The sequence below is a fragment of the Phalacrocorax aristotelis genome, chromosome 1 (genome assembly GCF_949628215.1).
Source record: "Phalacrocorax aristotelis chromosome 1, bGulAri2.1, whole genome shotgun sequence".
Classification (NCBI taxonomy): Eukaryota; Metazoa; Chordata; class Aves; order Suliformes; family Phalacrocoracidae; genus Phalacrocorax; species Phalacrocorax aristotelis.
In genome coordinates, this window is record NC_134276.1 from 164729849 (window position 1) to 164800839 (window position 70991).

Here is a 70991-nt window from a genome sequence, read left to right on the forward strand (position 1 = left end):
TCCTAGGTGCTCTTGGGTGGGCTGAATCAGATCCTCAGGCTGAGGTTCTGAACACCTGGAAGAGGCAGCATGAGCTGCTGGTGCTGGAAATAGAGACCTGAACCTGGGAAAATATAATTTCTTCCATGATCTGGAGCAAAAGAAGGCATGGTGAGATGAGAGCCATCTGAAGTGAGGAGGTCTTCTCCTGCTTTTATGAGACTGGGGGAACTGCACTCCCTGTCTCATTTTCCCCTACCTCAATCTCTTCCTTTTTTCTATTGGAAACAGCCCAGCTGAAGGGATTTGGCTTGGAATATGCAAATGGTACCTCTGCCCTGGCAGACCCATCTGAGCTGTCACTTGAACCTCTCCCATTCCACATCAAAGAGGTAGTGGCTGGTGGTATTTTCCACCTGCACATGAAGGTCTCTCTCATCCATTCTGGCAGCCAAGGAGTTTTTGGTTTTTTGTTTGTTTGTTTGCTTGTTTTTATTGCTTTTTTCTTCTCCTGGTTCATTTCTACTGCTGCCTTCTGTGGCTGCTGTATTGCACAGTATGTGCTACTGATTACTTCACTGACAGGTTTTACCGTGTTAGTGGAGAAAAAAAAATGGCATGAGTTGACAGTGCTGACAAAGGGGATTACCTGCATGACCGTCCTGGACTGCAACTGTGTCACTGGCTGTAGAAACGGACCTTGGCTAAGAGGCCAAGGCAAGGGCAAGTGCCTTTCTATTTACCTGCTGCCCTCATGAGCTGTTTGCAGGTGTTATCTCTACTCAAGGTTTGCTGGACTTTCTTCTTAGAGCTGATGTTGGTATCCTGAGAAAGTTATAGGATCTCCCTCTGCAGCCAGAGATAAGGTCTTTCAGGGTGCATGAAAGCTAACTGTACATGCCTCTCACTCCACAATATCTTGCTTTTTTTAATCTCGGGTGCATTTATTTAAGTAACATTGCAGTGTCATAGGCTCTATATGTATGATGGAAGGGACAGTGCCAGCCTAGTGTCCTGGTTTTGTCTGGGATAGAGTTAATTTTCTTCATAGTAGCTAGTATGGGGATATGTTTTGGATCTATGCTGAAAACAGTATTGATAATGCAGAGATGTTTTAGTTGTTGCTAAGTAGTACTTACACTAGTCAAGAACTTTTTCAGCTTCCCATGCCCTACCAGGCACAGCTGGGACAGCTGACACCAACTGACCAAAAGATATTCCATACCATATGAGGTCGTGCTCAATATATAAATCTGGGGGAAGAAGAAGGAAGAGGGGGATGTTTGGAGAGATGGAGTTTGTCTTTCCAAGTAACCATTATGCTTGATGGAGCCCTGCTTTCCTGGAGATGGCTGAACACCTGCCTGCTGATCGGAAGGTGTGAATGAATTCATTGTTTTGCTTTGCTTGTGTGTACACAGCTTTAATTATGAAATTAAATTAATCATTAAACTGTCTTTATCTGAACCCAGGAGTTTTCTCACTCTTACTCTTCGAATTCTCTCCCCCATCCCACCGAGGGGGGGAGTGAGCGAGCGGCTGTGTGGGGCTTAGTTGCTGGCTGGGGCTAAACCACGACACCTAGAAAGATAAATGGGAGAGACTGCAAGGGATCTAGCATATGAACAAACCAAGCAGGCACTTCACTTGGTCAACTCAACTGACAGAAAAGCCCAGGGAAGGCTTGCTAGGGCGGGCAGTGGTACCTGTACTCCGCTCCCAGTGAGGGGAAGGGTTGGTGGGAGGGGAAAAGCACCAAGCTCAGTGCATGGTGAGGAGGGAGGAGAAGGAAAACAGGGAAGCATAGCTGAGATGGAAAGACAGGCTGGGCATTGACAGGGTCAGGGCAGGGCAGAGAGGGCTGAATGCCATGGGTGATGCAGCCAATAAAGAAACTGCCTGCCAGTTCCAAGTCCCTGAGCAAAGTGCAGAGGGCTGGCAGGAGGCTGGGAAGTCCTCTCCCTCCTGTTGCTGTTGCATGGCAGAAGGGAGGGGAGGATCTCTATGTTTGCTTTTTCATTTCTGACAAAGAGGGAAACAATTCCTGTGACTGCAGAGGCATGGTTCCCTTCTGAAAGAGGAAACATCTACACATGTCATGCTATGGGCCAGCTTCTGAGTTTATTTGCAGCAGTGCAGAACTGGAACAATTTGCATCAACTTCATGGCAGTCTTTCTGATTTTGAATCAGGGATTGAAGCAGTGCCACCATGGCAAGAAACTGGCGGTAAAGAAAGAATTTGTGAGAGGGGAAACCTCTAACCTCAGCACGGAGACTGAGCATTGAACTAAACTCTCCTTCCTTGCTACCTGCTCTCCTGCTTCTTGCCAGATGTCCATTGATCTTTTGAGAGAGAACATAAATTATGCTTTGCTTCCCCTCATACACACATGCTCCCTCTCTGTGCCTTATGCATTCACAAACACAAAAATTTTCATGACTCCATTCCTTCTCCTTTTGTAATGTACAGTCACCACTTTCGTGGTTCCCTTGTGTTTGAGGCAGGAAATGGGCAGGAAATAATAACACAAGATTCAAACTGGAAAAATGCAAACCTATTATCTGGGGGAAAATAAACTCAATGTTAGCTATTCAGAGGGCGGGAGCCTGTGGAACTTGCAAGAGAAATAAAGCTGGAAGCAACTTAACGGGGGCAGCGGACAGAGCTGGAGAAGAGCTTGCAACGTGATATAGCACTTAGCGGGGGAAGAATGCAGCCAATGTCATTTACAGCTCTTCAGATGCTGATGTCCCTCTTGCATCCACAAATTTCAGAGGCCCTATCAGTGGTAATGACAGCAAAAGCTGAAGGTTCTCATTGCTGAGAGGATTTGCTTCAAATCCTATGACAGGGGATTGCTCTAGTATAGTCCCAGCAGTGCTGTGGGATTGGGGAATTGCCTGGCTGGTCTGTGGTACCTTCATACTAGTCAAAGCCAGATGCACCATGTCCCTGTGCAGCTCCATGCTGGGAATGTGGGCATTCACCACACTGCCTGGCTTTGAGGATAATTAGATAGCACAGAGAAGTAAAAGCCTGGGCTTTTTGACTTCAAGTGTGCTTACGAAGGGTGATGCTTTGTGGGTGTGTAATGAAAATCAGAAAAACCTCTCAATGGCTTAAAATGATTGCTTGAATTTGATAGGTATGTCTGGGCACCGCCATCCCTGTGAGATACATGATCAACTGGATAAAAAATTGAGAAATAATGAATCGAAACAAAGGACATGGCAGACTGGTAAAGAGTGGTCCCAAGTGAAGAAAAAGGACTTTTGGAGGTGGACTGCAGAAATACTGAGGAGGATGTGGTTATTTGAGGGGATTTTTAAACTTTGGACAGAAGCTTAAGGGTAACCCCAAAGCTGTAGGTACTACCTTGCTGAGAACAAATGTAACATCTTCTGTGATATGCAAGAGCATGGGCCTACACTATAATACTGGCCAAAAGTGAACTAGAGGATGAAACTGAGCAAAACAAGGCACAGGTTGAATAACCTGCAACAATAGCTTAGCAGTGGCCAGGTTTAGTATGAATGATGAGTGTACTGGATCAGGGCGAAACACAGAGGAGTGAGGGGCACTATCATCCTCATCACCTCCAGAAGAACAGGGCAAAAGCTTTCTAAGTGCAGGGTCTGATCCTCTTCGCAGTGCTGCTGTGTGTGTGTCAGGGCGAGCAATGTGCAGGCAGGGTGATAGACCACTTTGACACCCCATTTCTATTATTGTGGCTAAAGAGGCAGCGAGCCATGTGTTACGAACACCCATGTGTACTTGAGTTATATCTCAAGTACCTTATACCTGGTTATGCTCCTTAAAGTGATGATGGGGAAGGAGGCCATTCTGCCTCACAGATCACTTGCAGAGCAAATATTCCCAGCAGGCATCACAAGCAGCTTCATCTGGCTGGCTGCAGAGTCCTTTTCTCTGTAAGAAAAGTGGTCGAGGTGGAGGGGAAGGGAGGTACTGATCTCCTTTGGTCGACCTCTAAGTTTCATGGCAAGGACAGGCTCCATGTGACTCAGAAGCAGTGGTACGGCCAGGCAGACCAGCTCTGATGAGGCAGTGAAGCCTTGCAGTCTGCACTGCTGCTTATGGAGGTTCCTTGTGCTGCCTCCCATCCGCTTGTTCCAGTCTGGTGCTGTCACCTTCATGGCTCAATGTAGAGGTGATATCCATGTCATGGGCCAAAGAGTGGGCATGATAGAGCTCTGAAAGTTAACACAGACCTCTGCATGTCACAACTACCAAAATAAGTGATTGCAGAGTGAAAGCAGGATGGAAACAGCAATGAAAAAGGAAGCTGCAAAGCCTTTGGTAGCTGACATGCATCTCCATCTCTGGGAAGGCTTTTACTGCTGTCTCTGCTGTTGTCTTATGGGGGAGCAGGATACGTGGGCACATTGCAGACATGAATTCCCAGCCTTTCTCTTTGCTGGAAACTGATCCCACCCAATACTCACACAAGTGGCAGCTGCTGGTTGTCCCACTCCCCATGCCGGATGGCAGCTGGGTTGGTCCCAGCAGCAGCTGATGCTGCTCACCAGCGCAGGTCACTGAGTGTGCACTGTGTCCCTCCCAAAATGCCTGGAGAGAGTCACTGACCTGAGAGACACTGAGTCACAGGACATCTGTGGGGGCTTCTTCTCCCAGGAGAGCAGTCTCTGAAGTCAGGCTGCCGCTCAGACGGTGCCTTGCTGGGTACCGTGTGCTATTTGTAAAGCTGAGTTCTTAATACAAGAAAGGCCGGCTTGTAACTGTAATTTAAAAATCCTTTTGCCATCTAGGGAAATGTCAGCACGCAGAAGCAAGTAAAGGGAGGGTTTGACCCAGACACAAAGAAGCTGTTCTTTTCTGCCTGTCCGGGCTGTCAGTGGTGTTGGGTTGCTCAATACTGCTCAAGAAAGCAGCTCTGGAATGTCTCTGCCTTCCATGAAGGCTGAAGACATGTGAAGTCAAATGCTTCTGTCTGAATAAACACCTGCCAGACTGTCATGGGAAGAGTTGGGATGCTGAAATGCAACAGGGTGAGGACTGGCACCGGCCCCAAACTGGGAGTCAGGGAGAATCCTCTGGCAAAACTGACATCTTGGTTTTGATTGCTTGGTTTCCTCCTGCAGGTGTAGTCGATACCCAGGTGGTGGAGTGACTAAACCTGCCTGCTGTTGCTGCTGCTGGATTTCAGCTGCACTGAGCAGTGGGGAGGGATAGAGAGGAGGGGATGGGTGTGCAAGAAATTCCTGTCTCAAGAACCACAGAAGCATTTTCATGCCTGGGATACTTTCATATTTGCTTTCCCCCAAGGTGGCCCCTCTCACCTTGGAGACAGTGTGGCACCTGAAACCATGCGGTACATGACCATGAGGTTATTTACACCTGCAAAGTCAGGAGTAGATGATACATTTTGCAAGTCAGAATCCCAGCTGGGGGAGTCTGAGGGGTGGATGTGGAGGAGCTGGGGTGTTTTAGAAGAGGATATCAGGGTCACAAAACTCTAAGTGATCCTGGCTCAGAGAGCCTGTGGTTTGGCAGAGGAGAGTGGAGGGTGTGCTGTGCCCATGCTTGGCTCACTGATATGTTTTATGATCCATCCCGCTTTTGATGGATGGCTCAGGGAGGATCCTTCCGTGTGCAGGCTTGTTCACAGCTGGTGGAACGCCCAAGGTATCCCTGCTTGCCTTCATCAGCTGTAGTGAAAGAGAAGGGACACACCAGGAATGATCTAAGTGAAGGGAGGGCAGGAGTTGTAAGGGGGGATGGTGCATTCTCCACCGATGTGAAGAGCCCCACCTTTTCCATGTAGGAACTCTGTTTTTCCTATGCAGCCTTCACATTGCCTGGAACTCAGCAACACAGAAACCGACAAGCATCTGCATCCAGTGTGTTCCATCCCTGTATTTGCTACATTTAAGGTCTGGCCCATTAAAGCAATTAGGTCTAGTTATCACAGAGAGTGTCCTTACATACCTGCTGTCTGAGCACACTGCCTCTGTAAAAGGCTGGTGCCAGGCAGTCCTGTGTGCTGGACCACTCTCAAAGGTGAGCCCCGGCTGTGCAGAGCTCTGCCAAATGGGATCACAAGTAAGAAAGCAAGCATCAGCCTGAGCACTTCAAATGGCCAGTCTCGACAAAGAGCTCATCAGAAGGACCTCACAGGGCTCTGTGCTAACACTAGTGCTATTCAACACACTTGTCATGATCTGGAGAGGAAAGCCAACAGCAAGTTAACAGTTTACTTGTGGCCCACAGTTATTCCAGAAAGGCAATCTAAAGCTGACTGCAAAAGGCTGCAGAAAATCTCCTGGTGCTGAGTAGCTGGGCACTCCCAGGCAGATGAAATTCAGTGGCAGCAAATGCAGGGGAATTCCACAAGGAGGAAAACAGCCTGGCTGTACAGATACACTGAATGGGTCTAAGTCAGCTGCTGCCAGCAGAGAAAGAGATCTTGGATTCACTGCAGTCTGATGAAAACACTCTCTGAAGGCTCTGTAGAGGTCAAAAAGCCAAACAGAAATGTTAGGAATGAGTACAGAAGAAACAAAGAACATGATTATGCCTTTGTGTACTTGATCTGCTGAAAGTTTGAAAGTTGTAAGTGCTTCTGGTTACTCCTTTGAAGAGCATAGAAAAACACTAGTAAGAATAGAGAGGACATCAACAGTGATCAGAAGTAGGAGATAGTTTCTGGGCAAGCATAGATCGCTAATCTTGGAACAGATACACCTGAAAGGGAATCACAAATGGGACAGAGAATGTCAACAGAGAACTAACATTCATGCAGCCCCATATCACAAAAACTAATGGCATCTGTTAAAAAGATTAGGCAAGAAGTTTAAAGCAAACAAGCTATGGACTTTTCCACGTAGGCATCAAGGAATAATGGAACTCCTTGCCACACACTATTATGAAGACGATGCATGAATGGGGTTGGGCACATCTATGCAGCGCATTTCCTCTGGTGACTGTTGAATGCAGCAGCACAGATGCTACCTTTGCATTAGAAGTGTCCTAAATGGCAGGCTGGTGGAAGGTGATGGGATGTAGTTTAGCTTCCTGTGTTTCTTATGCTTCTTTCCTTAATACCTGGTGACTGCTAGAGAAGAGTTCTGGTTCTTCAGTCTCAGCTAGTACAGGTCATCTTCCATTTTTAGTAAAACTGTATTTTTTTTTCTACAGTCATTTTCCAAATTATTTTCTGACATTTGGTGAGATATTGCAGAAATGGAAAGTGAAGCAATGAGCTGGAGAAGACAGCAAACTTCCAGATGCAGAGCTGACATCTCTTATGGACATTCCTAATGTTCTGTGCTAGGCCACATCATAAACCAGAAATAGGGACTTATGAGTGAAAGTAAGCAAAGATTGTGGTGATGTTTTTAAAATGAGAAAAGCATTGTTTTCCCTATTAGCTTTGCCAGGGCAGTAGATGCCCTTAGATATTTAGGAGATAGCAAAGGGATATAGTCTTCCCTTGCTGGACAACCAGTAAATATGCTCTGGCTGTCTGATCCAAACAGTTACACCTGTCCAAGCAGGAAATGCCAAGTTCTAGATCAGCAATGAAATTTGGATTCTGCATATTTGCAACTGTGAGTAGAACATTTGTAGAAATGAGAGTAAAATTTGTCCCCAGGGATGCTGGTCTTTCCAGCTTGCACAGATTCATTGCTTGGGGCTGAATTTCAATTGAGGAGAATAATTTTGCATGAATAAGCTGGAAGGGGGTCTAAACTGTCCACAGACAATCTTTGCAGAGGAAAAGGTAACTAGCTACAAGTCCAGGACTGTGGGGTGCTGGCAACAGGAACATGTTGGTTGTGGCTTTGCACAGTTTCAACCAGCAAGCTGCTCAGACCATAGCCTCTCCAGAGGTGTTTCACAATGTAAGATCCTGTCACAGCTCTGGGAGGGGGAGAATATACTTTCTGCAAACAAAATTGCCTTTTTGTTTATTTGTCCCTTTCCAATTAAAATGCCTTGATTGCTCATATCTGCCATGTCTTAATGACCAAATTCTACTCAGAAACTACAGCTTTTAAGATGATACGTATCCTGAACCATTTCAGCTGGTGTTCTGCTTTTTTTCCCTGTTCTGTTCAGCCCAGTTTCTGACTCCACCTTCTTTGCCTGCCCACCCTTCTCAGCAGACAATGTTTTTCCACTTAATTTTATGAGACAAACATAAGGCATTCTCATCCCCTCCCCCAGGCCTGGAGAAGAAAAGCCCACATCTGAAGGCCATTCACAGCTGGAAGATCTTTTCTGGCATTCCTTGCTTTGAAATCCAACCCATGTAACCTTCTGTCTAAATACTCTGTGCAGGCATGGCAGAAAGGGACTTGTGAGGGGAGTCTGTGAAGAAGCCAGTGGCCCCTACATCCTTTTGCAAGTGCCAGGCTTCAGGATTACAGACTTTCTTCCCCACAAGCAATTGTTATTTGGGTTTAGGACTTCCTAGTTTTGAGGTCTCCAAATAGCCACTTTGAAAGCAATTCAAAAAGGGAACTTTATTGTGCGGTGTTAAACATACATAGAAACTGTTAGGTGAGGCTGTCTAAAGCACCATGTAGGTTCCACAACTGATTTTGTCCAAACAGTCCAGCTGGTGGCCTGTGGGCTGCATTTTGTTAGTAGAGCAATTCACCCGGGCTCCTAGTGACCTTTCTACCACTGAAGAATAAAACGTTAGGTCTCCTGCATCCTCCCCATCCACTTAGAGTAAATTGCTGTAATCTGACCCCTGCTTGCCATGAAGGTGGCTAATTTGTAATTCCATTTTAAATACCTTGGAACAGAGACTTACTTGTTATCTCTGCATTTGTTTAGCTTTTATATACTTTCATCTGTGGCTGCATTACTAAGTGCTTTACAATGCTAGCAACCATGCTCATCATTGTCATAAATGCCCCTGTCATGATTAATAGGACAAAGATCATTGAGCTGCTGGTCTGGTATTTAAGGCCTGGCACAGAGGAAGCAGGTGTGTCTTTTCCCACCCCTAGAAAAAAAAAAAGAAAAGTGAGCAGGGGTGTCCTGTTTGTTTCCCAATGGGATTCTGTCTACTTTTATGTTGTGATAGTGGCCAGTAGCTCCCTGAGCACCATAACACATCCCTTTCCCCGGGGAGCTTACTGTGCTGGCTGTGCAACAGCCTCATGTGTTTCACACTGGATTGGGTCTCTGGGACCAGCTACCTTCATTTCTGGTGTCACGCAAGGGTACTGGTCACTGATATTGTATGCCTGCTTGCCTGAAAACATCCACCTAAATGTTCCTTCTTACATTGCAAATCTGAGCAGACTAGAGGGGCTATATTCTTTTACATTAGTATAATTTGGCAACTGTTCATGGTTGGTTGTTGAACTTTTAAAGTAAGTGAGCCTTATACTGAGAAGAATAGTTGTATGTGTATGTACTCACATACCACTCTCAAGAGATGGAGGAATATATTATAAAACAGCAGTATCAATTTTCTAGTTCTTACCCTGAGAGATCAAAGGCATTCATTCACCTTTTTAAAAGTTAACTACTGCAGAATATGGTTTATGCTGTCCATTTTCACTTCATACTACTACAGGCACCGTTCAGCTCATGTGTCTTAGCTGAGATGATAGTAATAAACTGCTGAACATGAGTGACTTAAACCATGACACATTTTATAGGGACTTGTCTGACGCAATTTAGCTTTCTATGCTGCCCCATATAACGTAATGTAATATAGTGATCTGCATGTATCTGGGCCATCTTCAGCCTACATGCTACCTCAGTTTGACTCACATAGAATGTCCTGAGTTGGAAGGGACCCACAAGGATCATTGAGTCCAACTCCTGTCCCTGAATAGGACAACTTCATGTAGTGACTATTTTCCTGAGAAGACTGCTGAGGGAACAAGAGGTTAATAGCTCTGGGGAATAAGTGACTTGTTTTTTCTTTTATTGAGCTAATCTTGTTCTCTGTGTGATACAATCACCAGAACATCTGGAATAGACATGTATTTTGGGGAATATGGCTGCTTGTGCCTAGAGCTAAACTGTCCCTAAGGCTTCATATACCCAAAGGAAAACTTTCATAGCACTGGGATTAAATTTGCACGGATCTGAAAGACAAGCACAATGCTCAATACTCTTACTGACACCTTATTCTAACAGTTTGAGAAAACAAACCAAACCATATTATCACTAATTATTACTACTGTTATCTGCTCTAATGCTGAGAATCTAGGGCCCCAACATGCTAGGTGCTGGTCAGAAATATAATGAGCCACCACTGTCCTTAGAGGTAAATGTGATGCTGAAATGCAATAGTGATCACTAGTGTGGCCATTACAGAGATTTGGGTCCCTGTTTCAGAGTGCAAGGGTTGCTCCGGAAGGAAGCCATTTTCTTTTATTGTGCTGTTCGATTTGATTACTTTGGTGAATATTTCTAGACATGTAATGCTGACCTTCCCACCTCAGTTATTCTGTTGCTGGTAACCACATGGCTGTCGTCAGGAGCAGTGAGACCTGCCTCTGGAAGCAACCAGCCCTGTAAATCAGGGATTGTAGGCTCTTTACCTGCTGTGGGCAGCTGGAGACGGCCACAGCTGGTGCTCGCACTGACTGCTCTGGTATTGTGGTTTCTTATCACTTCTGAAAACCTGGCTCTTGCTCCCAGCATTGCAAGTAGTGTGCTTCTTTTTGACAGTGTGGGGAACCAGGGCAGGGCAGGGCTGGGATAGGCAGTTCTTCTGAAAGGCTGGACTTGCACACACAGTGATGAAACTTTGTGTTGGAAGGAAGGAGGCAAGTGGAATACACTGCTTAAGGGTGAAGATCCAAAAGAAGACATCTGGAGTAATGGAAAGAGTTTGAGTGAAAGGAAATTTTCAGTTGACTGACTGTTGGTGTGTGGAATAGCTTCCCAAGGGAAACCCAGTAATGGAAGCCTAGCCTACCAATTCTGGTCTCCAAAACTGGACTAGACACAGGAGAACACACTGCAGGCCAGAAAATGGACTTGCTTTGGCTGAGATGAAGGCTATGGGTGTAACCCTGCACCATAAAAAAAACAATGCAAGTGTTGCCGGTGACCTCAGGGAACACGGGCTACTTCTAAACAGTAACCCAGCGCTGATTTTCCATCTCTCTTCTACACTCAAAGGTGTTACTTGTCAGTACAATGGTGGTGGCAGAGTCACCAGGATACCCAGAACCATGCCTTTCCATTCGCTTCTGCTGCTTATTTCCTTCAGGCAGCTGGTAAGGAATGGTGTAAGAATCTCTGAGATACACAGAGCACTGGGAGGAGGGAGCCCGATCTACTTCCCACCAGCAGGGATGGGAAAGAGCACATCCACCCTGTGCACTGTGCTGTATTTATCTGATTAACTGAAACTCACCCCAGCTTCTGATCTGGGAGGGAAAGGGGAAGGAATGGATGCCTTTCTATCAGGCTTGGTCTTACCTCACTTTTGCCTTCTGCTCCCCTGGGACTCCTTTGCCCAGCAGCCCTTACAGCAGAGGCAGGTGAGACTTTTTTTGCTTTCTCATGCTAATGACTGGTCCCAGTGGAAGTCTCTGTCTCTTGCCAGATGTATCTCCAAGGAGCCATCCTCCTAGCGCTCTTTACAGTCCTTCCCAGTGTTCCCCAGTTATGCTAAGGTGTGTTAGTGCTGGGGTACACAGGGCAACATGAGAAGGGTGGAGGCAAATAGCTGTGGTTTTAAAAGTAAATAATTTAAGCAACAATAACCTCTCCACCCAGGTAATCACAATGAACAAACATTCTGCATGTCAAAGGTGTTTCTGGAGATAAGGATTAGCACAGTAAGTCTCCTGCTTAGCTTTATCTAGTGCTCAGCACTTAATGCCACCTAGCTCTCTGCTGAAGGCAAAACCTTGTCCCCTTAAGCAACAGTGCCCCAGTAGAAGTCACCAGTCATTTTCGAAGGGGAAGTCTTTGTGCTGACAATAAGCTCCAGTGTGGCTCATATGGCATTTTCCAAGGGGGCTGCATTTAACCCCTAAAACTTTGCCTTTGACTCAGAGAACACAGTATTTGTCTGGGGGGGAGAGAGAAAAGGGGCAAATACATGGTAAAACTCATTCTGATGGCTGGAAAATTTAACTTCATAGTTGCAAACTGCACTTGTGCCTGAAAAGCAGACAGAGGCTTTTATTTTCCCTTTTTTTCTTTTTTAATTATCAATGCAAATACTGCTTGCTGGAGAAAATCTGTTTCCTCAGCTACCCAGTCAAAGGGGGCTCTACAAAAGAAGTCCTGGAGATTGCTGCTGAAGATTTGGCCTTGTGACCTTCCTGCCGTATATTGACAGGCCATTATCACGTTGTGATGGTTGCCTAGCAAAGTGGTGACAATTGTGCTGAGGCACAGTGACAGCTGTGTCACACCAGAGGGCTGGGGAGGCTGAAACTTGGTAATATATGTTTTGTAACAGTGCAGTGCTTGCATCAGTATATCCCCAAGTCATGAGTGGGAGCACAGTGACATAGTGACGGTGTCTATGTGCTCACCTAACTTCTACCACCAAGTGACCTGCAATGTCTCCCTGGTTTGGTGCTGCCAACAACCCTGTGAACAGAAATGACTGAGCCTTGCTGTACTCATAAAGATGAGAGGTAGAGTGGTGGAGTGGCATTTCTGTAGAGCTGTACAGCTGAACTTGGAACTGTGTCCAAGAGCAATGCCTCACACACAAAAACATCCTTTCATTTGTAGTAGTTATTTTTGCATTATGATGTAATGATCAAGACCATGGCATGTAAGAGTCTGTGAGCTGTGATACAGAAACCTTCTTGTGGATGGCAGGGTTAGAAGCAAAGGTAATCAACACAGCCTCAACTGTGTGGCTTGAAAGCTTATAAAAGGTTAGACTTCAGAAAGTACCCGCCTGTCCCCAGCATCCAGGGAGAGCCCTGGGATCCCCCCAATCCTGTTATCAGCAAGTGCTTCTAGTGGGGTTCCTACAGAGGTAAAGTTTTAGCGTGATGGTACTGAACTCATTTATCAGGAAAATTTATTTCCTGTCATATTTGCATGCCACACAAATAATAGCGGGGACGGCAACAACTGCAGGTCATCTCAGATTGCACAGGAAGAGATGGATCACTTGAGTACATTTCAACAATGAAATGCCACAACTACCTTCTTGTAGCAAAGTGTGTATGTGAGATGCACCAGGGAGATTGGAGACAGTATCCTGGAACACAGTGCCACTATAGAGGATAAAGGCATCATGGTAAATAGGCTTTTGGGTAAAACCCCAGCAGTTTAGGAAAGACATCACTCCTAAATGTAAAAGGGGAATAGCAAGCGGGATATTTTAATTCTTTCAGTCCCGCTAACCTCTGTGTCCAAGCTGAGCAGCAGAAGTGTAATTTGGCATCCTTTAAACTCTTGGCCCCCTGTGAGCTCGTGTCAGGGACCAGAGTAGTGTATTGTCCAGTTGGCCCACACCTGTAGGATTCCTGACCCTGGAAATGTGGTACACAAGTAAGGACAGGAGGAGTTGTGCAATGCTCATAAGGTGAAGGGAAGCTGAGAAGGACCTGGAGTACAGGCATGGCTGGTGAGATCATACTGAAGTAATGCCTTCTGTTTTCCTGTTTGTATTTCTCAAAGGATGCTGAAAACTGGAAAGGACTCAAACTGTAGTTTATATAAGAGAAAGTTAAGAATTGACTTAATCACAGTCTACAAATACTTCACTTGGGAGAGAGATTTCTAAGAGTAAACAATGCTGGCAGAAAAGGTCTTGTTGAAATCTATGTTACACCTACACTAGTAAATAAAGCGATCCAGGGCCAGTTCTCTGAACCAAGTGGCACAGCATCCCTCTGAATAAAATTTCTTCTCCCCCAAAGAAAGTAGCCTTGCCCAAATCACTTGTTGGGAATGATGCCTTGACCTGTGGCGTCAGACTCAGCCCTGCTGCTGTTAGAAGAGTACCAGCCACAAGCCACAACTTGCCAAGAAGCATGCTAACAGCTTAACAATGCAGAAAATTGCATATCAGGGCTTGAGCGCATGGCCTGAGCTGTTGAGCTTACTAATACAGAAGTCACCTTAGTAGCCGACAGATGAAGGTCATCAAGAAAGAAAGAAAGAAAGGAAGAAAGAAAGGAAGAAAGGAAGAAAGGAAGAAAGGAAGAAAGGAAGAAAGAAAGAAAGGAAGAAAGGAAGGAAGAAAGGAAGAAAGGAAGAAAGGAAGAAAGGAAGAAAGAAAGGAAGAAAGGAAGAAAGAAAGAAAGAAAGAAAGAAAGAAAGAAAGAAAGAAAGAAAGAAAGAAAGAAAGAAAGAAAGAAAGAAAGAAAGAAAGAAAGAAAGAAAGAAAGAAAGAAAGAAAGAAAGAAAGAAAGAAAGAAAGAAAGAAAGAAAGAAAGAAAGAAAGAAAGAAAGGAAGAAAGAAAGGAAGGAAGAAAGGAAGGAAGAAAGGAAGGAAGAAAGAAAGGAAGAAAGAAAGGAAGAAAGAAAGAAAGAAAGGAAGAAAGGAAGAAAGAAAGGAAGAAAGGAAGAAAGAAAGGAAGAAAGAAAGGAAGAAAGGAAGAAAGGAAGAAAGAAAGGAAGGAAGAAAGGAAGAAAGGAAGAAAGGAAGAAAGAAAGGAAGAAAGGAAGAAAGAAAGAAAGAAAGAAAGAAAGAAAGAAAGAAAGAAAGAAAGAAAGAAAGAAAGAAAGAAAGAAAGAAAGAAAGAAAGAAAGAAAGAAAGAAAGAAAGAAAGAAAGAAAGAAAGAAAGAAAGAAAGAAAGAAAGAAAGAAAGAAAGAAAGAAAGAAAGAAAGAAAGAAAGAAAAAAAAAATCAGACTGCAAGGCTGGTTAGCCAGTGGGGCAGTTTAGAGACAGTAAGTTCCTTGTCATTTGAAGTCTTTCAGTCCAGCCTGGATGTCGTTCTAAAAAGAGATGTAAGAGAAACCATGGCCTTAGTGTAGGCAGGAGAGAGCCTGAAGGTGAATGCTGTGCATAGGGTCAGGGCAGGTATCTGCAGTGTCCAGCAGATGCACCTGTTTCCCTGAAGGATGTGATCACTACAGGGAAAGCCTCTGTAAGAGCCGCCTAATGATCCAAAAGAAACTCATTATTCTCCATCATCACTGCTAGGAGCCCTAAGCTCTGTGGAGAGCACTTGATTAAATCTCTCCGCCTCCAGGGTAAGTGATGGAAGAGGCACTCCCTGCACTCCCTGCTGCTCTCTTCTGTGGGAAGTCTCAGTGCCTACACATAACCTAGTAGCTGAGAGGATCTGTGGGGGCTCAGAAAAAGACAGAGCAGCTTTTCGGGGGTGGACCTTGGCATCCCAAGCCATGGCCGTTCTCCAAGCAGTGATGGAATAATCTGGCCGAGATCCGGCAGGCATCAAGTCACTTTCCCTGGATGTACATTTTAGTTATGTGCTAGTGAGCCAGGTGTCTGAGTCAGGGCCCCAGTGAGAGCCTGGGAATGAGGAGGTGGAGAAGGAATAGTACAGGAATCTTCCCATAAGCAAATACAGTAAAGAAGGCCAGACTGGAGGTATGGCTCCTCTGACATCCCTGCCTCCACTCGCCAGGATACATCCCCAAGACAGCAATTGGTGCTGTCTGGGACACCTTGTGCCTTACCAGATTTGATCTATGACCTACAGCTTTTTTCTTTAGCAACAACAAAAAGACTTCAGTAGCTTTTCTGTCCTAGAGGATCTCAAAGCCTCTTGAGGAGCCCATTTGAACTTTTAGAATAACAGTCTCCAGATCTTCAGTGCAGAGGTTAAGCCAGCTCTAAAAGTGGCTATGAAGGATTCCGGGGAAGTTCAATCACTCCAGAGTTTAATTTCCATTTAATAATTATTAAATGCATTTTAATTTCTGAAGAGGGGGACAGTAGATCTGCTTCAGCAAAGCTGTGAAGAACACATTTAAGGTCTGTAACAGTCTGTGGGTGGAAAGAAACACCAGTAAATTCCAGAATGGTTTCATTGAGAATCTTAGCAATATTGCACTTCAAACATCATTGTTGTCCCAAACCCAGATCATGTCGATTGCAGAGGGAGGTGTTATCCTGAACTGCTGTGTTAGCCCAAACCAGCAGGTGTTCCAAGGCTGGAATAGTAAAATGTGGTACAGTAGGACGGAAGGACTTTCCTAGGACTAACTGAGGATTGCTCAATACAGGTTGGACTTCAGGTACCCATTAGCTGAGCCCTGGTCATCCTTAGGATTGCAACACAGACAGACTTACCAGGAGTGGTAAAGGGCTGTAGCACAGGCCCGTGACCTGCTTTGAGTCTCATGAAAGGAGAGCGGCTGACCTGTGACTGCATCCAGTCATAAACTGAAATGCTAGGGATTTTGAAAGTCAGGATTGTGGTGCATTGGTAAAGTAGTGTGTGAGGCTTCAGGACTGATGGGAGTAATTAAAAATGCTTTTGTGTCCAGCACTGGATTAATGAAGGAGTGAAAGACCAGCTCTGCAATCTTTGTTTTAATCCAACTCTCTAAAATCTGATTTCAAACCAAAGAAAAACAGAAAACTCTTGCTTTAAAAGGAAGGAGGGTGGGAAAGAAGCCCCTAATCAAATGTTCTGCTAACACAAAAAACCTTTGGTAAAAGCTAGCAGGTGAGAATCGCGCAGAGAGCTAGAGCTGAGCGTTCCTACTTCTTGCCCAGTGCTGAAGACTGACCATAAGTGACCACAGCATGCTTAAGTAGGGTCACAGCTCTCTCAAAACCAACCTCTATACTATTGACCTAACCCCTAATCCTCACCCACGGTGTCCTCAGCATAGCTCACCTGCACATGCATCAGCTGGGTGGGAGCAGCCCCTCCGAGCTGTGTTCCCTCCTGTTCTCTCCAGCCAGTCTTTCTAGTTTCACAGCCTCTGTGAGGCTGCAGGCTTCTTTTTTTTTGTGTCATCCAGGAAACACACCCACCTCTTTCTCTCCAGCCCCATCTTCTGCCTTGCTCAGAAATTCTGTAACTCGTGTGAACGGATTTCAACCAATGCAAAGTACAGCCAATATCAAAAAAAATCGTAGAAACTAGGGATGGGAAAATCTTGCTAGCTCATCCAGTCCATCTTTTCACATTCTAGCCCAGCCCAGTTCCTGCAAGATTCTTGCCCACAGCACATTTTCCAGTGCATTATCCAGTCTGGTTGTGCATGATATAAGCAATGGGCCTCTTTTGCTTCCCGTGAGACTGTTCCACAGACGACTACTTTTCACTGCTTGGAAGAGGTTTCTGAAGTTTTCTTTCCATTCTGCCTGACTTAATTTCTCTAAGCTCTGCCCATGGTAACACACTAGCCAAATGTTCTCCTTCCTTCATGCTTATTCTATTCAGGTGATGGCAAATAAGTCTTGTTCAGTCAAGCAGTTTAGCCACAATGTTAATACTTAGTTGTAAAGCTCAGCAATTATAATCCTTGGCTACCTGGATAAGACTAATGTTGAGATTAGCATTTTAATGGGTGTACAGAACATAGAAGACATTGCTAGTAGCATTGCCTCTTTATTATAATAGTCACTTGACACATCCCATCACAAGGTTTGGCTTCGGTTGCTTTTGCCTTTGCCAAACTCGGAGCCAACATCTTCTAGCTCATGTCTCCTTCAGCTGTTTTATTGGGTTCTTTTTGGTTTTGTTTTTAATTTCAGTCAAAACCACTTAGCTGTTTCTGAGAACAAGGCTGGCAGGGGAATATTCTGTTTTATCCACATTTAAAAAAAAATCTTGATGACTTTTACTTTTAAGAAAACAGCTTCTGAGCAGTGTCTTGCTTTAAAATAAATCACAGTTTTCTGTCAGGGACACACCTTTTGCCATCTATGACAAAATCCTCCCTGAATTTGGCTAAATAATAAGTGTTTGAGTAATTGCAGCTTGAGGCTGTTCAGAAAAAAAATAATGGAGGCCAGGAAGGACAGCTGTTTATTACTACCTTTTTTAACTGTAGGCCTGATGGAAATTTAAGGCCAGGGTTACAATGCACTTGCACAAAGGGTCCTGGTTGTGGCTGCAGGGTCACCTCGCTCTGGCCTCCCCTTGCCCAGGATGGTGTCACCGCTCCTGGACTCCTCCTGCCCGTGGCCAGGGCTATCCTGGGGAAGTGAGGTCCCTGCTCCATGTGTGGGACCAGGGTTGCCCAGGCAAGCGGAAACCTGGCTGCGAGGAAACAGGGAGGTACAGAGAGAGGAGGAGGAGAGAAAAAAGAAAAAACCCAACAACAACAAAAACCCAACAAAGAAAACAGCAGACAAGAGGGAGACGCCCAAGTTCTCTGCTGGCAGTCTTCAAAATATTTCTTGTTTCCGTTTCCACTGACTGGGGCCCTCCCTTCCCCCAGGACATGTAGGGAAGCCTGGGTGTCCTGCAGCTGCCTTGCCATGGCACACACGTGCCGCATACACCCTGCGCCCGTGGCGGTGACACCACCCGCTCCCAGCACCAGCTCCTCCCCCCGGGCCTCCAAGGCACTGGGCTGCAGGCCCAAACATGTGTCACCGCTGCCTTGTCCTGACCTGTCTCCTCCCTGGTACACAGGCAGCCCCACTGTGTACAAGGGCACGGGAGGCATGAGCACTGGGGATGGCACTTGCCAGCAGGACCATCCATGAGGTCACAGCTCCAAAATGCCATGAAGGAACAGAAAGGGATCTGAAATTCTCATTAAATCTGGGAAAAAAGGAGATGTCCTCAGTCCTGTATAATTACCAGAACATCCAGAGAGATAAAAGGTGCAATTATAATATCTAGCACCGTTGTTTTCAAAGCACCCACTGTAACGTAACCCCTCTGCTCAGCACTGTAAAGAAAGCTGGTTTTATTTTTCCCTTTAGAGCAGCATATTAGACCTTGGCTCCTCTGACCTGTGCTTGCTACCATCTCTGCTCCATCAGGGAAGCCAGCCTGAGAAACTCCCTTGTGCCTTCTGGCCACCCTGGTTGCTGTACCTCTTGCCATGCTGCCTCTTTATTCACGAATCCTTCCTCTCCTAGTTTTCTCTCCCTCCCTCTTTTTTTTTTTCTTGCCAAAGCAAGGAGTTTTTAATAGCTAAAGAACGAAAACACCTCCCACGCCTCACCTCAAAAAAGCTAACTCTCTGCCTTACTCACTCTTTTTGATTTCCAAACCTCTCCTGCTAGCTTAGAGTCTTCCTTTGAAGCACTGGTTCCTCAAATACTAGTGCGTGAGTATAACTTTAGTAAACTGTGTTGTTCCAATGGCCTCAGGGGGACAATCCATGTGAGTAAATAATTCAGATGTGGGATGGAGGCTATGGCATTTAGCAGAAATGGAAAAGCTTTCTGTCGGATATTGTGATTTGGTTGGAATCAAGATATTGCAAGGGAATATACTGACTTCAATCCAGGATGGAGTAGTACCTGCCTTGTAGAAAATATTAACAGTAGGCTGGAAGGTCTTCAGGGTGCCTCAGTCATATTGTAGCAGGTAGATTGACTAGTTAATCTTTGGAGGCTTCCTCGAACTCTGCTTATTCTGATTCATCATAGTGAAATGGAGGAAAAGATAAATTGAAGCAAAGACCAATTGCTTTGTCTTGTGCAGCGTGATTCAAATGTACTGTTTCAATTTTTTTTTTGCTTTAAAACTGATATTAAATATTTCTTTGACTCCAAGATCACCTGCATATGTGAAGTACTCTTTTTAAAAATTTAGATCCTTGAGTTTTGTCATTATCAAAACAGAATGTTTCTTTCCCATGGGCTTTGTGCTGATTCCAACACCAACAAGGATCAGCTGTGCTGAAGATTTGCATCTGCATGAATGACTATGAAGACCTAACTTCATAGTGTAGGGAAACAAGAGCTATTTTTGAACTATCAGTCCAGCCATGGCAATGTGGAGCTCAGCACAGCTTACTCTACTCTGTTTCTGAACTGAGGTTGGTACCCTGCATCGTGTTCCATATTGCTGGAGCAAAATTGCTAGCAACACCCAATTAAAACAAGCACTGAATGTTTGCTCGCCATCACTGCCACTGCTTTGACTGCAGTATAAACGCACCACTAATGACTTGGCTGATGGGAGGGGAAAATTATGTGTCAGAGCCAAGTACAGAACCAGGAATTTGGGCCGTCAGCCAGCTTGTTAGATCACACTGTGTGCCTCTAATGAAATGCATTGATTTGTGACTCTTACAATAACATTTTTAGGAAATAATTTCACTGGCTATTTATTTGTGTGATGGAGCAGCATGATGAGGTTGGAAAACTGAAGCAAACACTGTGCTTACAAATCAAGAGCAAAATTTTGAGAATGAGGTTAATTAACCATTGGAATAACTTTTCTAAGCATGTGATAGGTTTTTCATCATATCCTGTTGCACAGTCAATACTAGTTAGTTGTTTAAAATATGTGCTATAGCTCCAACAGGAGCTCTGTGTATCATTAAAAATGATCGTCTGAAGAAGTTCTTTGGGTTCTGTTGCACCAGAGATGAGAATATTTTGTAATGGTCCCTTTTAATGATAAAAAACCCCATGAGCCTGTGACAGCCATTGAGTCTGGGTGTTTGTGATTCTGTGGAGTAACAGACTGAGATCCCATAAGTGGTATATTTAAAACTGGCAACAATTTTCATAAAAGGGACTACCAAATTACAAAGACGCATTCTGCAGAAGTGGATGCCCTGCCAATCCTGCGGCTGATATAATGTATCGTGATGAATTAGCGAGCTCAGAAAGAATTAACCCATCAATAAAATGACAGACTTGGTAGATTTCAAAGCATCTGGTCAGAACTCATGGAATTTCTTGGCTGCTACATGTTCAGTCAGAAAGAAAGAAATAGTGGGGAGAGTCTATGATCACCTTGTAGTATTTCACTGGATGCCTCAGAAGAGCAGATGGGGATAGTGAGCAATGGATAAGGTAAGCATTTGTCTACTTGGGGGGTTGTATGGACCTTTTCCTGGACTGACTCGTCTTTAATATCCTTATAGATCTAGATAAAAAGTTATCTTTTTCTTGTCTGCTTACAGTCCTTGGTTGGCTAAATTTCATAAATAATATTTTTTGACGTGTGCTCAGGATGAACACAACCTAGAGTTGCCAGAGTTTAAGTACTCTGTAGAAAGCAACCCCCTTTAAATAGTCTTAGGTTGCCTATCTAGAAATTGAGGCATCTAGACTCTCTAGTGAGTCCTCAAAGTCTGTGTTACTGCACTTGATGTTTTCTTTTCGTGTCTACTTTCTATGTGGTTTTTAATGGTTTATAGCTATAAAGATTAGAAAAAAAATCCAGTCAAGTAAGACTTGTTTTGAGAAAAAAAAAAAAAGAAGAAAAAAGGTAGGGGAAAAAAAAGTATTTAGGTCCAAACTAATGGCAAGCTTGTTTGTTCATCTTTAGGATGCATTTACTTATTCCAGTTCAATCTTTATTTCTGTTCTGCCACAGACTTAATGACTAGCAATGTAAGCTGTTCATGTTTAAAAACAGAATTCACCTTTAAATGTGATTAGGCTAGAAAAAGTATGCCTGGTGAGGTCATTTGCAGAGCAAGAGTTAATGCATCATGCAAACAGCTAAATAAAGGTTACAATCTGAGTGGAATTATTCAGAGCTCAGGGAGAAATCTGGCATTTGCAGTCTGTCACTGGGTTTGAGAAGTCTGGCTCTCTCAGCTTCACTGCCACCCAGAGACATCCTGCTTTCTGTGTGGCAGTAAGGGAGGGGACTGCAGCGCTGGACAGTCTTCCTGTAAAAACAGCAAAAACAGGAGCGGTGGGAAGTGTCATGTGTGAGGAATGTGTGGAATGAGGGGTGAGTATGAGCCCATCTTTGTTCAGGTTTCACAGAGCAACATTATGGGTGCAAATAGCACCTCTTTCTCCTCTCTTTTCCTCTTCAGGACAGCTGAAGAGTCAATGTCAGGATAGTGTATAATCCCTGATATCCCTGGGGAGGAGGGCTGCATGGAGGGCTATGAAAAGCCGTGTGCCTCTTAAGACCTGCCAGTTAAGTATTGCTTAGGCCCTCTCTGGTAAGAGCTTCTCACCCTTCTTTTCCACCAACATCCTTGGGAGTCAAGGGTGCCGCTTTGGGGCAGGGTACACTCTAAGTATGTATAGGATACAGCCGGGATAGAATTGCATCACTTGTAAACGCCTGGGCTTTTGTAGAGCTGGCAATCTCCGAAGAGGTGTTGTGCTAGGATTGTGTTTTGCATTTCATTTCCTTGTTTTGTTTCTGTGAGCCAAGTGCTTGGCTGATTGCACAGGAAATCAACTGCTATGGGCATTTACTTCAATGGGTGAACTTTAAATGAGTCACCAGGGACTGGCTGCTGTTGAGTTCAAAGAGAAAGAGACATCCAAAACCTCTAGCCAAGCCAAATTATGGTGGGAAATATCAGATACAAAGAGGAGAAAACTGGAAGACACAGTAGGATGAAAGACAGATACAGCTTGGTTTTCCTGTCCATAATTGGTCAGATTAAGGCAAAGTTGGAATGGATGTTTAAAATAAAATAAAAAAAAACCCATAAAATTTTGATAAGGGAAGTTTGTTGAAAATCAGAAAATCGTGCTCTGGTGTTTATGTTCTATGAGCTGTGTGCAATAATCTGGGGATGGAAACACATTAAGAAAGCTGATATGGTACTTGACAAAATATTGGAAAATGTATTAGAAAGAATAGTTCTGTGCAGGGCAGAAGGTGAAACAAATGCCCTGCTAAGCTCCTCCATTCATTCATCTTTTTTTCTTTCCCCAGTGATTTCAGAAGTCTCCCCAGGCTCGGTTAACTCAAAGATAACTCAAACCCAGGTGAGGTAAAGAGGTTATGTTCATAGACATGGAAAAAAGAGGAAGATAGAGGGGGAAAAAACATAAAGGGAAGGAACAGAAGTCTAAACTTGAGTGTTGCTTCCCCCCAGCATACACGTGAGCCGGAGACTCCCAAAAAGAAGACTGGAGAAAGATTGCCATCTTCTGGAAGGATAAATATCTGCCATTATTCAGAATACTAAAGCTGATATGTTTTTGAAATCCTAACACATTTCTGATAAATTTATTTTTAAATCTGAATTCTTATCCATATAAATCTAATTCAGTCTTATTTCATCAACCTATATGCTGTGATCCCAGCTTTAGAAACTGACATAGCATCCTGGATTTTAGTGAGACTGTCATCAAGCTTCAAATTAGGAACATGTTAACATTAAGGATTATCAGTAAAGAGATGGACTTTATCTATTCTTGAGCCTGAAAAACAGGCTTTTTTTTTACTGAGCATTTAGAAGCCAAACTTAAGGTGTCCAGATGCAGAGAGAATGAACAATGAAAAAAAGAAGAAAATTACCACTCTCCTTTTAAAAAACATCAGCTGTTATTCTACCTATTTCAGTAAATTAACTACATCTGTGTCAAACAGAACCTTTTTTAATGAAAAAACCCGCAGAGAGTCTATGGAGCATGAAAACATTTAGCATTGCTTTCAGTTAGCCCATCTTAGAAATGATTATCTATATTAAAGGAGCTTATGCAGTGACTAGGATTAAAATAGCTGCAGAGCTACCAACCGCTCTGCTCAGGGCAGGAAGGGTCAGGAGCCTGTGATAGCACAAGCCCACATACAGGACCTCGGCTCCGTCTGCTGCCTGTGCTGTGCAGGAGTGTCACAGGCTGTGCTGCCACACAGAGCTAGTTGCACACCTGCATCCCAGCCTCTGGGACCTGGTGTTGGAAGAGGGGGTTGAGAGCAGATGGACCACTGGTTTCCTCTGTCCCAGCAGAGCAGCAGGGCAGGCATGCAGGGAATCTGCCTTGCTCACTGCCAGTGGTGATGGGAGCCTCACCCACTTGGCACTGGGCAAAGCCTTTGTGGGGAAGATGGAGTGTCTGCCTTTGGGATGCTCCTCTCCCTTGCAGTTTGGTTCAATGCAGTGCTGCTCCATGCCCTCTAGTGACAGTTCATTCTTGTGAGAGGTGATGCCACTTTTCACTGTTCTGATACCAAATGAGGTGTATTAACATTCTCAAGTATTGTGGGAGCCTTTAATCTTTCAGGACAAGAGTTCAGAGGGGACTTTGGGTGAGTGTGAATCTTTCTGTCTCTCCTTACTAGCTTCCCAGATTCATCCAACATGAAGCTGCGGGGAGCTGGGATTCCTGGTGAACTTGGTAAAAGCTGACACTACAAGGGACACTGACAGTCTTCCCTGTGCTCCCATCCTTTGAGTATTGGACTTCTTTGACTTGTCACTGTTTCACGTACCTCTGTCACAGTGGCAATGCTGTTAAGCGCTTCTGCTAAGGGTCTCCTTCTGTCATTAAAATCTCCAGTGCCCATGGGGAGAGCTGGACTGGCATCTCTTCGGGGTCTGAAATCCTCAGTCCTCAGAGCAGATGCAGTCGCATAGACTTTCCTCTCCCCGTTTTTGTCTTCTACCCTTTCTGCAACTGGCAGGTCTTGCCAGGAAGATATCCTAGGGCTGGGGGGGCTTGTGGCATTTGCCATTCTGCTGAGACAGCACACAGGGCAAGGGATGACCTGACACCAAGGATGCTGGTAGCTTCTGAGCTAAGGCCACTCATCCCCTGAAGCATTGGCCAGAGAGCCACCAGCTCACTCCATACAAGGTCCCAAACAACTACTGCATGAAGATGGCTGGGATCTGTCTGTGTTTTACAGAAACTTTCTACGCAGTCAATACAGGTCACCCTTCTGCACTTAATCTCAACCCACAGCACCAATTGGTTCCCATATAATCTCCCAGAACAGCTGTGCTGTGACTGCATTGTGGATTACAAAAATGACAAAACAGCTGCTGGCTGGAGGGATAGCATTTAATAATCACTGGGGGGATGGGGGGGGGGGCGAGGGAGGAGGGGAGGAGACAAAGGAGAAAGGGGTTTTGAAGCAATTGGGTTTCTTGGAGGATCTAGAGATTAGCAAAACAGTAGACAAAGCGTGAGTCCCATTTCTGTATTGCTCCTCCAAATTAACAGGACTTCAAGGACTTGCTGCCAAGGTAAATTCAACTCTCTTTTCTTTTGGGGCTGTCTAGATACTATGGTCAGTTATTGTCAGTAGGTGCTTAGCTTTTATGGAGGGAAAATTTTCTGAAAATGTTCTCATGAAGGACTAGTTCAGATTTGCTTCTCATTCCCTGTGTCGTCTGCAACCTTGATCCAGTTCCTTCTTCTGACTCATTTGTTTTTTATATTTTTTTTGCCATTTTCCTTACCACTTGTTCTGAAATTATAGGGCCTTTCAACTACTATCACAAATCAACTGGAGAGAATATTTTTCCCACTATTGAAAATTTACATTAGAAAAATGATTTTTGTCAATATTATGAATGGAAAGATTTTTTTTTAAATAAAAGCATGAGCAAACCAAAACCTGATGACAGGAAATCTTATAATCAAGCATTGATGAAAAACTGAAAAACTGTGTGCTGAAGGTTTCTATTTTCAGATGAAAAATCATGGTTTTGAGAAGTGCAATTTTATCTATAATTTCCTTTTCAGTCATAAGCCAAATTTTCCACTGAAAAAACTTTCAGTGAGGAATTTGCCACTGACCTTAGCCAGAAACTTTTACATAATTAACTGTTCCTAATAGGTATCTGCTCTGTGAAAATGGTGATAACCAACATGCCTTTGGATCATGGAAGTCATTAGTTATGGCATCACCATATGGTGATGTTACCATCTCCAGAGTGCACCATCTCCATTGCTGAAAGAAAGAAATGCTCTGGTGAAGAGGCAAAAGAAGCCAGAGCATAAATCAATAAAGCAGTTTTTCAGGAGCTGGGTGTTTTCTTGCCTTTGATGAGTGTGTTCTGGATCAGGCAGTGCTTTCTCAGTGTGATGAGATGCTAATGAAGTTCTGCTTTCCAGGAGGAGCTTCAGCACCATTTTTATTGACCACATTTCCAAGCTTGCTGGATAGCAGAACAAATGCTTCTGACTGCACCACTTTTAGCTGTGATGCAGTCACAAACAATGCAAAGCTCAGTCTCGTATTGTTTATTTATAGAAGTGTCCACAGTATGCTGGGCCTTTCTCACACATTCAACGTTGGATGAGTCAACAAAGTTAAGTGAAGAGGACCGGTAGCAGGCGACGTCTGTACAAACTGTATCTATTCATGGGCAAATAGATTTTGAGAGTCATAAATAGGAAAGGGTGGGAGTATCTGGATGAAGTTGTGCCAAACATAGGGAGTGCCATGTGGGAAGAGGCATGCGTTGATTACATGAAAGTTGATGTGTGGGTAGATGACATCTAATCAATCCATGGAGTGATAAGATGGGGTTCTCAGAAGTCAGTGCAGGGTTTTGCAGGAACCATAAAATCTTAAGCTTCCCTCTGAGTGAGAAAGACCACAGGACCCTGATCCACCAACTGCTTTCTGAATTACTTTTTCTGATGAGATGAATCCAGGAATAGTGTTTGTGGCAATGTTCGCCCTTAAAAAACAACAAAAAAAAACCCCTTTGGCACTTTATGGCAGAGCAGAGACACTGTCATCCCACCACCCTACCAAATTTCTGATAAGCAGAGCAGTGCTTGCTCAGGTGGGAGGTGCTGCTCTGGGGCTTGAATTTGAGCTGTCAGGTCTGGATAGCTGGGTGTCCATCCTGAGCAGGTCACTGCTTTGATGTGTGACTTTCAGTAATCTGGGAACATTTTCCTGTCTTTCCCCACTGTGAAATCAATATACTCCCTACCTCCCTAGGTGTAGTAATGAACTATTTGAAAAAGTGTTTTGGGAGACTTGGCAGCAAGAATTCTCATTTAGTTGGTCAGAGTATTCACTGTGCCCCACCTAAAGGCAACACATGGTATTTGGGGAAGCTGGTTAACCATTTTTCCCTACCATCTCTGCTATGGAGTGAATATGGTGTCTGTTTCGTTTTGCTCGTGTGCTCACACCCCCTGATGCACTCAGCCCTGCTATGTCTACTGGGCCACCCTCTCTTCCCCAGTACAGATATTCAGTGTACTTTGAAATGGTTGAAGCTGACCTATTGCTCCACCATCCTGGCTTTCAGGAAACGGTTCTTCCATGCTGGGTGAGCTGTTGGGATGTTGTGAGGAGGGCAGAGTGCTCATATCCCCTCCCCACAGGTATGTGTTGGGAAAAGCTAGGATTTGAAAGGCTAGGTAGGAGAAGTGGCTAGTGTGACAGTCCCTCCCATTTGTGTGTTGTAGATGGAGCTGTTGAAGGGATTGCCATGGCGTCGTGCTTTCCTGGCTATCATCCTGAACCTGCTGGCTCTCAGCCTCTCCACTACTGCTTTGCTAGGCAGCTACTGGTGCACTGGGACCCAGAAAGTGCCCAAGCCTTTGTGTGGGAAGAGCAAAGCCACCAAGTGCATCAGTGTCCCCATGCCACCTGATGCAGGTGCTAGCAATGTTTCATCCCAGGACGTGGTGCACTACAGCTGGGAGACCGGGGATGACCGCTTTGCCTTCAGATACTTCCACACGGGGATGTGGCTTTCCTGTGAAGAGAGCATGGAAGGGCCAGGTAGCGTCTTGCCTAGGCACCCACAACTTCTTCCCTTGTATTTACTCCACAGGAGTTTGGAAATGAAAGGCGGGAAGCTGACAACACTTGGGAGATAAGACTTCTTCATTTTCCTAGATGGCATCAGCCCTGTACACTGTTGTGGTCATTATATTTCTGTCCTTCATTGGGATGTTTACAGACGGGGGCAAGGGAGAACAGTTATTTCAGGTGTGCCCTTTGGTCTGGAATAGGGGTTGTGAAGTGCAGCAAGTGGTGGTGCCAGTAGTGACTTTGTGATGGTGTCGTTCATCCTGATGTCAACTGGAGTGAGCCTCTTTCCCCTTTCCCCATATCTCCACTCCTACACACAGCTTACTTCATGCTCTTCAGGGCACATTTGTACATGTCCCCTCAAAAATCTAAGTGGAGTGATTTTATGCAGTGTTGTCAATTTATAGTTATCACTGTGAAGACTGCAGTAGTTGGTGTTCTCCTTAAATCACCAAAGTGAGAGGTTTTGTGAATTGAACAGGGGCTGGGCTTTTCTTAAGAAAAAAGAAAAAAAGAGAAAAAGAGAGAAAGAGAGAGAAAGAGAAATACTGTCTTGTAGATACAGAGAAAACTTGGAGGATCTGAACCAAGAGGATCAAAAACTACAAGGCAAATTGACCTGAGGATTAGAGCTGCAGTATTGTAATTTTTCAGTAGTTTTTGTGATATTGTGGAAGGTTTAATTTGTGATTTTTGACCATATGGGACTGGCACTGTAAACCCTGGAGTGCCAGGGGACGGTTGTGCAACCCGTACAAGACCCCTTTGGTGCCTCCCTTCACCCTTGACTTGCTCCTGTCCAGCTCTGCTGAAGTCCTTCTGCTGAAACCTGTGCCACGCCAGCACAGGTGGATGCTCTGCAGTTCACAGATGCTCTTTATGACCTGGCACACACGTCAAGGATCAGAACTGACCCAGAAGGTGGCCAGCAGGGAGATCTGTATCTAAAGATACAGTGAGGAAAATTGCTTACATCAGGCCCATTCACCCTGAGCCCACCGCCCTCCCTTCAGCTCTCCCAGGCACAAACACCTCATCTTCGTTAACTAAGCCACTGTTCTAGTATAGCATTTCTCATTTTCTTATCTGTTGCTGTCAAAATTTGAAAATAAAGAGCTGGTGAATAAAAACAGACAGAAGAGGGGTGGGAGCAGGAGGGAGTGTGCTTGAAACTCTCGTGTCCTAACGAGAGGGCTGCTTCGTTATGAGCATTTCCAGATATGCTGCGGAAAGAGACGTGTTTATCTGGGACTGGTTTGGTTTGGGGTGTGTTTCCATGATGCTTGTGGGAATGGGACTACATCCCTTGACAGCTTTTTCTGAAAGACTTGTCTGGCCACCAGGCAGTCCTGGAATAACCCTGATGCCTGAAGGAACACAGAGAGCGCGTTACATCTGGATCACAGCAGACCACAGGGTAGAGCACATAGTCTCAGTCCCCTGCTTCCTGTAAATTGAGTACAACCCACCCACTGCTGTGGGTCTTTGAAGCAAGTGCATAGACAACAACAACAACAAAGGGGCTACTATGAGCAAAAGGAATTTGAGTTGAGCTGGAGAAAGGATTTAATTATTGAGGCTAATCTCAGGATCAGTTTAGATGAGCCATTATTGAATAACCTCATTAAAGTTCTAGGTGAAGTAGCAAACTGCAAGTTAATGAGGACTCCAGATGGCACTAAACTGGGTAACATCCTGAGAGCTGTGGATGACAGAAGTAATACAGGAGATTGGGAGAGATTAGAACTGGGGATAGAAATTAAGAAAATGAGATTCTTACATGAAAAGCAGCAGGCTGATACTTTTGGGAGAAAATACTGTGCCAAGTAGAGGAGAGGACCCTCAAATGCAGTAATGCAGTATGCAGTAAGAGAGACTTACAGATAATAATGCTGGACCCTCAGCTGAGGCAATAGTTTGCATCTGGCCAACATAAAAAGCCAAAGGAAATATGAACACCATTTGTCCAAATAGCATGCCTAAAACGTGAGGATGGAAGACCATATTTCTCTGTGATTCTCTGCTACAGAAAAGGGACTCGCATCTCTCATGCAGCATTTCACTTGGGAAGATGGTTTATTTCTTTCTTCTTTGGGAAGCAGTGCTAGAACTGCTCTGCTGAGACTGGGGTGAGTGGGAATTCACATCCTCAGCAGAAGTGGTGGGTCTGCAGTCTGTTGTAAACTACACCCTTAATAGGCCTGACCAACAGTAACATTGGGAGAGAGTAGCAACAAATTTTTATATTCGGCAGAGGCTCATAAGATTTACAAATTGTTGAAGTTTTTTTTTCCGGAAAGGCCACCTCTAGTTTTCTAGGCAGCCATTGCCTTTCCCTACCTTACCCCAGTGAAGGTCTGAAAAGATGGTCAGAAAGAGAGGAGAGGTGAGAAGATCTGATGGGTAGACTCGGGGATGACTGGAGTTATGCAGTGAAGACAGTGTGAGAGGGAGAGATTTCTTTTCTTTTATGTACCCTGCATTGTTTTGCAAACTAATACCTTTGTGTTTGTGTTTCAGAAGAGAAATGCCGTAGCTTTATTGAGCTTTCACCACCAGCAGAGAGAGGTAATAGCAAATCCCCATACCTCACTGTAGCTGCCCAGTGCACCTCCTTGGGATGGGGGACCTGCAACATTTCACCTGTGTGAGGCCAGCAGGGTGGGTCCCCAAAAAGCCAGGCATTAAATCCTGGCCCCATGGTTGCTAAAAGAGTGAAGATTTCCTCCCAGATGTTTGCCTAAAACACTGCCATCTGTGCGGTCAGTGCTGGAAACCTGAGCCTCCCTCCCAAATGAAATGGGATTTGTCTCATCTAATAAATTGCCTGGTCCGAGCTTGTCATCTTGCTGTAGTCAGCGGGAAGGGAATGGTTGCCACCTGAGGGCAGTCCCTCCCACACACGTTACACGTTGACTCAGTGCTTCAGCTCTGGGGACTAATATGATGACTCTGGAAGCTGAATAAAGTCTTACTTTGTGGTAAGTGATCAGGACATCTGAAAGTTACACTTTCAGGGTGAAGTTCTTGCCTCATCAAATACAAAACTTCATTTGGGTTGGAGAGCTCACCCCTCCTGTCATTGTCACATGTTTCAAATTATCCTGGGGATAACTTCAGTATACCTAGATGTATGTGTACCTACACAACGGAGATTTTACTTACTGAAAGCTTTTCAATTGGTGTGGGCTTGCTAACTATTTCCTGAGGTGGAGGCTGGAAGCAAGTCATTTCAGAGGATGTTCATGATGTGAACATCCTCTGTGATGTGAAGGGAAAGGCCTGGGGTGCAGAGCCTATGTCAGCATTGAAGCCATGAGAGCAAGGGCTGGAACAAATGCTGGGGAATCACAACAGCCAGCAGGGAGATGAATACTTTCAGGGAACTCATCTTCTTTTTCTGCCTTGTTTCCCCTATTTAAAACACACTGGCAAAGACTGCTGGCCTGTTTTTATAAAACAATGTGCATTACCAGGTGAGGAGTCTGGTGTGAGCAGCATGCAGCGGCATCACTGTGCAAATTAACCTGGATCGCTCTTGGCACAACAGTAGGGTAGAAAAACTTCCCCTGCTTATTCTCTGGCAAACACTATTCACACAGTTCAAATTACAAGATCATTTTGAAGTCATGCAGATTTCCACTTTGTTATAAAATGAATGACGTAACTGCATTTACTGAATGACTTCTGCATTTACTGCAAAATGCTCGCTTCACAGGGAGTAGCAATGCATTTTTCTGCTTTCTCACCTTCTTGCGCTTCATTCCCTGCCCAGGCCTCTGGCTCTGTTGCTTCCAACACCTTCCTTATAGACTGTTTTCCTAAGAAAGGAGGTTTATGCAACCAGATTAAATGTCTTTATAAATCTTTCTGTCTGTCTCCCCTCACACTCCTCCTACTGCTCCTTGTCTAATTGCAGCCCAACATTGATAGAAAGGCCATGTTCTGTAAGACATTGAGCTTCTACAAATTAATAGGAAGATCAATGTGAGCTTAAGCATGACACTCATAGCGACACTGGTCTTAACAGGTCTATCACCCGCTGTCACCCCTTCCTGCACATAGCATCATCTTAAGATGACCTTGGCCTCCAGCACAGCTACCATTATATAGTTGGGCCAGCACTGGAGAAGATGGTGTGACTGCTGGTTGCAGGCTGGGCTGGCTGAGCTGGGTGTGTGCAGGGCAGCTCCACATTACATAGGCGGCAATACAAGACCAGATTACATAGCACGCGTGGTGAGCCTGGACTCACAGGAAAGTCACACAGAGACTTCTGTGCATGAATGGTGCTTGCAGCCTCCAGCACACTTTTGGCAGTCTGACCTCTGATGAAATAGCAGTCCCGATGGTGCTGCAGCAAGACAGCCAGCTCCTTCAAGCAGAGAATGCAGTTCATCGGTTCCTGCTAAAAAGCTGGGTGAGTCTATGGCACTAATGACGTTGGGAAGTCAAGTCAGTACCACATTAATGAGGGTTTTCTTCACACACTTTTTCCCCAGTTGAATGTCTCCTCTACAGCCATTAATAATTGCTAACATTAGTGTTCACAGTGCTGCTTCATTTGTCAGATTAACATTTCTTCCTCACTGAATTCTGTGCTCTTCCACAGCTCAGAGTGCCTTTTCTCATTCTCCTTCAAGTCCTGCTGCACAATAAACTCAGCTGAGGACTGTGGTATCAGTCCCACTGATAATCCCAGTATGAAAGTACTTATACTCTGTTCAAGCAGTAGGGTGAGTGGTGAATGTTATTGCGCTACCTGGATATCCACCTCAAGGAATGTAGTTTCATTTTAATTGAGATTTCAGTGAGGAATACAGGCCTGCAAAAGGGACCTTCTAAATGCCAGAGGCCAGGTCCTAGCCATCTCCGTGGATGCACCATACAGTTCTTTTCTTAAACAGTTGGGTCCTGAGTTAAAAGGCGTTTGCCTCCATTGTTGTGTTTTGAAACCTATTGTGAAGATCACTACACTAATGGAAAGAACATTCTAACATCCAGCTCAGATGTGTTCATGGCCAGCCTATCAATACTAGGTCGTGTGCTCAACAGCTTTCCCCCTGCCTTTTCACCATGGCTTCTTCCTTGCTGTTTAGAACTAATGCTGGCTTGTTTACAAACAGCTGTTTTAGTTCCTCCCAGCTTTTGCAGTGCCAGACCAGCCAAGCCACCTTCTGTGACAGATCCTCTGTCCCCTTCAGCATTCTTCGAGCCCTTGCTCACAGGCTGGGGGGTTTGCTGTTGGGTGTTTCTTGTTCTCCTTCTTTCCCTTTCCAAAGGACATCCTTTCAGGGTTGGATTGGGAAGGAGGAGGACTCTCCCTTGAACAAGCCATCCTGTATTGATACGAGGAGTCTCTGGTTCCTGGCAGGAATCCTGTGGCTGTCTCTGGGATCAGAGATGCTGTACATCAGCTTGCTGCTCATCAGCTTCATCCTTCTGATGGTGGAAATGCTCCATACTGGCAATCCTGTCTGTGGGTTGAAGCTCAATGCCTTCGCTGCTGTCTCCTCGGTGCTGTCAGGTAAGTGTGTTACTGCAGGCTTGGAATCACAGCAGCAGGAGAGCCTCCTCTTCCACACAAGGCTGAAGTATGCAGCTCTGGCTCCTGCTTCAAATTCTTGTTTTCTTGTCTTCTCATGTCAGGTCTCCTTGGGATGGTGGCGCACATGATGTACACTCAAGTCTTCCAGGCAACGGTTAGTCTGGGACCAGAGGACTGGAGACCACACTCATGGGACTACGGCTGGGCATTCTAGTATGTGAGCTCTGAAGCCACCTTCACCTCCCCAGCCTTTTGGGTTTCAGCCGTGCTGCACCCTGCCAAAATCCATCTCCTCCCTTCTTGACCTTCTGTGTTTCAAAAAACAGGTGTACCATGGTTCTCCTACTGCTAATCTCTCCTGTCTTTGCCTCATCCCCTGCTTTAACAAATAGTTGCTGAGTTACTTAAATGAGTAGCTACCAAGGACTGGCAAAACATCACGGTTTAGCACACATAAACAAGTGCCTTCAACCCAACTGACTAATCGGGTTTGCCCCTATGCTGGTTTGCCCTGTTTGTTCTCAGTTCTTCCCTCTGTGCAGAGGCCAGTGTCACACTTGTGATGATCTCAAACATGCCTTGTTTTTCTCCAGTTTAAGTAAGTTGCATGCTGGTTTGGCATCTTCACTAACCAATGTCCAAAGGGCCTATTCCTGCAGAACCAAGCCTAGACACATTCTTAAAGATGTGGACACTGCAGCCAGGAGGAGCAGCTGCAAAAAGCAGGTGGCTCAGGTTCCTTTTTCTAAAGGCTAAAGACAGCCACAGCTGGTATGCCATAACTGACTTGAAAAAACAGTTGGATGAGCCTTGCAAATGCCCATGGAAAGCGCAGGCTCAATTTGCAATGCTGTACTGACAATGACCACACTGATCCTTAGGACTTAAATACTCCAGTGCCACATGGTTGCTGTGAACGTCAAATGTCAGCACAGCCACCTGCTTATGCTCAAGTAGACAGGCCTCGTGTCCAGGAAGACACCGGGCAGCCCTGCAATGCAGAACTTGCTTCCAAGCTGTGCTGTCTGCTCTGACCAGTTATAGAATTCCCTGCTGCTCTTTTTATTTCCCCTGTAACCCTCCCTTCCCTGTGACAAGGATGACCAGTATTTACCCCACTGATCTAAGGGTCCTGGGGTGGGATAACCCCTAAGAACTTCAGTGTTATGAGCCTTAGTCCTCCTAGTTCAAGCCCATGACCAGCAGCTTCTGCCTGGCATATCAGGGTGCATAATGGTGCACGCAGTTCAATTCCTTACCCTCTTGGCTTCTTACAGCATGTGCTATTCTTGTGTCTCTCCTGTAGCATGGCCTGGGCCTCCTTCACCTGCTGCATGGCCTCTGCTGTCACGACTCTCAACACCTACACCAAGACAGTGCTGGAGTTCAAAAGGAACCACATCAAGGGCTACAATGGGAGCTTCAAGGATCAGCCTCAGCACCACCAGTGCTTCATACAGCAGCAAATAAGCAGCTACTACGAGCCACAAGACAAGCCCCTCCGTTCAGTCTCTGAGGGAGTCGACTTCTACTCTGAGCTGCAGCAGAAAGTGCTACAGCGGGAACCAGAGCTGGGACTGGATGAGGTCTTGGGACACACGATCGGGGAGGATCACTGTTAGGGATGAGTGTGCAGGGACAGAACAGTGGGTGTTGGGGGGCACAAGAGCTCTGAAACAAACACTAGCACCACTATTAGCAAGTTCTTGGGAGCTCCTCCTTCCTCCACCATTCAGGAAGTGAGAAGACAAGATGGGCACTGAGCCAGGGCAACAGCAGTGCCAACAGTAGCAGAGTGGGTCCTCCCTGATCACAGTTTGATGGGTGTCCTCAGCTGGGAAGGGTGAAACTGGAAGGACATGTTGTCGGTGCCAGCTGTCTCCAAACACTTTCAGACAGAGTTGAGGCAGATGTCCTAATCCCAACAGTATTGCTGTTGGGATTAGTACCCAGGAATAGATAGACAGTGCCATCCAGCTGGCAAATTGCAGTGCTGTGCCTCTTCAGGTGATGTCACACTGACCCTCCAGCAACCCCCCTAGTTTAGTGTCACACTGAAAGGGCATCGATGCTCATATTGATTGGCTGTAGTCCTCTCTGAACACCCTAATTATTCCTCATTTCCAGGCCCAACTTCCTCTTCTCCCTGCCCCCAGATTAAAAGTGCTGCTGCAGTAGGAATGGGGGGTTCCTTTCAGACATCTCTCTCTGCCTCTTTCCTATCTGTAATGACTCCTTTCTTGCTTTTCCCCCAAAAAACTCCCATTCTGAGGTACTTTCCTGTCTGTCTCTTTCTACTGTGCTTCTCCACAACCTTTAAGACTCCTTGTGTGGGCTTTTGCTTTTTTCTTTGTTTCCCTTCATCCGTCCCCTTTTCCCCATTGTAAAAATATTACAAACAGTCCCTAAATCAAGCAAACTCATTATCTCCTAAAGGTGAAACATTGGTTCACATGACACACTGATGCTGTACACAGTATTTATTTGCTCCATTGCAATTCACAGTTCAAATACATTTTCCCAACAATATACAGACAGACTCTTTATTCACAGTGGGGATGTGTGTGTGTGTGTGCAGGCATGGTGAATTCACATTATGGAGGAGCTAATGTCACTGCACTTGAATGTTAGTTCTTTCAGGAAGAACCTCAGGAGAGTAACTACTTCAGGTAACAGCCGCTTCACCTTTCCCAGCAAGGTGGTGGCTAGGCAGGAGGGAAGGGGCACTCCTGTTTAATCCTCATACTTTACTGGTCCTCGCTTTCAGTCCCTATCATGCAGCTGTATTAACTGACTATGTATTATAAACACTAACCCGTCTGGAGAAAAATGCCAGGCCTAGAGCCAATGCTACAGTTGTGCTAATATATACAAAGCTATTTACACAAAAATACCATTAAACATATACAAACTGTTCACAGGCTCTAATGTTAAGAGAGCAGGGCCCAAGGACCAGCCTTGGGGCTTGCAGCTAATCCTGAAGGGCTATCCTGGAAGCTTTATATGGAGATGCAGTCAAGGAGAAGAGAGAGGGCGATCTAGCAAGGAGAGATGTCAAGAACCCAGGAGAGCAAATCCATGGCAGATGTGCCCATCTGGAGGGAAAGTCAAAGTCCTGCTGTCACCTCACCACTCACAGGGAAGTGTGGGGAGGTTGGAAGGTCATGAGCCAGCCAGAGGACAGAAGAGTCCTTTGCAATCCTCACCTTAGCCTGGCTTTACCTAATGTCAGAGGTCAGACCTAGAAAGGCATACTGGGAAAACAGTTCCTACGTTGTTGCCCTGCACTGTGGGGAGCTGCTGGGGCACCAAAGTTGTTGGTTTATATATGGTCATTTCTATTATAAGAAAACTCATGTAGATGCTCTGCAACTACAACACAGGAGGCTGATGGCACACTCAGAAGCATAGTTCAAAGCACTAAACATACTGAGAGCAAATGTGCCCTGGGGGTAGTCCGTTCCTCCTGGAACTGCACACAGGGCTGGGCTGGCAAGGGAATGGTAAAGCTGAGCTCGGAATAGGGGTAAAATGAACAGAAAAGCTTTCCAGTTCTGCCTCTGTCTGAGCCTCTAAACCCTGAAGCAGTGGTGTGAGAATCAGCTTTCCTCTGACTGTATCTAGCGTGATCTTTACAGTGCCAGTGGGGATCTGCTAGGAATCTATCCTAAAAGGGCTGTGGTGCATTGCAAATGGGGACTTAGCCCATTGGACTGCAGTGTGATGTTATCGTGACATTTTGGGTTCATAAAAAGCTTAGAGATGGATGAAGAGGAGATAGAAATAAGATGTGAACCCTTCTCTTCTCCATCACCCACATGAACCTGTCTTGAACTTGGGATAGGGAAAAGAAATATAGAAGTGCAAGACCTAGCAAATGCTGTGGGGACCATCTTTCTCTAGATCAGGTAATTGAGCCAGAGAGCTAGTTTGTGAGTTTGGTGACAGAATGGAGAAGAGGGCTGAGAGCACAGGAAAGGTTGTGGACAAGACTAGCCTTGCAGTAGCCAGACAGAGGCTTCTCTCCAAAAATATAAAGATTAAAGCAGGTGGCATCCTTTAGCCACACCATTTGCCTTGAGTCATCATGGCCTGCTCTAGGCCTAGAGCTTGTTTGACTGCCTGGGAATACTGTTTGGACATAAAAAGGAGTGTCCTAAATCTCATTCATAAATTAAACATACAAAAAATATACATATATTGTATAAATTCATACACACACACACACATATATATATGTAAAAACCTTAGCTTTATATATATATGTGTATGTATATAAATTCTAAATTCACATTTCCGCGTTACCTGGAAGGAAGCATGCAAGAACGGCATATGGAGGGGGAGATGCTGAACAAGGTTCCTCTGGTACAGGACAGGTCTGACAAACCTGCCTCCAGCAGCATTCCCCAGAGAGCTGAAGAAAAGGGAAGTGCTTTTCGCCCCCATTCCCTCTACACAGCAGTCTTCCTGAAGATCCACAGAGCAGCTTCCTGTATTCCCCATACAGGCCACAGGTCCAACCAAAATCTGAGGAACCACCAGGCTAGAGCTGGAGAAGGAAAGGCAAATAAAAACTAAAGCCAAAACGTATTATCATCCAGTCTGGTAGAGAAAAGTGGTCAGCAACTGAACCTGGGCACGACTATATGGAGGACCTTTGTTTGCCCATATCAAAACAAGTGATCTCTGTCCACCATTCTGTTCCCTTTGTGAGTCTGTCAGTCCCTCATTCTTTCTAAGATCCCCCTCCTTGTCCAACTGCCAAAGTACATCTGGGCCTTACAATCTGTCCATCATATGCCCAAAGGGGCAGCCAGTCATCTTGAAAAACGTGTCTTTGCATCCCACCAGTCTCTGCATCCCAAAGAGCACCTAACTGTGTCTGTAGAGAAGAGATCAGGTGTTTTAAAAGACCTGGATTTCATCAGGGATTTCTGCACAATCTCACCTTGTGAGGAAAGTCAACAAATTTCAGCCGGGCAAGAAATCGCCTCACTTCTCCACGGCTGATTTTGGGAGTGGTGGTGTCCTTTAGCCACACCATTCGACCTTGACTCATCATGGCCCATTTCAGGCCCAGCTTGCTGACTGAGAGAAATCCCGGCTGTTTTTCAGAGGTTGCAGTTGTTGTCACAGTGATGTGAAATGCATCCTTCTGGAGATCATTAATCCCAACTGGTCCATCAGAAAAGGGAGAGAAAATATTGGTGTGGAGTAAACGATTATGTTTCTTCCAAAGAAATCTTACGGTCTTTACTCAGTCAAAACATCCACTGGACTGAGGGTATATTCAGTCTGACTTTATAACTGCATGTACCTTAGTTAATCAGGGAAAATGATTTTAAATTAAAATTTTTTCCATAGAAATACATGGAAAATTAGATCAGAAATGGAAGGGTTTGGTTCCAGATGATGTTTTGCAGCTTGACAGAGGAGATGCACATATTTCAATAATGCAGTTTTTCAGAGAACTTTCCTTCCTACACCTGTTAGCAGATATTGTTTTACCTCTACAGAAGGGGAAACTGGTAACGCATGGGCAAGTCAGTTCACTCCAGTCACTGCAGAATGATCTGTACAGACCTCAGAAATCCCAGTTTTTAACACACCCCTCTAAAACTGATATTCTGTTTGTTCTTAACTCTACTGGATTTTTGATACAAATCCAATTAGATGTATCACTAGTAGCAGCTTTTCTATGCTTCCTGGCCTACTGGATTCAGTGCTGGATGAACTGATCTTTTATCCCACATCCTGCCATGCTCAATAGGCTGGCTGTTGGTTGAACTGCTTTAGAAAGAGGAAGGAAATCCAACAGGGACTGTTCAATCTTGTATAGATGTTAAATCCAGATCTACTTCTCCCTGAAAACACACATTTAAGTATTTTGGATTCCCCTTTTCAAAAACAAAAAAGAAGCAGCAGCACAGCTGCTATTCCAGAAAGCAGGAGAAGGCGGCCAACAAAGGCAGAAGTGTATCTGAGGTGACAGAGAAAAGTTTCATAGTGCTTCTTCATGCACTGCCTTAAATCATAAATAGCTCCACGGAAAGCCAGGGAACTTCTCTGGTGTAAAACATGCATGAAATCAAACTCAGACCTTTCCTTGCTTAAATATGTGCAAGAAACTTGCTAGGTCTTTTATTTGCAAAGTAGGGGTTGGACAGAACCTTCCTTCAGGAGGAAGATGAACCTTATTTCCCATTGCTGGCCTATGTGTGGTGGACCTCAGGTGCTACCTTTAAAGGCATAACTACAACCAATTGTTTCTCACAGCTACCTCTCCCTCCATATTTCCTTTAGCTTAGGTAGTTTCTCCTCCATTTGTACTCACCTGCTGAAGCAATGACTTTGTCTGTTGCATTGGTGAGGTCCAAAAGGACTGTAGGAAAAACAGGATGGAGGAGATAGAGGTGGTGCAGCCCTGGGCGCTCAGGTCTGGGACCAGGTTGCTGTTGGAATGAAGGACAGACAAAAATATTACAGCTGGCTAGCAGAGGAGTCTAGCTTTGCCAAAGAAATAAAGTTTTCTGACACTGCACTGTCTTTACATGGATCAGAGAATCAAAACCTCTATGGTTTTACAGAGATGAAATCCTGCAAAGTTTTTTTTTTTTTCTGAAACAGAATTTGCCCTGCAACTTCTGTTTGGTAAGGTTGAGATTTGGCTCTGTCAAAGCCAGCCTGATGGGCAAAGCTATAGTCTGGAAGTTTGAGTCTCCCATGCTGACCTGTGTGTCTGCGTGTAGAGAAGCAGCGCTCTGGAGCTGGGAAAAAATCTGCAGTAAAACTATCTCAGTGTTGCAGGAAAAAAAATGAAATTCATGCAGAAAGTTTTGGTTTTGTGGATGCAAACTTTCTGTCAATAAAGCTTTCTGGTGAAGAATTTGCATAAAAAAAACCCTGTGTTCAAGCTCAGAGAAGGCAGAGTGTCAAAGCAAGCAAGAGGAGAAAGTGTCCCTGCCTTCTTAAATGGCAGGTTTAAAGCTCAATTACATTAGGAATAAAAGACTAAGACTGCACATGCCTCACAGAGAAACCACAAAATGAAGAAAGGATGCTTGCTCACCAAACTTTGTAATACCGGCTGCGCTTCATCAGCCCAAAAGAGAAAAACAGACTTCTTGTCCAAAGTCATGACTGACAGTGCATCAAGTTGTTGCTTCTGCCATGGGAGTTCCTGGTTCCAAACAGGGAGGCCGGATTTGCCATCTATCACCACCACCTCAAGGCAGGGGAGAGATTTAGCATTAATGGGTGTCCAGATGTGGATGTACAGAGCCCCATTGCAGTGGCATAGCCTGTGCTGCTCCCTTTCATGCCTGTGGCCACATGATGAGTGTCAGCCACAGATATGGGAAGAGCAAGGAGCAGGAATGATTGTCCCTTTCTACCCAACCTCCCTCACTCCTATGCTGCCACTGCCCTCCTTGCCTTCACCTGTTTTACCTTTTTCTTCCCATCTCCGGTCTGTGCTTGCAGCATGAAGTCCAGAGTTTGGTCAGCACCAAAGTAACCTGGTACAGGCTGGCTGCAGATTTGGAAAAAGAAACACTCAGCCACATGGTAGAAAATAAGGGATTTCAGATGGAGGCAGCACAATTGCTTTCATCCTCCACTCTGCCTCTTCAAAAGGCAGGATTCGCCATGCCAAATAAGATCTTTCATCCACTCAGAACTGTTCTGAGTGTCAGGAACCATTTGTTGATGGATCAGAAAAGTGAAAAATGATCAAGCAGTCCATGGTGCTTGTTAGCCGTTCTTCAGAGTCATCTGTGTGGGAGGCATCCCTTGCTGGGCTGTGCAGACATCTGTTTATCACCCTGTGACATGACTCTATTATTCTTTCCTTAGCATGAGAACCTGTACAGTTTTGCTATGGTCATAAAAAATTACCCAGCCCTTTCAAAATGCATCGGCAGATTTGACCTCCTGCTGAAAGTGTATTTCCCAGGCTGCCTTAGCTGTGTGAAAAGGCTCTTAATATACTCTCCATTAATGTCATCCCATGATTCTTTGTTTTCTTACTTTTGGCAGTTTTACAAGCCTTTTTATAACCTTCAGCAGTTTAAATGAAGTCCCCTCTCATCCTCTCCCTTCTGGGTAACATAACACTATTACTGAATATCTCTCATTATAACTGTTTTCTAACCACCTTGCTTGCCTTTGGCTTTCTGAGTCTTATCTCTGTCTTCCTTAAATTCACCACAGATAGACACAAGGTTCTGAATAAGCACGGTTCCTCAAAATTCAGAGGATCAGAGATTTTATGGCATGGCAGGACCATCAGAATATGTCCTCCCCCTCTTGTTTATGACAGATTACTGTGTTTCACCCAATTAACCAAGTATCAGTAGGCTGACTTTGACTATATCTACCAGCCATGAGGCTTGCTATGGAAATACAAAGATGAGATGAACTCATCACTTCTCGTGACAGTCAGTTCTAATGATTAATCTCACCCAAAGAAACATGCCTGCATTTTCATTTTCTTGAACGTGAGTGGCTTTCACTCCAAGGCACTTCTTGCTATGGCAAGATTAAAATGCCTGTTAGCTCCTATTACTTACACATGCTTATGAACTCACCTCTCAGGCTTCCCTTTGATCATATAAACCCACTGACTTAAATCTTCCATGCTAAAGCATATTTTGCCAGCCCTTTTCTCCATTTTTTCCCAGCCTCCCCTTTAAAAGGTGCACACCAGAATGGTTCCTGAACAGCAATGCCACAGTACAGCAGTGGGTTGACTATTTATACTTACTACATCAATGTCATTCGCTTTACAGACACCTTTGGCAATCAGAACCAATGCTTTCAATGCAGTATCATGGGACACTCCTATAGCTTAAAAGCTCTCCAGTAGCAAAAGGAAGTAGTGGGTAGTTCTATCCTATGGGCACAAACTTAAAACCTCTCTTAAGGTGCCTCTTCTCATGTACCTTATGGGTTACAGTCAGCAGCAGACCCCACATACTGAATACAGAGAGACACATGTATTTTAGATGCTACCAATCAACTGAAAAATCCCCAGGGCATTTTCTCAAATGAACCAGAAGGTTAGTAATTATTCCTGCCCAACAGTAATCCCCACAACAACCTGCTATTAATCCTCTCTCATCTGAAACATCCATTTACAACACAATTTTCAACGGCTTACTCAATTTCATGGTCTCTGAACTTCACTCTTGTTTTACGACTACTGATTCTCCTTTATGGTTTTCCAGAGATCTTGTCAAAAGCTATCTGGAAACAGCACATCTGCAGCAGCCAAGCTGTTTTCCTTGGAGACTGTTCCTAAAGGGCTGGACTCAGTCTGCCTGGCTGGAGTGGTGCGCCTGGGGCAGGTTTACCCAGGAAAAGCGGAGCTCTCAGCTGGCTCTTTAAGTTTTGTCAGATGAGGAACTGGATTTCAGTCTGTTTGACTCTGTGGTGACAGCCCTGAGCTGAATTTGTCCCCCAGCCTGTGTTGCTTAAGCAGAACTTCTCTAAGTCTTAAAAAAAATACTCTCTTAAATAAATGCTTGTCCACAATATATTCAGTCTACAAGATTTAATCTCTTTTAACTCCAAGAAAACAGGCAGTCCAGAACTTTAGCACAGTAGCCTTGAACAAGAATTGCTTTCATTGTTCTTCAATGCCTATCTGGCAGCTCCCGCACATGTGTTATACTCTGTCCCTTGGAAGGTCACAGAACCAGAAAAAACAGGGCTGGAGTGCATCAACCTGGAATACTGGTTGCCCAGAGAGGTTGTGGAGTCTTCATTCTTAAGAGATATTTAAAACATGACAGCACATAGCCCTGAGCAACTTGCTCTAGCTGAGACTGCTTGAGCAGGTAGGTTGGACTAGGCAATCTGCAGAGGTGCCTTCCAACCTCAGCCATACTCTGATTCTGTGAATTGAACAGGTAAAACAGTTTTCAACCCTTCTTGATTTGAACCCACAGAAATTTTCCAATTCATTAGTGGATCCATTTAGAAATTTCTTGTGTATAACTGATTTTACAGCATCTATGAACCAGCTTTGCTCAGTACTCACCCTTTAAACTAGATCACAGACACATCCAGAACTCTGCAGACTCTGGACCCAAAACACTTTTAGTCCATCTCCTTTCCCCACAGCACAATCAACTAGCCATAAGCCATTCATAAAGCCATTGTTTATGTCACCCATCAGAATGTTGACATTATCTGAATATCAAACCTAGCTGAACACCTGAACACCAGGGTTTTTTTGTTTAATAAAGTTCCAATGCTTTCTTCCTATAGATGCTCTTGACAGGCAGCTAACACTGAGCTGAGAGCTGCTTTCTTTCCTCCAGATAGCAGAGCAAGCAATTTGTTTCCCACATAATTTCCCTCAACTGTGCCCAACTGCCCTTTGCAAATATTTAACACTGGGCAAGCTGAAATTACTGGTTATTATCAACCCACGAGATCTGGCAAATTACTCAATTTCCATGTGTGAAATTAGAGGATGAGCAATATTATTTTAAGGTTTACATTTAGTATAGATGGTGTGCTGACTGCCATTCAAGTGCTCATTTTCAACTTTCAAGGAACATTAAGATCTGTGGGCCATACTCAGACACCTTCTCTAGATACTTAACATCACTAATGCAACCGCTCCTCTCCACTGAGCTGGCAAGTGGCAGCCCTGGACAGCAGACTGACTGAACCACACACCAGCAATCTCCTGAATTCCAGTGCCATGACATTCCCATGACATCAATGTTGGGTACCTGAATCAAGCCCCTTATTTGCGATCACTCACAAGCACACAGCTCAAGTTTCCAGCCTTCTGTTCCTTGCTCCCCCTGCCCTCCTCACTTGCCCAGCAATGCACCTGCACACCTCCAGTTCTTAGATTTCTTACAGTTCTTAGATGTCTCTGCAGACTTGGAGAATTCTTCTCAATTGCTTTCTAAGGAGCACATGTGCTTACAAGTGAAAGGCAGGAAATGGTACAGGAAGAAATAGGACAGAAAAATGTTCCCAGTATGTAACCTGCTGATGTTCTGCAGATCCAGGGTCCAGCGGGGCTCCAGGTCCTGTCCCCGCAGGAGGATCAAGGACTCTTTGGTTGTGATGAGCAGGTTGCTGCAGTTTGTGTCAGGTGTCTTCATCGTCTGCAGGAAGTCAACACCCCCACTGGGACAAATGGAAAGCAGAGAGGAGATTCCGAGGCTTGTATCTGCACAGCTCAGCACTACCTGCCTGTCCACAAGGCAATTCATCCTACCTCAGATTTGACCTATTCTTGGAGAAGCCCATCACCCCAGTGATGGAGCTTAGCTTCCTTTGGGGGTTCCTCAGTTAAGTAGGCTAAATTCAGGTGTGGGGTCTTCTGAACATCTTGAGTTACTACAAAAAGGATGGTGTTTGGGCCCTCCCTTTATTCCTACCCAGGCTGACCTTGACCACAATTTGGCAGTAAAGAAGGGGGAGATGAGAAATCCAGGCCCACAATGCTATGCACAGACTGAGCTTCCTAAAGGGACTCCATTAGCTGGGAACACAATTTTTTTTTCCTCCAGGTATGCACAGGGGATGGAAGAAAGGAACAAGGAGCAGGAGAAGCAAAAGACTGCCTTTTACCATACTCTGCACTTCTTTTGCTAGGATAACCACAGGATGGGGAGGAAACAACGGATTCCCCATAGCATGTATCAACTGGACAATGAAAAGGAGGACATCTCCAGAAGCACTAAGAGGTGCCAACCCTCCCCTTCCTCTCCCAGCAGAAGCAAGAGGACAAGTACATCTCCTACCTGTAAATATCAATGAGCTCTGACAGGTTGACAGATCTGCGCTTTTCCCACTCCGGCTCCTCCTGCTGCAGCATTGCAGGAAAGCTGTCCCGGTTTCTGGCTTGGGTAAAGATATCCCTCAGGGCAACTGCTTGGACGTTACCTACCAGGATGAGTAAAGATGAAGAATCCTGCCTGCAAAAGTTAACTCCCTAGTAGCACAGACGGTCATTGGGACCACTGCAGTTGTGGTAGAAGGCAAAGAAACACCCAGAGCTGGAACTTCCTTGGCATTATGTGCCTTTGGGAAACTCCAAGGTATTCCAGGCTACCAGGTATCGGTGCTCCTGTACTTTTCCACACCATGACAGTAAGACTTATTCCCATGCCCTCTACTCCTAGCTTTTACAGCAGACGGCATGGTAGGAATATCCCAGAGACGCTCTGGGCCATTTTAGGTAAAATGATTGTTTTCTCGGTAAGGTGAAGTGCTGGAAAGGCAAGGTGCATCTTACCAAAACCAAACAGGATGTAGATGGCTCCCCGGCTGGTGATGTGGACCTGGGGGCCAATCACTTTCCCTTCTCCATTGGTGCTGTACTTCACAGGCCCACCCAAAGCAGTCCCAGCCTTTCCTGACACTAAGATGAAAAACACATCAGGCTGCAAAGAGAGACATATAGAGATTTTTAGCAGTGCTTTCATGCACTTGTGCTCTCAGAATCTTCCCTGGTCCCCACAGCATGAAGCTCCATTGCTCCTTCCCCCCAAATCAAGGCCCAGCTAGTGGTCTCTTTCTCTTTGCTCAGTCTGGCTTCCTGGGTGTCTTCCATTCATGCTTTTCTCTTGCTGCAAATGCATCAAAGATTGAAGTGACTTCAAACACCTGAACTCCTCTAACAATGTTAATGCTAGAATTATGGGGAGGGATGAGCACAGAGGAAATCTGCATCTGAATTAACCAGACAAGTATTTCTTTCTTTTGGATAAGCTGAATGCTCCTTTCTCCAGAGATCTATCTCAAAATGGCTCCCTACACTGCTGCTAAACACTCACTTGAAACCAAGCTTCACTCAACAGAAACAGATAATTCTCAAGTCTCAGCAAGGGGTAAATAACAACCCTTCTGTTCATTTCCAGCTGAGAAGAAATGCAGATAGGGTCCTTATTGCTTGATCTCACTGCTCTAACCTATTGAAAGAAAAAGGGTGTTTTTCAGGGAATTCTAAGGGAATGAAGATTAGGGACTTTTGCAGCTGCTGTTACAGCCTTTCCACATCAGGCTCCCTGTTCTTCCTCTAGATAGTCAAGGTCCTTTCAAACACCCCTTGGGCAGGGATATTCTGTACCTGTGTCTCTTTGAGAGCCAGAACAACAATATCCCTAATCCCATCTCCATCTACATCCGGAAGAGTTGCAGCTGGTGCAGCCAGAATCCCACTTGAAAGGTGGATGGAGTTCAGTGTCCAGATGGTCTTGCCTGTGGGAAGAACAGGATGAGAGAGACATACAGCACTTGGGGAACCAGCAAACATCCCCAGAAGGTTCCACAAAACCTTCTTGAAGAAGGGAGCAAGAGAGTTTGTTTCCCCTATTCTCTGAGAAGAGGAAAGACAAGCTGCAGTGGGAAGCAAAGTTCTTCCCCCAGCATTTCTTCAGATTGTCTTTGAGTCATGCCTCAAGTCCTGCTGTGCTTCCTTCTTAGTATCTCTCTAGAAAGACCTGAGTCCAAAACAGTTCCTGAAATAGCAGAGAACATTTGAGGTTCACTCTTGGAAGGAGAACCTAAATGAGAGTGCCGCTCTGCAGGACAGCAGTTGTTTTCCTCAGCAGCGGTAAAGCCTGTAGACAGATGCCAGGAAAGTGAGCAGATGGGTAGTTCTCATAGTCAAAGTGCAAATCTGCATCTCAGTTAAATTCCCAGCAGCAAACAGCCACTCCAGCATGGCATGCTCACTCTACCTCAGGGTGAAAGCATGTTAGCAGCCGTGATGTCAAATGGTTCAGCAGTCCAGCGTGGACCCAGCTGGAAACTCAGTAAAACCTGATTTGCAAATTGGCAAATAAACACCCAAAAAAAGGCAAAATAAAATTCAATGCTTTTATTTTTGCATGATTCTTCTGCCTAGACTTCTGTTTTTTCAATCAGAGTTTAAAGATGCTTTTGTGTGGCTGCTGCTGTGTAGGGTAGGGTTGGCCACTGCATGACAAAGGAAACCAAAGGCCAGACCTGCAAACAGTTGTGCACATTAATAAACTACAACTGCTAGTAAAGGACACAGCCTATGGTCCTGACCATGGAAACACTGTGCAAGTAATCTGGACCCTAAAAGCATCTGCAAGGTAAGTGTCACTGCTCATTGCCTGGGTCTGTCACTTAAACCCAAGGTTTCTTGTATGCCTCCAATCTCTGGTTTGATTCCAAAAACATCCCTACACCCACCTATGAATACTTCTGCCAGTGAATTAATGTGGTAGAACAAAGAGCAATCAGAGAATGGAGGTGCACATGATCAAGTGTTTAAAAATGCAATATTCATTCACATCTAATCAATTCTTCTATGGGCCTAATTTCTCTGGAAGGTTTCCTGGCTGTAGCACATGTCCTTATATAACTTCTCAACAGCTTTTCAGTGCTGTTAGGTAGGTGCTGAGTTGTATTAACAGCTCAATGTTGATGAGAACAGACTTTACATATCCTTTATGCCATGGGGATGCTACAGGATAAGATTAACTCTTTGAAATGTTCTGAGATGGTAGGATGAAGATGCTGCTACAGAGCAGCAATGGTTTGGCTTCTCTTATCCTATGTAACTAGAAACTTATTAGTGTTTTGACTCCTTCCTGTGTGCCGCTATATAAAAGCTACCATGAAGTGCCAGTGCTGAATCATTCATGCTTACTAGTCCTTTAAAGAACACACAAAAAAAGCAGTAGCATATGTTGAATGCTGGTAGTTGACTTTACCTGTGGAGGCACTGAGAAGGCTGAGGAATTTTGATGTTCCAGTAACAAGGCAGACAGGGTCCGCAGGTGCCCCCAGTGACAGCCCTTTGCACTGCACACTCCGAGTCTCCTCTGGAAGCTGAATGGACCACAAGGTGCTGCCATTCATACCAGAAAGGGCCACCACAGTTACAGAGGGCCTAGAGACACCTGGAAGAGGCAGGAAAGAGACAGTGAAATCCCTTGGCATCAAAGGCTATGTCTGTGCTGCTTTTGGTCTTTGCACTTGAGTTCCAGCTCTAGCTCCTACAGCTGAGTGGCTCAAGCCACCCTCATCCACACTGCCTGAAAGCAAAGGTCAAACCCCACTCCATAGCTGAGTCTCTCTGCCTGCAGAGCCTAGCAGTGATCTTTGGACAAGTTGGACTGTCAGCCAACAGCACAGACAATCATGGAGGTTGGACCAAAGCTCATAGCAAGAAACATGGTCAGCTGGGCACAGAGGAACCAAGATCCTGGGAACAACCTCCCCAGTTTTGCTGACTTCCTGGTGTGAAATGCACTGTTGTCAAACCAGACTGATCCTTCTGATCCTCTCTTCCTCAAGACAACTGCTGGTACCAAGGGTAAACCTTAAGTGACTCCCACAGCAGATACCACCTCATGTGAAAGTCCTGGGTTGTTTGTAATTCTGGAGCAGCAGGAGGTGATTGGCAATATGAGAGCTTTTTCCTTTGTTTTACAAATTAGTTTTATTATTGTGAAAAACAGACTGAATGCAACCAATTGGTCTAAGTCAAGGCTCTTTTCCTAATTCACCAGTTAGCACAAAATAATTGTAAAAAAACAAGTGCTTTATGCTGTTTTGATTGACTGTTGGCTCCGATTCCAAATGTAAGCAACTTTTATCTCACCCTGCCCTCAGACATAATTGTGGTTACTGGAATCTCCGCCTGGTATGCTCATATCACAATTTAAGATGAACTCCCATACATTCCAACTGGACATGAGAGGAAAATTTTTCACAGGGCGAACAGTCAACCATTGGAATAATCTACCCAGGGAAGTGGTTGACTTGGCCACATTGGACACTTTTAAGATTCAGCTGGACAGGGTGCTGGGCCATCTTGTCTAGACTGTGCTCTTCCTAGAAAGGTTGGACTAGATGATCCCTGAGGTCCCTTCCAACCTGTGATTCTGTGATTTCAAAATAACAACAGTCCCAGTTGACTCCTGTCTTACTAGCAAAACAACACACAACCTGACTACACAAAGGGCATATCTGGGCCACTGGCTAAAAGCAAGTCTGAACCCACCCTCTGAATCAAACTACTCTCTTCTCAAACTGAAAATCATCTGGCTTATGCTAAGGGCTTGCCCCAGACCATATTCTCTTCATGGGGTTGATAGGGACCAAGAACAACTAACTCCTGAATGCAGCTCACAGCTGCAGTACAGCAGGCAGCTGGGAACCTCCAGGACTTCAGAAGCCCAAAGCAATAGAACGCCACCAAACTTGACAGCCCCTGTATAACAGTGGGTGGTATCAGCAGGCTGCTGCTATAGTACCTGAGGGGTGTGAGGGTTAACAAAGAAAGCAAAAGCAGCCAGCAGAAGGAAGCAGGGCAATACCTGCTAAACATCCAGGCACAATAGCTTACCCACCATCGGCCAGTCTATTAGCTGTGAATTAACAATGATTTGGAGCCTGGCAAGTATATGGAGTGACCTGGAGAAAAAGGCAGCAAGGTGAAGATGTTTCCTGCAACACTGACCTACAGCTGCTTTAAAAAAATCCATAATGCTCCCTGTTGGCAAGCAACTGGCTAGTTCAGAAGAACCAGAGCGCTCCAACAATCAGCTCTGCCATCACTGTTTCTGTCGCCAATTACCCTTGGTAATGACCAGGACACTGGACCACGTATCAGGAGAGAGTTGAGACTCTACCACGGAATCTCATCTGTCACCTTTGTCAAGCCGCTTCCCTTTATGCTTCCACCTGTATGTCTGTAGAATGGAGGTAGACTGAGCTCTTTTGTGAAGGTCTCTGAGAGATAATAAGGGGGTAAAAAACCCACCTTATTTCCAATCACTATTTGTAGAGCAGTGCTTTCTGACAGCTTTATTTCTGCTCCCAAACCAAGCGTGCACAAATACAAGACGAAGAGATGCACTTGCCCCAAGATAAGATAAGGCGAAATAGATGATGCTGACCCAACAGGTACCGGAGCACAGGCTTGCAATGAAAATTATGAGCAGCATGACAAAACACAGGCACGGTACACCAGCCATTTTAAGGAACTCTGAAAAGAGCAATGCAGTGGATTTGCAGTGGCAGGAACTCTTCCCATGCAAACATACAAAGGTCCGTACTGACACATAGAGAAAGAGGAATGGGAAGGAGCTGCAGTGCTTACCCATGACGCTAGCATTCATCAAGGCAGTGAAGACAATGAGGATGTCAGGGAGTCCATCGCCGTTCACATCACACAGCTCCAGCGGGGATAACACACCACCTGCAACAGTCAGAGAGAATCACCGCGCTGTTGTCAAAAAGGCTACCCAGCCCATTTTCCACACTAGGAGAGGAGGGGTGGCCCAGAAAAGAGACTCATGGACACCCAGACCTCACAGAGTCTGCTAGGGAACCACCAAAGCCAGGCAGCTCACACCACAGCAAGACCTTTCATTGCATGGGAATGCAGAAATGTAGCATCTGGGTCACAGAAAGGAAAGGGAAAAATGGAGGAGCCAACAGAAAAAGATTTCTGCTTCCCACTTCATTTTCTGAGGTGATGTGGAAGCTACATATCTTATGAAAGTCTTAGATTTGGAAGCCAGGGGCAGAAAGCAAGGAGGGAGAGACATATCTAGACCTGGCAGAAATAATTTCACAAACCACTGTTACTTTACTGCAGAAGTCAGAACGGGAGATACTTTAGAAATGTTACCAGTGGCCCATACAGGATGACAAAAGATCCCGAATGTCGATTTATGGATTCAAGCAGGACAAGAAGACAAAAGAAATAAGGTTAGTTACGCCAGTTAGAAGACACAAAAACTTCTATCCCTCTCCTCCCGAACACACCCATACACTTCAGTGTGGAGGTGCTGGTGAAACCCAGGATGTAGAGAGGAAGGTGCTATGTCTTTAAAGTGGGCCGGGCCATCTCCATCTGGACACAATGTACACCACCCGGACAAAAAGGCAGGATGGGAGAAGAGTCAAAATGCTTTTTGGTGTTGACAGAAACAAGATTTTGTGGAACTGTTATTTACTGATGCCAGATTTCACAGGTCTCCACTTGAAGACTGAGGACACAGACGCCTGTCCATTACCTCGGAGCATCTGCAGTGGTGAGGAAGGGCCTCTGCTCTGACCTGGCTCTCCCAGATAGGTCTCTCCCGCCGATGCCCAGCCTGGGAGCTGCCACCTCCCCCATGCCAGATGCTGTTCCTGGGGCTTTCTCACCTGCTCCCTGACCTAGGTTGCGGTTCCAGGTGTTATGCAAGTCTCTAGGGGGACAGGGAATTAGAAATGCGCACACCAACACAAGAATCATTGAGATCACCACAGTGAGCAAAAAGATCGCTGTGCGCAGGTATGGCATGAGGGAGGGAGCAACCTTCTGCTCCAAACTCCCAGCCGTCTCTGCAGTATAACCTTCAGGTGCACTCTCTGACGTGTGCTGCTTTGTCATCCCAACCTCCACATCAGAGTCAGGGTCCTGCACTTCCTCAGGGGGGCTCTTCCCGTTCTTGACGCCCCCATTCTTCTGGATGTTGAGTACCAGGTCATCTTCACTTTCATCACTGTCAGCCTGAGTGAGGGGATCGTATTCCCCAAGGTCTGGGCTCTTCTTTCCTGAGGAAAAAGATGGAGAGAGACAATAAAGCATGAGTTCCTCAGTTTTGCAGGTTCTCAGTGGAGAAAAGGCTGCAGTGGAGAGTGATACATTAGGGATGACAGTGCAGTCTGCATTTTGCATGGATCCAAGTGAGAAGTGTGAGAGAAAAGACAGGGTCTGTCCACCTTTCAGAGTAGCAGCTGCAGGAGAAACGATGCCACGGTTTATTTCCCCAGGATAAAGGTATATTTATATAATATCTATAAACGTATATACACACATATGTATGCATATATATATGGAAATCATGGCTGATTTAATTCTAATAATTTCCTGTTTGGTAATGAGACACACTGACATGAAGTCATGCTTAACGCTCTGAGTACCTAAACTGCAGTACTCTCGACTTCAGATGCTGACCTCCTTTAGCATTTGCCAGTCTTTAATCCCGACACAGCCCCTCTTCACTTGTAGTATGTTCTCTGAGGGGGCTTCCCTCCACAACACGTTTTCCCACTCCTCCTACCTGGTCCAAGCAGCACTGCTGCCTTCCAGTGTGCCACATCTGCTGTTGTCCTTCTTGAGGGACAGAAGGGATAGAGCACTGCACATGGCTTCTCTGCAATGCTGGTAAAAATAAGTATCAGCTCCCTGAAGATGAGGACAAAGTGATTTTGCACTTTAGGGACAGTAACATGCTGGTGTCTGAAGGAATCAGGGCTGCCCCTCTAAGACACCACCTTCTCTGCATGGCTCAGCACTGTGAGAGGTAGTGCTCCAGCCCCTGCGGTAGCAAACCACAGTGCTCCTGCTCTGTTCCTGCTCCCACCAGAGCCGACAGCTTTTGTTTGGCCTTGCCAAGATAGATAACTTAGTACTGATGCCTTCAGGTGGTGGTACAAGAAAGTAGCTTAGCTTTAGGTGTCTCTTCCCAAGGATGCCTGGCACGTGGATGACTTCTCCCCCAAGCCCTAGACAGGTACAGGGAGTGTGACAAGGGCAGCTGCAGAGCCCCATTGTACATACCGGCATAAGGCCAGGGCCATCTGTTTATGGGAGCAGGCAACATCACACAGACTCGCTGCCCTCAGCTACGAGTGGAGGATCACGTCTCAGGGAGCCGCCCTGTGCCACCAGGCTGGGCATGGAGCCATGGCCACTCCTCTGATGACTGCAGGGTCTTAGTCTACTTCTCTCTCTCTCCTATTCCAGGGAGGGACTTTGCTGCCTCATTTCCCTTTGCCTAAAGCTGACCCGAGACAGGAGCTAACTTGTGCCCGAAGATGCTTTAAGTGATACATGCAAGGCATAAATAATAAGCAAAAATATGCAAGCTGTAACTACTCTCAGACACTAAGATGATGGGAAGGATTTACAGAGCGGAAATTTAAGGGCTTTCATGATTATTCTTCCTGTATAAGATAGTATGTCTTTCTTCTGGTTTTCCTGTTAAAAGCAGACTCAGTTACAGACGTACTGCAGCATCTAGTTAGTGCAATGCACCTATTTTGCATCATCTAGAATCTATTTTGCAAGCATGTAGGCCTTTTCTTGCTCCATGAAAGGACCTTCACTCCCCGTTCCTGTACCACTTAAAAATGGTATTCAGTGTCAATTTTAGGATTTAAGAAAAACTGTCAATCCCACTAAAGGCCAAATGCCCTACGCCAAGTGGAGCAGCCAGGACAACCCAGCCACACTGAACTGAGGGAAATAAAGATATCCAACGAGATCACGTATTTAAATCAAACCCTTCCTTTTTGAACTAGAGGCTTCTACAAAAGACTTAGGGCAAAACAATTTGGTGTATATATACACTCCAAAAACCTGTTTCTTGTGGAGGTAGAGCACCCAGCTAAAAGATTCTACATTCCTATGGGATGGCCCAGTGTACACCTGTGAGACACTGCATTATTTCACATAGATCTGCCCTAAACATGCGTTCAAAGTGTGGGCTTTTCGGGAAGTCTTGGTAACCTTGGCTCTGTCCTGTGAGCAGCACAGAAGGCCACCGACCTCGGTGGCACACAGCTTTCTGCTCAGAGATTGCAGTGACAGCACAGTGTGAATTTCCCAGATGTCTATACAGTAGGTTGTGCTGACAAGTTGCTGAAAGAGTACTCAGCGAAAACAAGAAATTCCAGAGAGGACTCGCTGGCAGCATATTCGCAGCTTCTCACTACAGATCCAGATGTGCCAGTTCAAGCCAGGCCAGAGTGGTATGAAAAGCAAATGCTGCTGGCCCAAGAGTAAATGGTATTCAGCCTGGGAAGTCAAAGTCAAACAATTATGTTAACCAGACTGCTCCCGGTTTTGGAAACCGGTGTGCTTTGAGTAAAACAACCCAGCAGCATACTTACACTTCAGATATACTGACATTTGTTTAATTATTTTAATTCCAGTCAACCCAAAAGACTGAAACCTGCTGTTCATCCTTGGTGCAACTAAAAGCATCAACAGGAATGAGCTTTTTCTAGAACAGTTTTGTTCTGGATCTCTAGGAGACAGAAAGAAACTTGAAACTATGGCTCACCCACTCCTTGAACTGGCAGGGATTGAGATTTTGGCAACATTGACAGTGGTGTCAACCACAGACGATTTGTAACAGGAACACCTTTCCTGCTGAGAACCCCTGATCAGAGGCTAGAAAACAGCCACTACACCAGTAATGACTTACAGCTTTTGGTGATCTACATAGGAAAGGATCTACTGAGTTATAGGACTGCTATAAAGCAGAGAGCTGCTCAGTCTTATTTCATGCCTAAGCCTGACCAGAAACCAGAAACTGGCATTCCTTCTCGCTACCTTTCCTTAAAAGGTTTGTTGGCACTCTCACAAGGCACAACCACTTAGTAAGGTCAGGCATAAAATGCCCTGCTGATTTTTTTTTAAGTCAAGAGGAGGGAAGACCCTGCCATTTAACAATGCCTGTTGGAGCACTCCCCTAGCGCGTGGGAAACCCATCTGTGTATCTCACCTCAGAGGATTCAAATGCTCATCTCCCACTGTTCAGAGAGCGCCCTAACCATTGATCTGTAGGTGTTTTGGGAATGCATCTGGAGGGCTGGTGAGGACGTGCTCAGCCTGGCCTCCCAAGGCTGTTCTGTGGTGCAGAGAATACATAACTCATGATTCACCTGGCTGGAGAGAGAGCAGAAGGAACAGGGGTCTTCATCTGAGTTTTCAGTCACTTGGTGTGGGAAGGAGGGATACCACACCTAGATTCCACTAATCAATCCCAAATGATTTTTCAACAGAAAAGCATAAATAGAGAGACATAAAAAGCAGTAAAGAATGTATGAAAACAAGGGTAGTCTCACACCATCTAGAGAATTATGATTTATTGATAAGTGCTTCAGAACCAAATTCTTTCCTTTCTGGTCAACACGGCTCAGGCTGGAGGAAGACAGTTTGTCCATCAAGAGAAAGCTAAAACTGCTTCTGTTGCAAGTGATCAGCTGTCAGAAAAATCCAATACTCCCATGCAGTTTTCAGCTTTCCATTGTGGAAGCAGAAATGCTAAGACCCGAGTCAGCTTCTTGGTCAAACTCTCACCCTATCTCCTGAAATGTTAATCACTGAGTAACCTTGATGATAAATTAGTCCCTGTGATAGAGAAAACAGACTCCAGACCTACCCGGAGCAGTTCTGTGGCCTTATGTATGTAACAGATCTGTATAACTCACATCTCCTTATCTGTCTTTTGCACAGCAACTCTAAGCATATATAAAACTTGCATCTACTTTAGAAGGACAGAGTTCATATCGGCAGAGTCCTGCTGCTCTGTGTTCTTTCCTGCAGGTATAGTAAATAAACTGCTTCTGTTCTGAGCTGCTCTAAGTTGTATCGTGTTTTTTCCCACGGCACCAGTGATAAAACAGAGGTTCCCAGTCAGCGGCCTGCGGTTACAATCAATCTGAGGAACTGTTGCTTGTGGTCTGTGGTTAAGTTACTGGTCGTGTTACCCTGGATTTATTATTTTTTTTTGCACGCATTGCAATAAAAAGCAAATACTGAAGGAGGAGGTTTTCAAAGGCAGAAGAGAGAGAAAATGCCCTAAGCTTATCAACTTTCAAGGGCAGCTGGACTCCAGACTGCACTTTATGACTTCAAAAATCCCATGTGCATTTGCCTAATAGCACTTTTTGAACTGGCAGCTCTTGCCACTATTGCAGTAGAAGAATGTGACCTCTCAAAGAAGAAAAGATGAATCATGTGATCATGATTTGGACAGGAGGCATCTGTGAGGTGATCTGTGTTGGAATCAGGTCCCACTCATAACGAAATACTAATTTCTAGTGCTGATGGCTTGACAGATATTTACTCTGGTTTTGATGTACTGGAAAGGCTTTTCTTTACACTCACTTTGGAGTGAAAAGAGCAGATCTTGGAGTTTAGACAAGCACAATTTTCAGTGCATTATTCCAATGATGACATATTGGTTCCAGTATCCTTTGTAGTCACTTCATGTTCTGTTTATTTTTCTTTTTTTTCCCAGCTGACAGTTGGCAGGCAGCAGTCACTGGGTACTGCAGACATATCTCTAAACCCGTGGGGAGATAAGTTGCCACATATTGATGTAATTAATTTAATGAGATGCAACAGGAAAAAAACAGCTATAGCAAAAGGCTTTCTGCTTTCTCATTGCTGTTCAATGCTGCATTTTTCAAGAGTTAACCACACAAACAAGGTATGATATAGGCAATTTAACCTGAGAACTGACGCAGGAACTGTTTTCTTAACTGCAGTTGCAAGGCCTGTGCTCTTTTCCAGATCAGTGCCTCCCAACAGCAGATATCAAATAGACCCATGCCGGTTCCAGAGGTCCCAGAAGAGATGTGTACTTGTTATTGTACAGTTCCCCAGTGGTCACACCCTGATACACACACTTATACCCACCAGTTCGCACTTTTCCTAAGCAAATTTTGTGTAAAATGTATTCCTTCCGTTTAGACAAACATATATATATAAAACCAGGAAGAAATTAATTTGCAAACAAAACTTCTTTGAATGAGATCTAAAAGGCATTACATAAACTAAAACATATGGACTCCTGGTATGGGTTACTAAAAGCTGGCGGGAAGGGCCACGAAGACATTACTGTGATCTTCAGGGACCGATGGAGGATGAAAGTGCGACCTACCCATTGAGTGGAGCTTCACAGACTGGGGCACTACAGGACCCTAGTGGTGTGTGGTGCCGGGGTGAAGCCCTCCCTGAGCAGCACACAGGTGGGGCCTGTCTCTGTCCCACAGCTGTCCAAAAGGCCAGACACGGTCAGGAGGAGCAAGGAGGCACTTTCCTGTTGGGTTAGCACAGCCAGGTGCATTAGCACCGTCTCCAGTCCATCCAAAAGCAACCACCACACTCCAAGATCTGGTTTCACAACGTATTTTCATTCCTTTTTAATCTCCCCGCTAAAGAGAACAGTTGTTGGACTGCTGCTTGCTGCCTTATCTTTGAAAGATACGGTTCCCTTGCACAATAGTCCCTTATGCTTTAATATCCTTTCATCTCGCTGAAGATCTCTGGCTGGAAGGCACGCAGAGGTGGTAGGCGGACTGTAAACGTTTACCTGGGTAATTGCAGTGGCACTTAATGAACTCCTGGCCTGTTTCTTTTTGGGGTAAAACCCGTCAGGAGCGGATCAGAGGGGGACTAGCGGTTTCTCGCGGTGGTGGCGGCCGCCTTGAGCCCTGTGCCCCGCTCTGCGCGGCCTGCGGGACCCGGCGCCTCCTCCTGCGCGGTCCCGGCGCGGCTCCCCACAGGGCCGCCGCCCGGCCCAGCCCCAGCCCCCCGCCGCCCCCGGAGCCCCCAGGCGCTGCCCTGTCCCCTGCGGCCCTCCCTCCGCCACGGGACCCGGGGACCCCCACATCGCCACATCACCATGGCAACTCACCCACCGCCCCCAGGCAGCGGCAGCCGCGCCTGCCCAGGCCCGAGCCCGGCCCTGGCCGCCCTGCGCTGCCCTGCCCCGGCCCGGTGCAACCCGGCACTCCGTCCCGCAGGTGCGGACCCCTTACCCGGCAGCTTCAGCGCCCGGGACAGCACCGTAGCCATGCTGGAGAGGCGCAGTGTCCATGCGCGCCACCCCTCCCCTCTCCGCGCCTTCCCGCGGCCTGCTGGGAGTTGTAGTTCCACTGGGGCTGAGGGAGAAGGGGTGGCGGGGGGCAGCCCGGGGGTCCCCGTCGCGGGCAGCTGCAGGTGGTTGCCGGACAGCCGGGAGGCCGCTCCCTGTGGGGCTGTCCCTGCCGGGAGCCGGCAGGCCTCCGGGTGGGATGGCAGTGGGGCCTTCACCCAGGAGGTGCCACTCTCCCACAAAGCTGGCGGCATGCCTGGCTTAAATTTGGGATTCCTACCAAAACCGAAGCTCCTCACTGGCCCCGTCGCCCTTCGTTTCCTCCCTGTTGTTTTACAGGGGCAGAGAACCGCAGGGCGGTGGGGCCTGTGGCGGCGAGCCGTGACCACGGACAGCCCAGATTTGTACAGCCCCCACACTGTGCTGGGCACAGGCTCATGCAAAAATAGAGTTGTTGTCTTAAGTGTTTTACACATAAAGTACTGGTCCTTTAAGTTGTTCTTGGTATAAATATATACCTTCATTCTTCGGAAGTTTTTGCTTGGAAGAAATTGTATTTGTTTATCTTGTTTTATTTTGCACTTTTTTTTTTTTGCTTAATTACAGTACAAAAGACCACTAGGGCGTTTTCTAAAGCTGCCCCCAATCTCCACCACAGCCTTCCAAGGTAAGCGAACAAGGGAACTTTTCCTCTCCCACAATGGGGAAGTTAAGCAAGGAGGGTTTTGTAGCTTCCCCAAAGTCACGCGGCTCCAGCTTCCTGATTCCAGGCCCATGCACGGGCCATCTAACATCACCACTTCTTCAAATCATGATTTGTGTGTGAAATCTCAAGGCTGACTCCCTTGTCACAGAAGAGAAAGGAATTTGGCTAAATACATCAAAAGAGTCTCGTTGGTTAAAGAACACATCATGTTTCCTCAGCATCTGCTGCTGGTTTTCCCTGTTTCAGGCGCTGTTCCTGCGAATAATGTACTTACCCTTTCCTGTCCATGCCTGTCCTGAAACTCTTTAAATAACAGCAATAAAGAAGGAGCAGAAGAGAGACACCAAGTGGTCTAGCTGGAGAAGAGAGTTTTTTTCAGATATGAACTGCAAAGACAGTAGCTCTGATCCAAGCCCTTTTGGTACCAGAGGGATTTTTTCCACTGATGTCATCAGGCTTCAGATCAGAACCTTCCTGAGAACAGCGCTTGGGGGCAGTCCCAGGTGGCAAACTCTGGAGAAGCCATCAGAGTCATTCTTTTTCTTTCTCTTCCAGGTTTTTCTGAATACAGAGTCCTTCTGTTCCATATACCATTTCCCTTCCTTCACTTTTTTATTTAAGAGTAGTGACAATCCTGTAACTATGTAAATATTTACAGGAGAGATCCTGGATCATTTTCAAGTCTCAGTTAGCAAAGCCTGGGATACACAGGGGCAAGAGCTGTCCAGCAGAGCCGCTCCTTCTAAGAAAATGCTTCTGGCACCAATTAGAGCTGGGAGCAAAGGTATGGCAGAAAGCAGCCAGCAGCAGGAACTGGAAAATCTGGTGTCCTCATCTGTGATATTCTGACATCTGGCACACACACACACGCTGCAAGATCCCGTAGTTTACAATGCTTGTACGTTTGTGGTTCAGCATAGCCCACTCTTAATTTCATGCATCCCCACAAAAATTACTTGTTCCCCAAGCCCAGAGATCTCTGTGAGGCTAATATATAGCAGGGACAAGTGATTTGTGGTGAAAACTGATGCTTTTGAGGAACATATGACTAAGCAAAGTGTTCAGGGAGTGTAATGATTTGCAGAGCATGAGAAATGAAGTTTTCCTTTTTCACATTGTGAATGTAAGCTAATTTGCATATAAATTGGACCTATCAAGTGTGCTAATATCCATCAAAAAGCTGTGAAAATAAAACTGAAGTTGAAATAAATCATTCATTTATGTGAATGTTGCTGTTCATTCTATTTATTTTTTCCAAAGCAGTTTGGAACAGCCAGATGCTGAAAAATGAGATACTTGGGATAAGCTTGGAAGTCTGAGAGCTTTGGGTTGAGAGTGTGGTTGTTTAGAAAAATGTTACAGGCCAAAAAGCATGAAAGTACTCTCCCACCAGCCCCTTATCAGTGTTAAGCCTGTGCAAGCCCTCTCTGCCTACACTGGCATCTGCTGTCTTCTGTAGGGCGAAGACCGTGCCTGAGGTAAATTTGCTGTACCCTGATAGGTGCCTGACTTCTGTCCTGAATGACCCATGCCCTTTGAAACGTTGGTGTGTCAGAGTCACTGTATGGGTATGCAATATTCACTTTACCTACACAAACTGTAGTGATATCCAGGATCCGCCTAATAAGGCCAGTGCTGAAGACTTCACACTTGGCTCAAAAATGCTGGGGCACACCATAAAAACACCTTTTCAGTGTCTCCTCTTTCAGTAACTTCTTACTGTCACTTCACACGAAAGGAGAGGGGTGATGTCCTTGAACAGCAGCAGGAACACAATATGCAGGGACAGCTGCCTTGTCCAGAAATCCCAGCTAATGCACTCCAGCCCTGCACCCACATTGCAGCTATCTTCTCTTTTTTCCCCTCTATTTCTTTATGGGACAGGACATGCATAACAACCATCCTCCCTTGTAATCAGTTCATTCACTTCTCTTCTGCTTTAGCCACTGGACCAGCCTACACTGAATGTCCCACAAGGGGAAAGTGCTGCCTTTTTTGTACAGTGATTCCCCTTGTACAGCTGCCAGTCACTTAGTAAAGTACAGGGCTATGCAAACAAATGGAGAAAGAGGTTTGTGTTGGGCTGCAATGGGGCAGGGTTAACCGGTGAGGTCCCACACCTCACTGCCTTGCTTCTTGCCACCTTTCTGCCAGAAATTACAGCCTTTTCCAGCCTGCCTGCACAAGATACTGAAAGGATCCACGCTACTATTGAAGGTGCTCAAGCTAGCGCAGGTCATTTGGGCAGAGCTGCACAATGGAATGATTGCACATGCAGTTCTGCCATAAGATCAGAGAGGCAATCAACTCTTGATGAGCTGCTGGGACAGGAGCTATTCTCAGCTGTCCCTTCTTCCAGGCGTCTGGAGGGAAGAAGTAACCTGCGTCTTTGCACTCCTATTAGTGCTAAGCCAGTGTTTTTACCTGTTCTTCTCATCCCACCCTTCTCCTTTGCATGGCTACACGGACAGGACCAGGAGCATGATCTTCTTTTCTCCTGTGCCTGGCTGAGCCCCTCCTTGACAGAGGACTCACACAGGAGCAGATATTGCAATAAATAGGAAATGCTTGCTCAAACAACAAAATAAAATGCAATCAAGCAGTGAAGGCTAACAGGAAGAAACAATAAAAGCAAATAAAACCAGGAAAAGTGACAATAACATTTCCAGCAGGTGCAAAACACTCCCAAGTTCCTACAGCAGGCTCACTTCAGGCAATTTTAAGTAGTGCAGATGATCATAGAGTTTCTAATGAACCCAGGCAGTAAAACCAATGCCAGCTCTGTGTTTACCCCAGCATGAGAAAACGCCAAAAGGTGGTCAGAGCTGTGCAAAGGTTCCAGCAGCTGTGCAGCCCCAAGGCTGTGTGGTGTGCCCACATGCCATCACAGGTGCAGGCACAGGGTGTGTTAGTTGAGGGAGTTACTGTGGGGGGCTGCCCCAAATGAACTCCTGGTGGGTCTATCTCTAGACACTCCTCCAATCTCAGTGTTGTTCTGCCAATGCTGGGAGTCCTGTGGCTGAGAGCCTGAAGGGAAGTGCTTGGTGTTGTGTGAAATGGAGAAGCAATAAATTAAGGGAAGGAGAGAGTAGATACTAAGGGGATGTGTTATGCACAAGGGGAGGCAGGATTTGCTGCAAAATCCTGCAAACTGCCCAGCACCAAGCATACATCTTGATGTGCTCTTCCCTCTAACCGGTTGGGTCTGACAACACTGGGTCAATGCATGCTCTGAAGTGCTGTGTAGGCTTTCAGTGCCAGACCTGTATCCCCTGTTGTTCTTTGTGGCTTCCTCTGACAGTCTTGCCTCCCTGCATGAGCTCATGGCAATGCCATGGGTGGTCTGAGTGCTGTTGCAGGTGCCTGTGCCTGGAGCAGTGATATGCAGTCATCCCAGCTGGGCAAGGGAGCTGGAGACATACAGGGGAGACATTTTGCTTACTGATTTGCAGCAGTCCAAAGCAGGTATGAAATGGTACCAGGGGATGAGAGTGACACTTCACAGGTGCTCAGCACTTGTCTTGATCTGATGTGAGAGAGAAGTGGCTGTAGCTGCGTGAGCAAGACCTCAAAACAGTGGTGGTTTGTGAAGGGACAGGCAGGAGAATGGGCACAGTGATGGTGGAGGTGACCGGCCCCAAAAGCCAGACTGGGGAGAGAGGAGCTGTTTCAGGCAGGCTGCCTTCCAGCTCATGGGCAGGGCTGAGGCAAGTCAGAGCCCAGCAGTGGCCAGCCATCCCTGGGGCAGCTCCAAAGATGGGTGCTGCTAGAAATTGCACAGCAGCATCTGTGACACTTCAGAGCTTTGTTGAAATCCCTGGTGGAGCATTTGTGGACTTTTAAAAGGTCTCCAGCCCTACAGCTGTTAAGACCTCGGAGCCAGCCTGCACTTTGGTCCCTGGGGGATTTCAGGAATTCCTCTGCGAATCCATCTCACTCACAGCATCCAGTTTTTACACTCTGGGGGTATTTTGCTTCTCTGTGTGTGGCAGCCAGGGTCTGATACAAATGGCAGCATTGGGGAGGCCCTCATAGCTGCTGCTTTCCCACATGGCCCCTGCAAGGCACAGGGGGTTACAGGGAGGGTTTGTACCCCTTTTGTCCTCAGCTTGCTAAATCTGTACCTGCCCAAAGGCTGCAGGCTGAACCAGGGTCTGGGGAAATGAGCACAAATGTTTCTGCAGACATTGTTCTTGCCAGGGGGATTTTGCTGTCTTGGAGATCTTTTGTGTCCTGAGACACCCACAGACAGACATGTGCAATAGCCTGTTTGCATGTTATAGAATCGTTTAGGTTGGAAAAGACCTTTAAGATCATCAAGTCCAATCGTTAACCTAGCACTGCCAAGTCCACCACTAAACCATGTCCCTAAGCACCACATCTACATGTCTTTTAAATACCTCAAGGGATGGTGACTCAACCACTTCCCTCAGCAGCCTGTTCCAGTGCTTGACAGCCCTTTAGGTTAAGAGATTTTTTCCAAATATCCAATGTAAACCTCCCCTAGCACAACTTGAGGCCGTTTCCTCTTGTCCTATCACTTGTTACTTGGGAGAAGAGATCGACACCCACCTCGCTACAACTTCCTTTCACAAGCACGCTTCATGCCGAGGCTACTGAAGTTTAGAAAACTGACTGCAAGCAGCAGTCCTCACACAGGAGAGCAGAACGAACACCCTGCAGTTGCTTATAACACAGTCACAGAAATGTGGTAACAAATAAAGGGAGTTTCTTGTTAGTTGGTTGTGTTAAAGTTCCCGGTCTCTGCTTAGTGTGGTACAGTGATGGCACATGGGCGCTGGGTGTCCGTCTTGATCTGAATGCAGCCACGGTGGTGACGGTGGGATGGGCAGCACTCCTTTTGCATCACTGGGAATGTAGCAGGCAGGAGACAGGGAAGGGAAGTGCTACAGCTCTCTCCTGTCCTGCCTCCCCCACTAATCCCCGAGGAGGCAAAGGGTATGGGGAATTTCTGTGATCACACTCCTGCCTGCTGAGAACCATGCTGAGGCAGCACGCTGCCAGCATGAGACCAGGAAACCGGGCACACACTGCGACCACTCACCAGCACAGGCTGGATTTGAACCAGGCTTTCGTGAGTGTGTTGCTGTGCCTGTGTATGTTTCCCCGTCATGTTCCCTCAGCTGGTGTCTCTGTGCCATGCTGTGAAGGGGTTTTTGCTTGGTCCGTTCCTCCATCCAGTGTCCCCATCCCATGCTGACTGTCAGCAGTTCATTTCCTCTTTGCAGGGAGTTGCAACGGCAGCATAATAGGACTGTGTTTTCTGTGTGCTGAATGGGGAACAGCTGCAGACAGATGATTGTTTGGGTTATTTTCCTGTTGCCTGGACATTTTGTTTGCTTGTCTGAGCCCTGAAAAATAGGTTTCCAGTTCCTCCGGAGGCTGGTCTGTGTTAAGCATGTATATTGTGGGCTGCTTTTGAAAATTGGTGTTTTATAACTTTGCAAATGAGTGTCCTGCTGTTTTAAGTGGCAAGGCTCCATAAACAAGGCAGTCTTCTCAGAAATTGTCCTGCCACAGAGCCAGTGGGACTGGGGGAGCAGGAGCAGCCAAAACCACACGCTTTTGCTGTCAGAAAAAGAGCTACCCCTGAGTGTGGTCCTCGTTGGATCTCTCTCTTCAGTGGATTTAAGTGGCTGACAAAATGATAGTGCTGGCTGATGGTTATGGACTGTGCTTAGAAGGATGCCACTCAGCCTTCCTTCTGATCGGCTCCTCACCTGGGGTAAACTAGCATCATACATTGCAATCATAATACTGTGTTTGTAACTGCCCTGTCTGTAACACTTGCACACATCTTCTGGCTCCTTACTTCTGGGTGTTTGCTTTTATTCTGAGTGGCTGGACAGTCCTTTGCCCGGTGAGAAAAGCATCTTTTTTTCTCACTGCTGAGAACAGACGTTTTGGCTGTGGAAAATGGAGTTAAATAAGAATAGGCTGGTCAGGAAACAGAGGGTGTTGTTGCCAGCTGATACTGGAGAAGTAATATCACGAAGAATGCAGATTTGGCCAAGACTCTCACAAGCAGTGCCATGGGTCTAGTCATGAGCCTGGGTGTGCAGCAATTGTGCAGCTCCAGGCTGTGGCGGCTGCACATCCTCTCAAGTCACAGCAAAATGTCAGTCTGCCATGGACATGGGATCAGAGTTGGGGGTCCACCTCCTGCCTCACAAAAATCATCCCTCTAACACCTCGTGTTCCTTTGGAAATCTCCTTATTGAGTACTGACCAGACCTGAGCCTGCTTGATTTGGCAGGCACAGACCTGGGGGAGGGGGCCAGGGGAAAAAAAAATAACAACATTGCAGCCGATTCATCCCTCCTTGTTTATTCCACCAGAAATAGATTTGGCAAAGTGCATCAGGAATGAACTAATCAGCAGGGAATTAATTGGCATGTTTGTTAAAAGGCAGGAACAACTCGGTGAACAAATTCATGGCTGGATGGCCAGAGGGTTCAAGCAGCCAGAGAGAAGCGCTGCATAGTGGAAACTGTGACTAGTAAGAGAAGTCGTACAGCTGTGCTGGAGAGCCAGCAGTTGAGAGCTGCCCAAAAGAACTGGGGACAAAGATATACGGGTATCCTTGCAGACGGAGCTGCTTTCAAGAGGGGCTCCATCACTCAGGCTTTCCTTCTCATAAGGCTCCCATGTGTGGGGGGAGATGGCTAGCTTGCAGGAGTGGGAGGGAGGGGTAGGAGAGGTACAGCTGGAGGAGGCTCCACGGGAAGACTGTGGAAACGCAGAGAGCGGGGAAATGAAGAGGGACACGTCACTTATTGCAAGCTGAAATGCAGAGGGGGTGGTGAGGAGAAGAGGAGCAGGGAGGCAGAGATTTGGAAGGCTCATCACGGAAGGACTGGCCTCAAGAGCACAGGTAATGTTTGTATGCAATTCTCTGCCTTCTTTCCCAGGAATGTTTTGTTTCTTCCTCTGGAGAAGACACATCCATGCACCTTGGAAAGAGCTGGTTGTGTTGAGGGACTCTAAAGGCACCTGTGGAAAGAGCCAGGAGAGGAGAGAACATGTGCAGACTGGCATGGACTTGGAGGTTGGAGGATTGCTACCTACATTTCCAGAGAACAGGGGTGTGCAAAGTGAATGAAAGAGGGAGAAAGGAAGAGTGAGCAAAACCTCAGAGACAGCCAGACAGGCAGACATGGAGAGTGCAAGGTCTGTGTGTGCCTACCCAGGGAGCAGGAGGAAACTTCTTATGAGGGAGCACCAAGCTCTAAATGAGGGAGAGATAAGACATATCCTGAAAAAGCAGGTACACCTAGAGAAAGGGCAGAAGGTATATATTACCTCCTCAGGACCAACAGTACTTTACTAATGTTACGATTTGTGGCAGATGTGTGCTTTGCACCTGGCTGGCTTTTATTTTTTTTTCTTCTTTAGCATCAGTATGTCTGCCTGCTGGCAACAGCATCACCCTAGTTGTCAGTCATCAGAGCTGTCAATCAGATCCCTTTGGTTAGCAGGATGGTCAGGCTATTTGAGGGATTCAGGTGCTCTTTGCTTTCACAAAACAACCATGTAGAATATGAGCAGTGTAACTCTTAAATATATGCAAAAGCACTATTTAACTCAAATATGTTGCCAAACTCAAAAAAGTCAGGATATTGTTATTCCTACATAGCCCAAAGCTGGGTGTGCATGTGTACCAACATCTAGCATTATACCCACACACATATAAACCGGAAAGTAATACATTACAATGGATTTTTAATAGGGACTTTTGAAACAGGTGATATCTGTACTACTGTGGCTGGATTAATATTGTAGCATCCAATTTTTTTAATTGCTGTTGGCATTTTTCTTGATCTTTCCACCATTACATAATACTATAAGCATATGCCAATGTTTACATTACCCTGATTTTTTTTACATGGAGAGCTAACAAATGCCATCCGCTTTGCAAGTAGAGCTTGCAAATTATTTGATTGTTCTGGACTCACAGCCTTGGCAGCTTTCTCCTCTAAAAGCTCAGAGTCTTTTCAGGATCCCAGCCTGGGAGCTCTGGCAGAACTGGCATTGACTGAGAAACTGTGTGCAGCTACTATATGTTTTTTATTAATGTGAAGCTGTTCGGCTTATAGCACCTAAACCTTCTTTGACTTTATACATAAAACAGAACATTTTAGTTGGGTGTGTGTAATATAACCTTAAAATATTCTTAAAATATTGCATATGGACATAAAGACAGAGAAATTCCAAGAGTCTGCAAAAATACCTTTATTATCTATTGAGATTCTTTACAAAATTGAGAATGCTAAACTTACTTCGATGTTTAAATATCCATTACCATTGGAGTGAGAGCTACATATTGTGTATTTATGATCTACCTGAGATTGAACTCCTTAATTCATTTAAAAGTATATTTTATTTCTCTGCAAATAACCCAAAACCCAATATCACTCTTCAGCTTTATTTTGAAAGTAGCTTGAAGGGAACTTGGGAAAATTATGAGAGGAGAACGGGTCTCAAATGAAAACCACAAAGCTAATTCACTTGCAGTCCAATATTGCAGCAAAAAATCCTTCATTTTAGGTATCACTACAGTGATTGCTAACTCTAATCAACAAAATCTTCTCAAAGCAGGCATGGGCTTGAGTTAACACACCGGGATGCTCATGCATGGCATCAGGAGTGTGTATGTGTTTAGAGCAGTCAGAAGTGCAGGGAAAGATTTCAAGACCTCTTGGTATACAAGGGACAGGCAAGCTCTGAATCATAATGCAACAACTCACCTGTCTGCAGTAGGAACAGTGTGTTCTCCTCAGGTTTCAGGGGAGAGAGGGCACTGGGAGAGGATAACCCAGGCAATTCCCCCATATCCTAGCAGACAGCACAACCAATGGGCAGTAGTGAACTTAATTCATCATCTGTTTTCCCTCAATGTCAAAATCTGGGGTAGGTTCCAGTGAAATCTCAGTGCTCTATTGTCATTCCCTGCTGCGTGAAATGGAGCATACTGGAGCAGCAAGAAACAGTAAGGGTGAATGGGAGAGGGACAGTGATGGAGTTGAAATCCTGGCAGTGCTCCTTTGCTTTGGGGCAGGGATTCAGGCTTGCATGGCACAACTGCCGATCCCAGCAGGGCCATGCTCAGAGTATTGAGCTAGCAGAGCTCTTTTATCATGTCGGAGCAAGGACTTGAGAGATTAAAAGAAGAGAAAAATATTGTGTAATAATGAGACGAATATATCTGTCTTCATTGCTTGCAGATGAAGGGACTGTCTGGTGAATCACTGAGCCTAGCCTGCTCAAAAGGCAGAACATGATGTAATTTTCTGACAGAGAGCATGACATATTAGTGTAATTAATAGTAACAATAACAAAGCTATTATGTTATTATTGTTATTCTCTGAACTTAGAAAAGCACCTTTATCTAAGATGTAAGAGAGTTTTCCCTGCTTGTCAATCCGTGTTCTACCCTGACAGTATTTTCCAGGGTGACATGGCAACTATTGAAGACATATATGCAGTGGGTTTGGGATCTGGTTCCTATTACAGATGACCCTGCAGACTTTTTGTGCTAGTAACCTTATTAGTGAATATCCATTTGCCTCTACAATTCCACCTAAGAGAGGGAAGATTGCTCAATATCTGTGTAAGTGTCTGAGATATGAGAATCTATTTCAAAGATGATTATAACCTGATGTTTACTATGATAATAAATTACAGTAGGCCCTCAGGAATGCAGGGAGCAAAGCTACAAAGAATCTGGTCCATGAGGGGACCTGCAAATAGAGCATGCGGGTCTTGTGGTTCCTTTGGACACCTGATGTTCTAAAACGTTTGAGGTCAAGTAGGGTGGATTTTCAGTATCAGTAAGTGGAATTTATCACCGCTCTTCTTTTATCAAATACAGAAAGACGAAAGTATCCAAGCCCTGGGGTATTGAAACAGGTGGAAGGTGGAAAGGGTAAGGAATGGACAATCTCTTCAAGATGTTTTAAAACGAACTGGGAAGCCGCACTGCCTCCTTGATGTTGGCAGCATTTTCAAATCATTTGCAATTAGAGATGTTGGTGTCTGGTAAGTCCTTTCCCATCAGGGAAGATTAAAAAGGCATGTGCAGTGCATAGTCATCAAAAGAAAAAGAAAAAAAGGTCTAGAGGCTGGAGTATTTATGTGGAAATGCAGAGAGGCAGAGTTGCTGTGGTGTCAATGCAAATAGTTTCAAGAAGGCCCATAAAGACCTTTTCATTATGTGCTTCAACTTCCTTAGAGATCTTCATTTTGGCAGCTCTGAGTTGGGGGGAAGAAGTGTATGATGCATGAGATAGGAAGAAGGTAATTTATTTTTTTCCTTTAAATGAATACTGCAATTAGAAGAAGAATACTGAGCACAAAATACATCCTGACAGGTGGAAAGTAATATTTTTAAAGTAGCATGACATTTTCCATCAGTATGGCTATATTCATACTGCTATTTTAAATATATGGAAAAATTAATGCAGTTGCAATTAAAATACACTAGTGATTGAATGTAAGAAAGGCACAAAGTAAAAGGATTTATTTATGTACTGCTTTATCTGCTACAGCTTCTAGTAGTTTTTGAGGTGGCTGAATTCTTCCCAGATGATTAGATGAGGGTTATATGATATTCAAAAAGCAAATTAATGTCCTCATATTTTTCAGTGAGGTCTTAGACTTTTGATGCATGTACCTGAACAGGGGAGTAATTTGGATTTTCTGAATGTGCCTACTTCTCATATGAGCCCTTCCATCACTGTGACTACAGATGACTGAAATCATCACTAAAACCCATGAACTTGGCAATGCATTTTTTTCTGTTTGCTATGTGCAATATGTGCATAATTGATACTTCCAGCCAGTTTCTACCAGAACAGCTGTTCATGACATTTTCAAAAAATAAAAATTTAAGATTCAACACTGAGGGACTACTTAATTAAGACAGAATAACAAATTAGCATAAGTAAGCTGTGGAGACCTATCTTTTTGCATTTAGAGATGGTACTTGTCCAGGAGGGCCTGTAGGTTAGGGTTGACTTCCATTGGCTTGGGAATGATGGTAAACTCTAAAGAAGACAAGGAGCTTAGTAAAGTGCTCATATCAGTATGAACTGTCTTGCCTACTTTGCAGATTTGCTCAGGAAGAACTGAACCCCTGACACCAGGGTAAGGTAGAGACAGTATGTGGGGGGTGGGGTTGCCTTTGAGGCTCCATCACTGGGCAGCATCTCAGTTATTGCCACTGGTTAGTGCATCAGATCAGAAAAAACAACTTCCTATTCTGGTCTCTGTTAAATTGATACCCTTGATAAATTGCTTCACTGTTTTGTATCTTGCTTTCACTAATTGTGAAGTGGGGATGCAGCTATTTCCGTCCTTCCTAGTACCTCCTCCTGACATTCACAGAATATCATTGCTATAAGGTTCTATCCCAACATGGCTACCTATGAAGCAAAGCTACTTTTCTAGCTGCTGCCAGTTGATAGAACATCTCTCTACCACTCAGTGGCTTGAAAAAACTAAGGAGGTTTGTACTTGTGAAAAAGAAAAGTCCCCATGCTTCTGTGAAAGCTAGGCTGAGTAACCTGAACAACCTTTTAAAGAAATAGATCATCAGAGAGAAATTTCATGTTGGAGTGACAGGTGGGAGCTGGAGGAGGAGAGGAAAAGGAAAAATAAAGCAGTTAGCAAGATTTTTGTCTCCACAGAGCAGGGGAAAGTCAAGGTCCTACGAACAGCCATCATGGTGACTCTTCCTCTTTTCCTCTTCTTCATCCTCCTGCCCTGCAGTAAATCCCAGGACTTTCTGGACCAGCATCAGAAATGGAACTACAGAGAAGGCGGTAAGCGGTGGTGGTGGTGGTGGGTCAGCCTGGGAGGTGTTTGCTAACTCAGGGATGAAGATTTGCCTATTGTGTCCTTGGAGTGAGACACAGTGCTCACTATGACTGCTGTTTCTTAACTCCCGGGAAGCTGCTGAGATTTTTGGAGAGAAAAATGGTTTTAGGAATAATCAGCTGGGGTATCCAGTGGCAGAAGAAAACTCAGGCATCCAGAGGCAGAGAATCACACTGTAAGGAAGGGTTATCTGCTTTTTAATTTAGACCCTCCATACGTTTAATATTTGACATTTCATTGCAACTCAGTTCAAGTGGTGGGGAGTGGAATCAAATTCAGACTGGCTCATGTCTTCTTGCCTGTCATGTTTATTTTCCTCTTTCCATGGACGTCCTGCTAACCTAGCTGACAAGGTCAACATAGAAGGCATTAACAGCATTACCCAAACACTTGAGAAATGGGGAAATGGCATCTTCTGGCAAATGAAACACACCCTGCTGAACAACCCGAATACTTTACTGCCCGAGTTCTCCAGGTAATTCCCTTCATCTGGAGGTGGGATTCAGTTCTCTCCTGGGTGTCCTTCTTTGAGTGGGATTCATCTTCTTTAAGATGCACTTTCATATTGCTCAAGTGTGGGGAGATGAATCCCACTGTCTTGGTATCTGTTGTGCTAGCAGCTCTGATTACTCTAGCATATTGAATATTCTGCTGACTATTGTGATCATTCTCAATTGCCATGACTGTATTATAAGAATTAAAGAAAACTTGGGCTGC

The 70991-nt window shown here is 45.4% G+C and overlaps 2 protein-coding genes across 3 annotated transcripts; one reads left to right on the forward strand and one right to left on the reverse strand.

The window, feature by feature from the left end:
• The first annotated feature begins 24812 nt into the window (after window positions 1–24812).
• On the forward strand, window positions 24813–35522 carry GSG1 (germ cell associated 1). The gene is made up of 6 exons (XM_075079077.1): window positions 24813–24953; window positions 27145–27463; window positions 30017–30064; window positions 32871–33023; window positions 33146–33257; window positions 34351–35522. The coding sequence occupies exons 2-6, from the start codon at window positions 27145–27147 to the stop codon at window positions 34664–34666; spliced, it is 948 nt and encodes a 315-aa protein (XP_074935178.1). The 5' UTR covers window positions 24813–24953; the 3' UTR covers window positions 34667–35522.
• Window positions 35510–57700, reverse strand: FAM234B (family with sequence similarity 234 member B). Of its 2 annotated transcripts, none has more exons than XM_075079067.1 (13): window positions 57615–57700; window positions 51408–51608; window positions 50161–50259; window positions 47765–47953; window positions 46147–46277; window positions 45313–45460; window positions 44819–44960; window positions 44055–44198; window positions 40494–40575; window positions 40114–40269; window positions 39379–39496; window positions 37993–38219; window positions 35510–37593 (listed from the first exon to the last, which is right to left on the reverse strand). In XM_075079067.1, exons 1-13 carry the CDS (start codon window positions 57649–57651, stop codon window positions 37588–37590), a joined length of 1680 nt encoding a protein of 559 aa, XP_074935168.1. In that variant the 5' UTR covers window positions 57652–57700; the 3' UTR covers window positions 35510–37587. The 2 variants fall into 2 exon arrangements, with proteins under 2 accessions (XP_074935168.1, XP_074935160.1); XM_075079059.1 differs by having other exon boundaries at window positions 51216–51608.
• Window positions 57701–70991: the final 13291 nt, after the last annotated feature.

Bases quoted from the DNA above. Each gene is read 5' to 3' on its own strand.
- GSG1 (XM_075079077.1), top strand. From the start codon at position 27,145: ATGGAGCTGTTGAAGGGATTGCCATGGCGTCGTGCTTTCCTGGCTATC. The intron at 33,024-33,145 runs GTAAGTGTGTTA...TTCTCATGTCAG, and splicing joins TGTCTCCTCGGTGCTGTCAG to GTCTCCTTGGGATGGTGGCG. The intron at 33,258-34,350 runs GTATGTGAGCTC...TCTCTCCTGTAG, and splicing joins GACTACGGCTGGGCATTCTA to CATGGCCTGGGCCTCCTTCA.
- FAM234B (XM_075079059.1), bottom strand. From the start codon at position 57,651: ATGGCTACGGTGCTGTCCCGGGCGCTGAAGCTGCCGG. The intron at 50,260-51,215 runs GTGAGAAAGCCC...TGACTGTTGCAG, and splicing joins CAACCTAGGTCAGGGAGCAG to GTGGTGTGTTATCCCCGCTG. The intron at 47,954-50,160 runs GTAAGCACTGCA...TGCCTCTTCCAG, and splicing joins GATGAATGCTAGCGTCATGG to GTGTCTCTAGGCCCTCTGTA.